This window comes from Leopardus geoffroyi, chromosome B2, assembly GCF_018350155.1.
Source record: "Leopardus geoffroyi isolate Oge1 chromosome B2, O.geoffroyi_Oge1_pat1.0, whole genome shotgun sequence".
NCBI lineage: Eukaryota > Metazoa > Chordata > Mammalia > Carnivora > Felidae > Leopardus > Leopardus geoffroyi.
The window spans coordinates 77,781,938-77,854,026 of NC_059332.1; positions in this window are offsets into that span (position 1 = coordinate 77,781,938).

A 72,089-nucleotide genomic window follows, 5' to 3' on the forward strand; every position below is an offset into this window, starting at 1 on the left:
CTCAAGCAGGCTCCACACTCAGCACAGAGCCTGCCATGGGACTCAAACCCATGATCCTGGGATCGTGACCTGAGTTGAAATCAAGAGTCGGATGCTCAACCAGCAGAGCCACCCAGGCACCCCTCTTTGTTAATATAAATTTTCCCCTTTATTTAGTAAGCCATGTCCTCAGTGATTAAATTTCTTCCTCCATTAATTATGATTCATAAACATTCCCCATCTATTAGGATCATTTCTTTTTGGCACTAATATTTTCTTTCTATTACAGCAGGGAGCTGGTCAAGGAAATAAATTTAGCAGAAGAGCTGTTATTTCAGGTGGCGGATATAAAAATTTATTATTACTTTTGAAGTTTAAAGTTTTTTTAACGTTTATTTTATTTTTGAGAGAGAGACAGAGCATGAGCAGGGGAGGGGCAGAAAGAGAGGGAGACACAGAATCCAAAGTAGGCTCCAGGCTCCAAGCTGAGCTCAAACCCATGAACTGTGAGATCCTGACCTAAGCCAAAGTCGGACGTTTAATCAACTGAGCCACCCTGATTACTTTTGAGGTTTTAAAGGTAATTTCCCAAATCAAAATTAGTCACAAAGTTTCAGAATTCTATAGGCTTTTATTTCAAAAATGCAATTGAAATATGAAATGAAAATCAAACTAGTTATATTTACCATTAACTAGAATTTTAATCCTTTCATATTATAAAATAAAATGCATAGAGAGAAAGTCATCAAATACAAATGTATAATTTAATAAATTATTGTCAAGAGCCATCAAAGATCTGTGATTTTATCCTACTAGCAAATTAACAGTTTAGTCTGCCTTAGTTTCATAAATGGTGTTAGTGCTGGTAGGAATGCAAACTGGTGCAGCCACTCTGGAAAACAGTATGGAGGTTCCTCAAAAAATTAAAAATAGAACTACCCTACGACCCAGCAATTACACTACTAGATATTTATCAGAGGGATACAGGTATGGTATTTCGAAGGGGCACATGCACCCCAATGTTTATAGCAGCACTATTAACAATCACTAAAGTATGTAAAGAGCCCAAATGTCCTTCAAGGGATGAAGGATAAAGAAGATGTGGTATATATATATATATATATATATATATATATATATACACACAGTGGAGTATTACTCAGCAATCAAAAGAATGAAAACTTGCCATTTGCAGCTATGTGGATGGAACTAGAAGGTATTAAGCTAAGTGAAATTAGTCAGAGTAAGACAAGTATCATATGACTTCACTCATATGAGCATGTTAAGATACAAAACAGATGAACATAAAGGAAGGGAAGCAAAAATAATATAAAAACAGGGAGGGGGACAAAACGTAAGACTCTTAAATATAGAGAACAAACAGAGGGTTGCTAGAAGGGTTGTGGGAGGGGGAATGGGCTAAATGGGTAAGGGGCATTAAGGAATCTACTCCTGAAATCATTGTTGCACCATATGCTAACTAACTTGGATGTAAATTAAAAAATAAATAAATTATTAACAAAAATAAATTAATTAAAAAATTAACACATGCACAAAATAAATGTAAATAAATAAATAAACAAACAAATAAAGTTAGAAGTCCAGAGACTCCTGGATCAGAGACAAACACTTTATTACTTGGGCACAGTGGGCAGCAAGAGTCCTATTGATTCCCCTTCCCATGAGACTAATGTGGAATGGCCCAGATGGATGCTGACCACACAGTGGATTTGGATCAACCCTGAAGAACAAGCTTAAGAAACCTCAGCCTCAGGGCTCCTGGATGGCTCAGGTGGTTAAGCATCCAACTTTTTCTCAGGTCATGAGCTCACGGTCTGTGGGTTTGAGCCCCACATTGGGCTCTGTGCTGACAGCTCAGAGCCTGGAGCCTACTTTGGATTCTGTCTCCCCCTCTCTCTCTGCCCCTCCTCCATTCACATTGTCTCTCTTTCTCTCTTAAAAATAAATAAACATTTAAAAATTTACAAAAGAAAAGAAACCTCAGCCTCAATCTGCTTGCCTGTCTTTTGTTCTAAAGGGAAATTTTAACTTTGTATGATGAAAAAACCTGCCCGCTAGTCCAGTGAGAGATACTGCCTAATCTTCTAAAGGAGTCCTCTACATGATTATTTTTGAAGATAGAGTCTGGAGCAAAATCTGTCAGTTCCTCCATTCACAAGATATATATAAATGTGAGAGACACATAAAGAACTGTCTCCAAACAATTATTACAAGGCAATCACTCATTTAAGCACCACCCGGGTCAACAAATTGAATATGGACAACATGCTGGCAGCCTCACACTTGCTTTTTCTAAACACAACCCACTCTGTCCACTAAAAGTAATCCTGACTTTTACAATAATTACTTCTTTGCTTTTCTTTATACTACCATAACTGTGAAAAGAAGACACAGATATGAATGAATTGTGAAAAGGATTTTTACTTACAAACTTTGTTCACCAAATTTAAAAAATTCATCAGGAAGTTAAAGAATACCCAATTTTGCATGGTGACAGATGGTGACTTCACTCCTCATGACATGAAACTAATATAACATTATATGATAATTATACTTCAATATAAAAAATAAAGTTAAAAATGATTAAAAAAATAATTAAAAAGGGGAAAGACCTTCTCCCAACAAGAGTCCTGGGCTAGATGGCTTTCCAGGGGAATTCTTCCAGACATTTAAAGAAGAGTTAATACCTATTCTTCTCAAAGTGCTCCAAAAAATAGAAATGGAAGGAAAGCTTCTGAACTCATTCCATGAGGCCAGCATTACCTTGATTCCAAAACCAGACAAAGACCACACTAAAAAGGAGAATTATAGGCCAATATCCTTGATGAACTTAGATGTAACAATTCTCAAAAGGGTACTAGCAAATCGAATTCAACAATACATTAAAAGAATTATACACCATGATCAAGTGGGATTTATTCCTGAGCTACAGGACTGGTTCAATATGCACAAATAAATCAATGTGATACACCACATTCATAAAAAAAAAGTGATAACCTTATGATCCTCTCAATAGATGCAGAAAAAGCACTTGACAAAATACAGCATCCGTTCTTGATAAAAGCCCTCAAGAAAGTATGGATAGATGGAACATACTGTACCTCAAAACCATAAAGGCCATATATGCAAGACCCACAGCTAATATCCTCAATGGGGAAAAACTGTGAGCTTTCCCCGTAAGGTCAGGAACATGACAGGGATATCCACTCTCACCACTGTTGTTCAACATAGTACTGAAAGTCCTAGCCTCATCAATCAGAAAACAGAAATAAAAGGCATAAACATTGGCAAAGAAGAAGTCAAACTTTCACTCTTCACAGATGACATGATAGTCTACATGGAAAACCCAAAAGACTCAACCAAAATATTGTTAGAATTGATATGTGAATTAAGCAAAGTCATAGAATATAAAATCAACTATCCAGAAATCGGTTGCATTTCTATACACCAATAATGAAGCAGCAGAAAAAGAAATCAAGGAATTGATCCCATTTACAATTGCACCAAAACCCATAAAATACCTAGGAATAAACCTAACCAAAGAGGTAAAAGATACGTATGCTGAAAACCAAAGAAAGCTTATGAAAGAAATTGAAAAAGACACAAAGAAATGAAAAAACATTCTATGCTCATGGATCAGGAGAACAAATATTGTTAAAATGTCTATACTACCTAAAGCAATGTACCCATTCATTGCAGTCCCTATCAAAACAACACCAGTATGCTTCACAGAGCTATAACAAATAATTCTAAAATTTGTATGGAACCACAAGAGACCTCGAATAGCCAAAGCAATCCTGAAAAAGAAAACTAAAGCTGGAGGTATCACAATTATGGACTTTAGGCTGTATTACAAAGCTGTAATCATCAAGACAGTATGGTACTGGCACAAAAACAGACACACAGATCAATGGAACAGAACAGAGAATCCAGAAATGGACCCACAAATGCATGGCCAACTAATCCTTGACAAATCAGGAAAGTGTATCCAATGGAAAAAAGAGAGTCTCTTCAGTAAATGGTGCTGGGAAAACTGGACAGCAACATGCACAAGAATAAAACTGGATCACTTTTCTACATCATACACAAAAATAAATTCAAAATGGATGAAAGACCTAAATGTGAGACAGGAAAACATCAAAATCCTAGAGGAGAAAATAGGCAGCAACCTATTTGACCTCAGCCTCAGCAACTTCTTACTAGCCATGTCACAGGAGGCAAGGGGAATGAAAACGAAAGTAACTATTGGGACCTCAAGATAAAAAAGCTTCTACAGTGTGAAGGAAACAATCAACAAAACTAAAAGGCAAAACTGAAAAATTGGGAGAAGATATGTGCAAGTGAGATATCAGATAAAAGATTATTATCCAAAATCTATAAAGAACTTATCAGACTTAACACCCAAAAAACAAATAATCTAGTAAAGAAATGGGCAAAAGACATGAACATTTTTCCAAACAGACACATGAAAAGATGCTCAACATCACTAATCATCACAGTGAGAAATATAAATCAAAACCACAATGAGACACCACCTCACACCTGTCAAAATGGCTAAAATTTACTCAGGAAACAACAGATGCTGGCGAGCGTGCAGGGAAAGAGGATCTCTTTTGAACTGCTGGTGGTAATGCAAACTGGTGCAGCCACTCTGGAAAACAGTATGGAGGTTTCTCAAAAAATTACAAATAGAGCTACCCTATGACCCAACAATTGCAGTACTAGGTATTTATCCACAGGATACAAAACTGCTCATTCAAAAGGGCACATGCACGCCAATGTTTATAGCAGTACTATCAACAAAGCCACATTATGGAAAGAGCCAAATGGACCCAAATGGATCCAAATGTCCATTGATTGATAAATGGGTAAATAAGATATACATACATACATACATATATATAAATATATATATATGAATATTACTTGACAATCAAAAAAGAACAAAATCTTGCCATTTGCAACAACGTGAAAGGAACTAGAGTATATTGTGCTAAGTGAAATAAGTAAGTCAGAGAAAGACAAATATACAATTTCACTCATATGTGGAATTTACAAAACACAACACATGAGCATAGGGAAAGGGAAGGAAAAATAAGATTAAAGCACAGAGGGAGGCAAACCATAAGAGACCCTTAAATACAGAGAATAAACTGGGGGTTGTTGGAGGGGTTTGAGTGGGGGGATTGGCTAAATGGGTGATGGGCATTAAGGAGGACATTTGTTGGGATGAGCATTGGGTGTTATATATAATAAATAACTGGGTTCTACTCTTGAAACCAAAACTACACTGTAAGTTAATTGACTTGAATAAATAAATTATGTACTCTAAAAATAATTAATTAATTAATAATGAATTTAAAAAAAATTTTTAAAAAGGGGAAATACCTAAAGTTGCTAAGGTTTCCAAGTTTATACTTAGTTCTTCAGGATGGAAAATACAATTTTCTTATAAGACAGGTATCAACATTTCAAAAGTCAGAGATATTATTTGATTAGAGAGTTAGTAACTTATAGAAAATGACTCACTAGACAGGGTGACCGTGTTGGTTTTTTGTTTAATGTCAGGATGCAGTGTTTTTCTTTTTTTTATAATTTTACTTTTCAGGGTTTTTTTAAAATTTTTTATTTTAATTCCACTACAGTTAACATGCAGTTAATATTAGTTTTAAGTGTACAATATAGTGATTCAAGATTTCCATACAACACCCAGTGCTCATCACAGCAAGTACATTCCTTAATCCCCATCACCTACTTCACCCATCCCTGCCCACCTGCCTCCCCTCAGGTAACTTCTGTTTGTTCTCTATAGTTAAAGTCTGTTTCTTGGTTTGCCTCCCTCTCTCTTTCTTTTCCCTTTGCTCATTGGTTTTGTTTCTCAAATTTCACTATGAGTGAGGTATTTGTCTTTCTCTAAGATGCAATGTTTTTCTTTCCTTGACTACGGGACACGATATGTACATTTTTAACTTATAATAAAGCCAGGGCTAGGTGTCAGTTTTGGGCTTGCAGTCCCTCCTTGTGGTCAACCTATCCTCAGGATGTGGATTTGACCACAAAAATTTTGTTTTGTTTTGTTTTTAAGCTAATTTCTGATTCAATAACATTTATTTGTTGTTTTCTTTATTTGGTCAATTTTATTTACATAGATACAAGAACTATTAATATACATGGAACTTATTTTTTTTTAACATTTTTAAAATATTTATTTATTTTTGAGAGAGAAAGAGAGACATAGTGCTAGTGGGGGAGGGGCAGGGAGAGAGGGAGACACAGAATCCAAAGCAGGCTCCAGGCTCTGAGCTGTCAGCACAGAGCCCCATGTGGGGCTCCAACTCGGGAACTGTGAGGTCACGACCTAAGCCAAAGTCGGAGGTTCAACCGAGACACCCAGGTGCCCCTATACATGGAACTTCTTACTGCATGGTTTCCAGAACTAGAACCATGTGGTACTAAGGTTTGAGAGTTAACTCCTGACTGGAAGCTTGGTAAAGCACCTGGGGACATATGTTGATGATTCTCATGTGGCAGTATTTCCATGACTCTTATCAACTCAGTTCATTTTTTCAAAGGTTGGAGCTCCAAATTTGCAGTGCTCCTGTATCCAGATTCCGCATGGACTGCCTAAATTATAGAGGTATCCTCAAGTTTGTCAATGTCCCTATACCGGGATTGATACTGTTTGCTACCTATAAAACTGAGATTCTGTAAGCAGAGTTATTGCAACAGGTCCAAGTGTGGGTTCCTGGAAAGACATTGTGCATACCTTTCCTGCATCTGAAGTTTGTTACTTGTTTCTTAATAGTAGGATTTGAAACCTAATCAAATGGAATTTTTCTTTTAAAGTGGCATTTATGGCATAACAATGTTATAATTTTGAATTTATCTAAATTTTTTGAACCTCTGCAAATAACTACATGGTCATGAAAAGTAAAGGAATTCAGTAAAGACACTTTAAAAAATATTTAACATTTTTCTGAATAATGTTGTATACAAGGGATATCAGTATATTTCAAAAGATACTATACTATACTATATTTCAATAATTGACATGCTACATTATTTTTATATAATTTTGTCTGATGATTTATCAGCTTAAAATTTATATAAGGATTTTTATTGGATGTATTTTTTCTGAATTTTGAGTAGTCAGTTGTAACAAGATAACATTTAGAAAGTATATCATTCTGGGGTGCGTGGGTGGCTCAGTTGGTTAAGTGTCCAACTTCGGTTCAGGTCACGATCTCATGGCTGGTGAATGTGAGCCTGACACTGGGCTCTGTGCTGACAGCTCAGAGCCTGGAAACTGGTTTGGATTCTGTGTCTCCCTCTCTCTCTCTGCCCCTCCCCCACTTGTGCTCTGTCTCTCTCTCTCTCTCTCAAAAATAAAATTTTTTTCCAAATGGAAAGTATATCCTTCTAGTTTGTACGATTCTAGCCTGTTAAATTAATGGTAATGTCTTACAAAGAAAAAAAAAAAGGATTTTCTTATATGCCCAATAAAAAAAAATTAAATGTTAATTACAATTACATGAGATTCATGCAGTTGTAGGCAACTAATTTTATTTTGCTGATCTGGAATTAAGCAGTCCACTTTCACAAGGTCTTCTGTTTGAAGAAAAAAGGAAATCCTGATGTGAGTCCCCCCACTGGCTGAGAAGTTTCCCCTCTGGTCACAATGCCAGCTTCTCCTGGAAGCTCACAGCCAGGCTTCCATTCCCTTTCCCATCAATCATCCAAAGTACATGGAAGATTCATTTGCTGAGGTACTTTTGATGCTTCTTCCAGAAAACTCAGTTTCCCACATCAGGCTTGCGTGATGGACTTCAGGCAAGCATTAGTGAAATGCAGACACCTTGTTATTCACAAGGCTGAGAGGCTCCTGTTCACTTACTCTAATCACTATAGTTACAAGTTATTTCTAGGGCTGTGATCACTAATTATCCTGAAAAATAAAAATAGATGGTGGAGAGTGAGGGCACTGCAAGTTTCTGGGGATTTCTAATTCATCCCCTAAAAATGTGCTATGAGAACAGGTTTTGATCATCACCAATTGACAAGGGTATTTTAAACCTAGGGAAAATAATTTTTTTTAAGTAATAAATTCATTGACTGTTACTGTGTCAGCCATGTCCATGATTATCTTTTCTTCATCCTATAAGCTATTTTGGTGATATAAGGAATTTTTAGATGAGCAATTGCATAGATCACCAGAGTGATAGTTATTTCATATTCAGAACATTTTCTGCACCCAGAAATCAATTTCTTACTTTAACAGAATGAAAACTAAGTTCTAGCTTTATTCTTTCTATATTCCTCTACATATCATTTTCTAATAAAAAATCCACACATCTCTTTTTCATCTTATAAATAACCCATCAATGTCAAATCAGATTTGTTGACATTTAAAAATATTTCATTGCTGGGGCACCTGGGTGGCTCAGTCGGTTGAGCGTCCGACTTTGGCTCAGGTCATGATCTAGTGGTTTGTGAGTTTGAGCCCCGTGTCAGGCTCTGTGCTGACAGCTCAGAGTCTGGAGCCTGCTTCGGATTCTGTGCCTCCCTCCCTCTCTGCGCCCCCCACCCCCCACCCCTGTTCATGCTCTGTCTCTCTCTCTCTCTCAAAAATAAACATTTAAAAAATTTTTAAAAAGTATTTCATTCCATTTAATTGGAAGTATGATAAATGAGGGAAAATAAAATTTACTTCCCTTCAAACCTTCTCCAGCTTAGTGTACACTCTTCTACCATCTTCTGTCACATTCTGGCACAAGCAAACAATTTTTTAATATTAAGATAAAGTTCTTCTATTTTTTCTTGGTACTGTTTAAATGTATGTACCCAAAACGTAATATTGGTTTTACCGATTTCCAATGAAGGTATACATATATATATTCTCTTGTCTCTGGCTCCTTTTACTAACACTGCGTTTGTAAGATTCATGCACGTTGTTGTACATCGCTGAAGTTCATTAGTTTTCATTGTATTCATTACATTCACCGTGTGACCATACCAAAATTTATCCATTCCATTGTTGGTGGATACTTAGGCAATTTTTAGTCTTTTATAGCAATGCTGCTATAAACCTTCTTGAAAAATGTATCCTAGAGCACATACACCTGAGTTTCTCCAGGTTATACACATAGTTTTCTTTGGTTCAGGTCATTATTATATGCATCTGGGCCATGAGTATATGCATCTTCCACTTTACTAGTTCAGACCAAATTGTTTCACTAAGTGCTTACACCATTTTAACTCCTGCCAATGGTGTAGAACAGTTTCTGTTGCTCCACACTCTCCTCAACACTTAGTATTGTCCGACTTTAATTTGAATTTTAAAAGGCAGTGGCAGTGGCTATAACTTCTGTGTGACTTATATCTTACATCACTCATCCCTCACTAGAAAACTCACACACTCCCTTCCCTTCTACCCTGCTCTCTGCAAACTTGATCCCCCTCTCCCATCATCCTGGCCACTGCCTATCCTGATTCTTCCTCTTTCTGTCCCCACTCTTTCCTTTCCTCTTTCCCCCTGAATTACTGTTTCTGAAGTCTTCTCTTCAGTTGAACCTTCTTTTTCCATTGGCCACTTTACCTGACTCCATCTCTTTTCAACAGCTACCATTTATCATACCAATTACAGGCTTTATTCTCTTCTTAATTTCAAGAGGCAGGTAATTAGAGCTCATTTCATGTCCCCAAAATATCTCTGTATTAGACACACCAATTGTGATGTTATCAGTCATATTCATTATCCTTCTAAGTGGAATAGCTTCTGCCCCAGCCTCTTAGGCTATTGTGTTTTTTAAATTAATTATGTGACTTGTATGATTCCTCCTCTAGTCATAGCCCATTGACCAAGTGCGATAGTTGACTCAAGGTCAATCAGTCCATGAATAGTCCAGCAACCAAGACACAGCTCTGTAAGAAAAGATGAGCCAGGCCAATTTGATTCTCCCCTTAGAAATTTTAATAGGGAAAATAGATTGAGAATGAGGAATTAATCAGTAGAAACAGGGAATGAAAGAGAATTTAGAAAAGTCATAGTGGCCTAGGTACAAAACAGAAGTAAGGGGAAGCAGAAATTATAAATAAACAGACATTGACTAAGAAAGAAGAGGTTAAAGGTGATTGGTGGTAGTAGACGATAAAGAAGTAGACATTAATTATGGAGCGGAGCATGACTTTAATTCCTATGGTCCCAGGAGGCCTTTGGACCTGGTTCCAGTTGTTGTGAGGACCAGCTGTGATTATGTTCTGGAGGCTTGTGAGGAATATTTCTTGATTTCTGCCCTATCTATAGCCATCTGTTAAACCTTCTCATTTCTTGAGGTACTTTGAGAGAATTCCCTCCGTATAAGAACCAAGAGAGCTGATCTAGAAAACTCAAAATTAGTTGTACTTCTTCTTAGGTGGGACCTTTCAGTGATGTTTCCCTTTTGTACACCCTTGACCTTCAATGGAGGCTGACCTTCAAATGCACCTGCATGCAGCCCCTCCAGATCTTATTTTGCATTTGTCTTTCAAGCACACAAAAGTTGTTATGTTGTTTGTTAAAGGGGCCACCGCCTGCTAGGTTTCTACATTTTTATCTATAATGTTTTTCAAGAGAAACTATTTTTACTGAAAACTACCAAGAAGGATGTAGCACTGCATGTTCCCAAATGGGAGTATTTGTGTCTTCACACATCTTGATGAAGGGCACCACTGAAGCCAAAGGCTTAAAATACAACAGCAAAGATAAGACATGGTAAAAATAAAACTTACAACATGTGATCCTGAGGGGATAACAAGGATTGCTGCTTTTAAATTAACACAAACCAGACACTGAATAATGATTTTAATGTAAAACTTTATCCTCTCCCCAGTTTTAATACAAAAAAGACACTCTAGGTTGGTTTAGTAGGACCTTTTCCAAGTATCTTCACCCTGACTATGTGTTCTCATTAGTAACCCTGTTATTATAGATGTATTAGCCGCCGAACTTATATAATTCTAGGAGGCGGAGGAGGGGGACTTCGGGAAGAGATTAGCCAACAAAACGGACGTACACAATCACAGTTCTTGCTCTACACTTGAGAAGAGACCAAGAGTTCAGCAAATGAGGAAACAGGGTCGTTGAGTTGAAGTGACTTATCTGGAGTCACATAGCTCTACAGGAGCCAGAACTAAAGCCCAGACACTGTCTTTCTTTTCTCCAGGGCCTTGCCCATTTATTCATAAATTTTTCAAAAACAAAATTGATCAGATTCTGCCAAATCTTAACCTGTCCTGTGAAATTTGTATCCCAGGGCATATAGCCTTTATGATGTGTCATCTCAATATTTATGTCCTCTAGTCATTGAGAGTAAATATGATTCTGGATCTTATGGGAGGCAAGTGAGCTGATGTGAACACAGGACAAGCACAAATCTAGGAAGGCACAAGGATCTGGAAGTATGAGAGGCCGAGAGGTATGAATGGGAGGGGGAAATGCCATTCCTGGAGATGAGGGGTGGTACACACAAGATTTGGCCTACTTACTAATTTTTCTGAGACATTCTATTGGCTAAAATGAAGTCAGTCTGATTTTCACTATATGCTGATAGAAAAAGAAATAAAAAATAGATGACATAATTATGGAGGCACATGATTTTATAAGATGTGGATGATGAAATTAGGAAAGCCAAAATAAGATCTAAGCTTTGTGTTGCAGGAGATATAAAAGGAAATGAGAAAACATTCTTAATATAGAAAACTAAAAAGAAGATAAAGGAAAATGGTTTACATTCATTGGAAGGAGCAGAATTTTGTCTTAATGCCTTTTTTAAATGTTTATCTTAAAAAAAAGGAATTGTGATAACTTGGGAAGATGAACAGGAAGCTTACCTTAAATAAGAAAGAAAAATTTTGTCATATAGCTACTCAAAGTAAGCTTTTCAAAATACAAATCTGATCATGTCTCTTTGTCCCCCACTGTTGTTAAAAGGCCAAAATCCTTAGCTCATCTTCAGGGTGTCACCTCACATGATCCTTCTGTACATCTCCAGCCTCCTAATTTATATTCCACCAATTTCCTCCCTTTATCTGCATTTGCCCCCAAACCAGTCTGGTCATTTTGGCCAATTTTCAATGCACCTATTACCATGTTCCTTCCTGCCCCAGGGCCTTTTAAGTGCTCTTTCCTCTGCCTTAATCCTCCTTTTTCCCCCTGAACTCCCACCTTCACCTAGTCAGCTCTTACTCCTCCTTCATACCTATCTCATCCTACACTTCAATTTCTCAGGAAAGACTGCTCTCCTCTTCTTGGCCCCAGTATAAATTGAGTTACATTCTTATGACCCATGTGGGTTTTTTTTTTAATAAAAATTACAATAGCTGTACAGTTACATAGAGTGTGTGATCATTTGAATGTGTCTACTCCCCTCTCTAAACAAAACTATAAGCTCTGCCTGGGTAGTCTTCAATTCTCTTTTCTGTTCACCAATGTTATCCTGAGTGTCCATCATATCTGCTGTATATTTTTTGTGCCAATAAATATTTGTTCAGTCAGTATTAAATGTCATGGGTTACTTAAAAATAATATAATAAATAAATCTTGAAATCTACACTTTCGCCTATAATATTAGGAATGGAGCATAAGGTGAGAATCACTAATCCAATGGAGTTTTTGAGAATAAAATGAGATGCAATAATTGAAACCACTTAGCAGGGGTGCCTGGGTGGCTCAGTTGGTTAAGTTTCTGACTCTTGATTTCAGCTCAGGTTATGATCTCAAGTTCGGGAGATGGAGCCCTGCCCCACATCAGGCTCCATGTCCAGCATGGAGCTGGCTTAAGATTCTGCCTCACCCTCTCCCTCTGTCCCTCTCCCATTTGCACCCTCTGTCTCAAAAAAAAAATGAAATTAAATTAAAAAATGAGACTACTTCATAAATTTTAAAATTCTGTATAGTCATTGCATATCAAAAAATGAGTAACATTTATGTGTTCATCTTGCTTTTCATGCTTCAAGGGACAGAGACAGGCTCGGATAATCTTGAGAGATGTGAGTTTACTTTTAATGGAATAGTAGTTGCATTTTAGCTCTTTCTGCTCTGGTATCTCCTCTTGGTATGCATGTGTGTGCTTGTACGTGTGTGTGTGTGTGTGTGTGTGTATTGCAGGTCTACTGCTGTCTTGTTTTCATCTTTGGTTTTCATCTTCGAACTCCACTAATCATGGAGATTTGATTAGCAGGTTGGTTAAGCATTATCTAATACAAAATGCCCCTACTGGACACTTTTGCCTTGGTCCTTGCTCCATGGGTTATCCCAACCCAGCTAGGGTAGCTGAAATAGTTTTCAGCAAATTACATGTTTCCTTTTTTCAAAAAAGTATTAAAGACGAGAGTTACCATTTGATATAATGAGGCTTCAGGTCCTCTACGGCACAATAAGCAAAAGGGCTTTGCAAATTAACAAGCACAATATCCTTGTTACATAAACCATCAGAAATCTGAGTGCAAAATAATGGTAGGAGGCCAAGCAGTGGTAGAAACACCAATGAAAATGAGCAAATGAGATGGTGATCTGCATTTATTTTGCAAGGCTGGATTGTCAGGCAATGTTGCTTCCTCCAGTTCCTGCCCTCCCTCCCTGCAAGCCAGTCTCCCACCCCCAGTCCACACACCCACATACTCTCTCTCTCTCTCTCTCTCTCTCTCTCTCTCTCTCACACACACACACACACACACACACACACACACACACACATTTGTACTATTGTAGAGGCTACATTTTTATTCCAAAGCAAACTCCAAAGTACTAGTCTCCAAAGATACATTTAAGCAGTTATTCAGTGGCTCATCCCTCACTAAGACAGACTTTTTTGTCTCTGACATAGACAGTTAAGACATCAAAAATAGCAGGTATCCTCATCTGATCTCAGACAACGGATAGGATCTAGGCTCACATAAATGCTAAACATACTCAGTCACATTCGTTCAAAATATCATGCACTCTGAGGATCTTGCCAGTTGTAGTTTTCTTCTTAATTTACAGGAGGACAGGTGGATGTGAAGAGGAAAAAACCATTTCTTTGATGATAGAAATGTTAAGAAGTCTGAAAATAGGATGAAATGAAATGTCTTTGGAGATAGAAAAAAAAAAGAGCACACAAAGCCTACAATTTAAAAAAGAAAAGAAAATGACTGCTGTGGGCCTCTAGAGGCAAATGAGAAGTTGGGGAAGCAAGTGCAATACCCACTCGAGTGAAATGAGAAAGACCTCCCCCTCTATCCAGGATGTCTCTCCTGGAATCAGTTGAAAGGATTCCTTCCACGTGTGGTTCACCAGCTTTAACAAATATCAAAATGGTCTGGAGGGCTTTTTCAAACATAGCAAGGTTCCATACCCACTTTCTGCTTCAGTGGGTCTTAGAAAAGGCAAAAAAATGTGCATTTCCAACAAGTTCCCAGGTGATGCTGACTCTGCAGGTCCAGGGACTGCACTTGGAGAACCATAGTGGGGACTGGGATTTGTACCAGGTGCAGAAGGATAAGGAAGAGATAAATGACCTTGCTCTCAAGAAACCTGAATGGGTCGGCTATGGGCTCTGTGTATCAAATCTCCCTATGTTCCCATGAAGCTCACAGACCACAATTTTAGTGTCACTTAATGACACCTGCTAAAACTAGCAAAGGGCTTTCACATGTGTAACCTCATTTGCACCTCACAACAAGATAGGCAGATGAAGTGTTTCCATGAACGCTTTACAGATGGACAAGCAAGATAAATGAAGACCGAAAGGGAATAAATGATTAGTCTAAAGTCATATAGTGGGTAAATGAAAGACCAAGATCTTTGTTGATTAAATTCTGTGTTCTTTCCACTAACCTACTTTCTTGGGAGAAAGTATAATGAATCTTAGCTGTCAGCAAAAAGGGACTAGCATATATATGATTATAATGTGATGTAAACTTCTTTGTATTATATATGATTGTATCCAACTAATTCTTCTAACCACATATTATAAATACAGGGATTAACCCTAAACAAAGAGGATTTAATAATAACAGGAAGAAAAGTCAACTACATTGCATCAAACAAAAGCAAAATCCTTCCATTCACATACTCACACCTCATTCTCTCCCATCCCACCCTTCTAAATTTTTCCTAACGAGAAAAATAAATCATTATTTAACTGAGTAGTAACACAGCTTGATAACTGTGAATTTCTTGTCAACATTTTCTTTTTAGAGAAGTGACAAGTTTGTCTTATGAGGACCCTAGGTTCACAGGCAAGGTGTACAGTTTAAGTTGGCTGGTTTGCAGTTCAGTTCACAGAGAAGTGATGATGATTCCAGGTCGGTTCTTCCAGGAGCTGAGAGCTGCTCTTTATTTCCTCTATGCCCAAGGATCTTCTGCTATTACATAGGGTTCAATAAAATCTTGGAGCAGGAGGGGATCCAGGAGATGAGGAAAATTCAGAGTCTCTCAATTGATAGTAAGAAAACTGAAGCCCAAGATTGTATAAGTGAGTTGGTCAAGGCTAATTCAGGGTAGAACACAGATTTTCTACATTTTAGTCTAGTGTTTTACAAAAATTCTCTCCTGATCATCCAAGGGGAAAAAAAACTTTATTGAGTACCTATTAAGCTTGCAGAATGTCAGATTTAAAGAACTTTACAGATAATCTAAAACACTATCTATTTGAAATTTTTGTTTTATCTCCTTCAAATTGCATTTTAAATTTAGCTTTTTATGATTTTAGTTTCTCTAAATTTGTAGAATAGGTATATGCTACTTTAAAACATATTAAACAATACAATAATACACCCCAAAACAAGAATATACCTATACATCTCCCATTTAACCACTCTTAACTGGTATGGTTCTTACCAGAACTTCTGTGATATATTTACACATGTTCATATTTATGTGTGTGTATTCTCTTAAAGTGATTCATAGGTCTGTGATATATACATTTCACTTTACATTATCTCATAGACTATATTGAATGCTAAGAATAGGGCTACATCATTCTATTCACTGACTGGAATAATTACCCTTTTAGGGATTACTATGTTTTTAAAACAACTTTCTTTCTATGAACATTTATATTGTTATGTTTTCTTTAAGAAATAGTGTTGAAAAAATATATAGTGTTGGAGGAAGTTCTAATACTCTTGTGGTGATACAAGCCCATGGTAGCTCATCCTTCCTGCTGATAACAACTATTAACTATAAACAAGATACAAAAACCCCAACTACCTTAGAACTCTGCACAGTAAACAGTAGCTGGTGAATTGTGGAGGGGAGACAAACCTTGCAGGAGTGATCTCCATTTTACCTTCTTTCTCCAATGGATTTGCCCTAAGGGTAGACCTCAGTCCTGGAAGAGGCAGCTGAAAATCTGATAGAAACTCTTATCTCACCAGCTGCCAGAGCAACCTTGGAAAGGAGCTCCTGTAGGCCAGAGGGTGAAATAGAGATCTCAGAGGGACTGAGACTGAAGAATCCTGAATTTAGTCTAAGAACCCACACAAGGCTTAGGCTAATCCATAGACCACACATGTGTAGGAACAACCCAAATCAGCTCAGTAAAGACTTAGCTTGAATTGAGATTTGAACCACTTACACAAATCCCAGCCTAACCCCTAAACCACACATGAGTGAGACAGACGCAAACCAGAATAGGAAAGGCTTTGAGAACTGAGCCAGGATGTGAAACATTGCCTAGAGAGGGAAAGTATCAACTTTCACCAGGTGATTATAACAATACATAGATTCTACACAACCTAATATTCAAAATGTAGAGGATATGGTTCAAAATCACACAATATACAAAGAAACCAGGAAAATAGAATTAAGTCTCAAAGTCACCATATGCTAATTCTTAGATGGCCCAGATTTTGGAATTCACAGACAAAATTTGAAAGCACATATTATAATAATACTCCACGAGGTAAAAGAAAGAACATACCTGAAAAGAATGAAAAGATATCTCAACTAAGTAATCAAAACCAGAAAAAAATAGAAATTTTAAACAAAAATATAACTAAAATTTTTTTAATGTTTACTTATTTTTGAGACAGAGAGAGATACACCATGAACAGGAGATGGGCAGAGAGAGAGGGAGACACAGAATCTGAAGCAGGCTCCAGGCTGTAAGCTGTCAGCACACAGCCCGATGCAGGGCTCAAACTCAACGAACTGTGAGATCATGACCTGAGCCGAAATCGGACACTTAACCAACTGAGCCACCCAGGCGCCTCCCAAAATATATAATTTTTTAAACAAATTCACTGGTTTGGTTCAATAGTACATAGAGATAATAGTGAAAATGTCAGTAAGGTTGACAAGATAATTCAATAGGAATTATTCAACTTGAAGAACAGAGAGAAAAAAGATAAAAATAACACAGTCTCGGAACTTGTGGAAAATTCAAAAGATTAAATATGCATGTAGTTGGAGTCCTGGAAGAAGAGGAGAAAAAGATTGAAGTGAAAAAAATATATGTGAACAAATGTCAAATTTCCCAACTTTGAAAACTTCCCAAATACATAAATTAACAAATTTGAGAAGTTCAGTGAATACTAGACAAAATAAATTCAAAGAAAATCTTTCCTACATATATTATAATCAAACTGAAGAATTCCAAAGCTGAGAAAGTCTTAGGAGGCATAGCTAGAGGAAAAAGACATTGCATGCAGGAGTTGTGACCCATATGGTCATGGATTTCTCATCAGAAACCACAGACACTCGGGGCACCTGGGTGACTCAGTCAGTTGAGCTTCCGACTTCGGCTCAGGTCATAATCTCAGGGTTTGTGAGTTTGAGCCCCACATCGGGCTTGTTGATATCAACTTGTCAGTGCAGAGCCCACTTAAGATCCTTTGTCCCCCTCTCTCCTGCCCTCCCCCACTTGTGCTCTCCCAAAAATAAATAAATATTTTTTAAAAAAGAAAAAACCCCACAGATAGTAAAAAAAAACAAAAAACAAAAAAACAAAACATAGATTTACATAGCAATTTGCACAACAAAACACAGACATAATTTTAAAGGAAAAAAACCTGTAATCCAGAATATATTTCAGGAATAAAAGTGAAATACAGACTTTGCAGATAAAGCAAAACTAGTATTTGTTGCTAACTTACCTAGTGTACCAGAAACGCTATAAAAAAAAAAGTTCTTTAAACTGAAGGGAAATGATATCAAGAGGCAAACTTGACTTCAAAAACGAAGGAAGATCATTACATATGGTACATATGGTAATTCTATGAACAATTTTAAGATCTTTAAAAGGTATGACTGTTTAAAGCAAAAGTTGTAAATTTGGGGGGCGGTTTCTATATATATACATACAAATGTAATGAACATAAAAATTATTTAAAAATGGAAATGGTTAAGAACCTATATGATCAAAAATTTTTGAAGTTTTTAATGAGGCAGTATAATACCAGCTCTAATCATTTCAGAAAATGATACATCTGCTGTAATATATGGAGCAACTCCTAGAATAATAAAAATATAGCCAGTGAGTCAACTGAAAAATTGAGATGGAATATTAAGATTTTCAAATAATCCCAAAAAAGGCCATAAAGAGAGAACAAAGAAACAAAAGTCAGAGGATATGAATAGAAAACAAATAATGAAAAAGCAGATATGAACACAACCATATCAATAATTACATTAAACTCAATGTTCTAAACACTCAAAGAGCAGATATTGAAAGAACAGATTTTTAAAAATCATAACCAACTATACACCTAAAAAAAGACCCACTTTATCTATCTACTATCTATCTATCTACCTATCTATCTATCTATCTAAGAGAGAGAGTGTGCACGCACTTGAGCAGGGGAGAGGGGCATAGGGAGAGAAAGAGAATCTGAAGCAGGCTCCATGCTCAGCACAGAGTCTGAAGTTGGGCTTGATTCCATGAACCAGTATCATGACCTGAGCTGAAATCAAGAGTCAGTTGCTCAACCAGGTGAGCTACCCAGGCACCCCTAAAGGAGGCCTACTCTAAATATAAACACAAAGATAGTTGAAAGTAAATAGATGAAAAAAGGTATGCCATGCAAACAGTAAGCATAAGAAGAATGGGTGGCTTTTTAAATAAACTATAAGTAACTATAAATAAACTATAAGTAACAATATTACTAGTGATGCAGAGATACTTCATGATAATAGTGACAATCTATCAGAAAAACATAAAGCTTTTAAATGTGTGTCAACCTAGTGAAAGAGCCTCAAAATACAGGAAGAAAAAAAATTAAATATTAAAGGGAGAAATAGAAAATTCCAAAATCATAGCATAAGAATCAAATACTTCTCTTTACAACTGATAGAAAATCAGACCAAAAATATTTAATAGAAACATAAATCTGAACACTATCTACCACCTTGATATAATTGACATTTATACCACACCATATCCAACAAATGCAGAGTGAACATTTTTTCAAGTGTAAATGGTACAATCACCAAGCTAGACCACAGTCTAGGCCAGAAAGCATTTATAAATAAATATTTAAATATTTAACTATTTTATGGTCAAACAACACACTGTATTATTTCAATTAAAAAATATCATCAAATTAGAAATAACAGAGAATAACATCCAACTGATAAATTAAAAACAATGCAATATTTAGGAATAGCCAAAATATCTGGAAATAAAACAACACACTTCTAAATATTTCATGAGTCAGAGCCAAAAAATCACACACACAAAAAAAAAAACCTGGAAAATATTTTGAACTAAATGATGTTAAAAATACAGTATATCAAAATTTTGAGATCCAACTAAAGCAGTGCTTAGAAGGAAATTTACAGCTTTAAGTGCTTACATTATGAAGGGAAAAAATCTAAAACAATGACCCAAGGCTCTACCTTAAGTAGAAAAAGAAGAGCAGAGTAAACCTGAGGTAATTCAAAGAGGAGAATAGTAAAGAGAAGAAAACAATGATAAAACAGACAATAGAGAAGATTAGCAAAGCCAAAAAGTTGTTCTCCAAGAAGACTTTTTTTTAATTCAAAAATCCCTAGCTAAATTTCCTAGAAATCCTACCTAATACCCCTAGAAAAAGAGACAGCACTAAACATTAATATCTAGAATGAAAAGGAGGTGTACTTCAAATCTTATAGACATTAAATAGATAATAAGAGAATACTAAGAACAACTTTATTCTAACAAATTTAACAACTTAGATGAAATAAAAAAATTATTTTAAAAGTACAACTAGTTAAAATTGACAAAAGAGAACATCTGAATAGCCTTATATATATTAAATGAATCATTATCAAAACTTATCAAGCATTTCAGGCCCAGACGTTTTTGCTGATGGATTATATCATTTGATTCAAGGAAGAAGTCACAACTATCTTACACAAATATTTTCAGAAATAGTAGGGATAGAGATCATGAACAACTCACTTTAGAAGACCAGCTTGATTTTAATCCCCAAACTTGACAAATATATTACAAAGAAGACTACAGCCATTAACTCTCATGAATATAAATTTATTCTCTTAAAAATATTATCAAATAATATATAAAAAGAACAGATCATGCTCAAATAGGATTTATCACAGAAATGCAAGATTGGTTTAGTTTTTGGAAATCAATCCGTGTAACTCACTTTATTAACAGAATCAAGAAAAATCATATGGTTTTCAGTAGTTGCAGAACAAATATTTGCCAAGTTTCAATACTTATTCATATTTATGAGTTTAAAAATTATCAGTAAGCTAGGAATAATAGAGAACAACTTCAAGTGGAAGGAAAATATGCAAAAACCTACAGTTACCATTGTACTTAATGGTAATAAGCAGGATTCCCTCTGAAAAATCAAGCCCTGCTAAAAATCAGCTCCCTTTCCCTCAAATTAAAAACATATGGTAAAATGATGCACCATGAAGGAAAATCAGCAGACACAAAAAATGACTTAGGATGTAAAAATCTTGGAGTATTTCAACAATAATCAGAAAGAAAGAAAAAAAGAAGGAGAGAGAGGGAGGGAAGAAAAGAGAAAGGAAAGAAAGAAAGAAAGAAAGAAAGAAAGAAAGAAAGAAAGAAAGAAAGAAAGAGAAAGGGAAGGAGGAAGGAAGGAAAGGAGGAAGGAAGGAAAGGAGGGAAGGAAGGAAAGCAATTGATATACCTCCTGCTACCCATTCCAGTTTTGCTGGTCTCAAGTATTTTGGGTCACACAGACATGTATGTTGATATTTGTGATTTTTCTCTCTTTTCAGTTTTCACTAAGTTTTCAGTCTGTGCATTGTGTGTTTTTGTTTTCATTCAGTGTTTCTCTGTATAACTTGCTAATGGAAAAGAGAAGATTCACAGCTAAGGTGTCATCATGATCCAAAGGAAGACTCTCTCCTCTCATATGTCTCTGTGGGGTCCTCCCCATTTTATTAAAATCACTTAACTAAAAAGGTAGAATGTCTTTTTTTAATTCTTTTTTTAATGTTTATTTATTTTTGAGAGACAGAGACAGAGTGTGAGCAGGGGAGAAGCAGAGAGAGAGAAGGAGACACAGAATCCAAAGCAGGCTCCAGACTCTGAGCTGTCAGTACAGAGTCCAACGCGGGGCTTGAACCCACTAACTGTGAGATCGTGACCTGAGCTGAAGTCAGATGCTTAACTGACTGAGCCACCCAGGCGCCCCCAAAAGTAGAATGTCTTTTGACAATAAGTATAATGACATAATAAAGTCATAATTTTCACCTTATAACTTCCATTTTAAGGAAATATATAATTGCTTCGATCTATATCTAAAGAGTTGAAACCATCACTTTCAACAGCTGATTTTAAAATGTGTGCTCTGGAGGCATCTGAGTGGCTCAGTTGGTTGGGTGCCTGACTTCAGCTCAGGTCATGATCTCATGGTTTATGAGTTTGAGCCTTGCATCGAGCTCTGTGCTGACAGCTCAGAACCTGGAGGAACCTGCTTCAGATTCTGTCTCCCTCTCTCTCTAGCCCTCCCCCGCTTGCTCTCTCTCTCTCTCTCTCGCTCTCTCTCAAAAATAAACATTAAAATAATAATAATAAAAATAAAGTGTGTGCTCTGATATTAAAAACAGGATGACGTTTACTGTATTCATAGCCATAGAATTAGTTTTCTGGATTGTATGTACTCAGGGTATCACCATTTCTCTTAGCAAGTCTTTGAACAACAGGAGCTATTAGAGTGTTCTAGAAGGTATATTGAAAGTGATGTCATATTATTTGCCATAATAAAAGTCCAAGTTATATGATCTTAAGGAATACATGAAATACTTTATGATAACTTTTATATTAGTGTCATTTTACTTGTTTGATATTAAGCAGATACAGAGAGAAAAATGACTGAATTGCACACAACAGCGAAAGGACATCAGAAGTTAGGTTGACTCTAGTGGAACATACAGTTTTAGGGCCCAGGACAACAAGAAGGTGTTTTTACAGTGTTGTGGGCTGGTTGCATCTTCCTAGAGTCACTACAGAGGGATTTGCAAGAACATGTTAGGCCTGTCGCATTGAGAAGAAAATCAACCAGAGGGTATTTAACATTAAAGTAGTAGAAAGTAATGGCAGTATTTGTTTTTAGTGATTACAGTTGAACTTCCGCTTAATGTAATATTCTGTGATTTAAATATTCTGGATGCTTCGAAATAAATCTGGAAAACAATAAGCCACCTTTGTTTTCACATAGCTTGTGATTAGATTTAATTCAGATCAATAGGCCAGTAGACACTTCAAAATAACCATCACATGGAAAAATGACTGACTTCCCCCCATGGGACAAAACTAATCAATACTTCACTGAAACCTAGTGTATTTGCATGGTATCATGTCAGGCCCATACCTGCAAGTTTTTTTCCACAGTGTGACTTCAATTTTTGATAGATGTTCTTTGATAATGTGCTTCTATAATGTTGCCCGGTTGGAGACAAGTATAAAATGTAAACAGACTATGAGTGAGCAAAATCATTTGTGCAGTCTGCATTGTATTATCTCAGGCCTTTGCATGGGCACTAGTTATACTAACAGTCCTTGCTGCTGGATTTTCCCAACTTACATACACATTTCTGAGTGGACTTAGCTCCCCTTGTCCAGTCTGCTTTTCTCCCCTGAGCCAACATGACTGTCTTGGCTCCTGGGAGAAAATACCAAGATGAATGTCACCTGGAGTTTCTCTAAAATGATGGAGAAAGTGTCCCTTCGGTGCTTTGTGTACAAAGACTACTAACACATACATGGATCCTTTGATTTCTTCATGGGAACGACAAGAAAAAGGATGAATAGAGGAAAAATGCTTAGCAGCATTTTTTTTAAGTTTATTTATTTATTTTGAGAGAAAGAGGGAGAGCAAGAGAAGGGCAGAAAGAGAATCCCAAGCAGGCTCTGCACTGTCTGCACAGAGCCTGATGGGGGCTCGATTTCACAAATGGTGAGATCGTGACCTGAGCCAAAACCAAGAGTCACACACTTAACCAACTGAGTCACCCAAGCGCCCCAGAAATATGTTTTACTCCATCCTATTTCTCCACCAGTACAAGTAGCAAAGACCCTAAGAAACTTGAAAAGGACTGTGTGACTGTTGCAAAACAGGAAGAGGAGGGGTAGCATTTTAGATAAAAAGTCTCCTTCTTTAATACATGAAAATACAAAAGAAGAGTTGCACATAGGACAGCTACTACAAAATGAAATAAAAATGAACACAGAGAATTTTAGCTGGGGTGCAGCTACACAAAAGCCAGAAGAGAAAAGTAAAAAGGGTGGCCAAGAAGCCAAGTTAGGTCTGTTTCAAATTTATTTAGCAACTCCACCACCCCCACCCTGCCTCACCCCCACTGCCATCTCCTCACTCACAAATTTATCCTCCCAGATCCCTGTCTTAAAAGAATCATCCCTAAGATCCAGGCAGGAAGAGTCACATTTTCTGTAATGAAGGGATTGGAGACATAGCTTAACTCAGATTTTTTTTAGTATAGTTGATGCACAATGCTTTTTAGTTTCAGATGTACAACTCAGTGATTTTACAAGTTTACACATTATACTATGTTAACAAGTATAGCCAGTATCTGTCCCATTGCATGACTCTTACAATATTATTGACTTATCATTGTTCTCTGCTTTTTATTCCTGTGACTTACTCATTCCATAAGTGGAGGCCTCTGTTTCCCACTCCCCTTCATCATTGTGCTCAACCATCTACCCACTTCCCCTCTGGGAACCATCACTTTGTTCTCTATTTATATGTTTGATTCTGCTTTTTGTTTATTCAAGTTTTTTTTAGATTTAATTTACAAGTGGAATCATATAGTATTTGTGTTTCTCAGTCTGACTTATTTCACTTAGCATAGTACCCTCTAGGCCCATCTATGTTGTCTCAAATGTCATAATCTCATCCTTTCTATGGCAATGTAATATTCCATAGCTTTTTTATCCATTCATCTATTTATAGACACAGGTTGCTTCTGTGTCTTGGCTATTGTCAATAATGCTACAATAAACATAGGGGTGCATATATCTTTTCAAGTCAGTATTTTCCCTGAGTAGGTATCCAATAGTGGAATTATTGGGTCATATGGTACTTCTATTTTTAATTTTTTTAACTTTTTTTAATGTTTGTTTATTTTTAAGAGAGAGACAGAGTGTGAGGAAGGAAGGGGCGCAGAGAAGGAGGCACAGAATCTGAAGCAGGCTCCAGGCTCTGAGCTATCAGTACAGAACCCAATGCGGGGCTTGAACCCCACAAGCTGTGAGATCATGACCTGAGCCAAAGTCAGATGCTTAATCGACTGAGCCACCCAGACACAATTCTATTTTTTTTTATTATTTAATTTTTATTTTTTAAATTTACATCCAAGTTAGTTAGCATATAGTGCAACAATAATTTCAGGAGTAGAATCCTTAATGCTTCTTACCCATTTAGCCCATCCCCCCTCCCACAACCCTTCTGTTTGTTCTCCATATTTAAGAGTCTCTCATGTTTTGTCCCCCTCCCTGTTTGTATATTATTTTTGCTTCCCTTACCTTGTGTTCATCTGTTCTGTGTCTTAAAGTCCTCATATGAGTGAAGTCGTATGATATTTGTCTTTGACTAATTTCGCTTAGCAAAATACCCTCTAGTCCCATCCATGTAGCTGTAAATGGCAAGATTTCATTCTTTTTGACTGCTAAGTAATACTCCATTGTATATATATACCACATCCTCTTTATCCATTCATCCGTTGATGGACATTTGGGCTCTTTCCATACTTTGGCTACTGTTGATAGTGCTGCTATAAACACTGGGGTGCACGTGCCCCTTTGAAACAGCATACCTGTGTCCCTTGGATAAATAAAATCCCTAGTAGTGCAATTACTGGGTCATAGAGTAGTTCTATTTTTAATTTTTTAAGGAACCTCCATACTGTTTTCCAGAGTGGTTGCACCAGTTTGCATTCCCACCAGCAGTGCAAAAGAGATCCTCTCTCTCCTCATCCTCACCAACATCTGTTGTTGCCTGAGTTGTTAATGTTAGCCATTGTGACAGGTGTGAGGTGGTATCTCATTGTGGTTTTGATTTGTATTTCTCTGATGATGAGTGATGTTGAGCATTTTTTCATGTGTGAGTTGGCTATCTGGATGTCTTCTTTAGAGAAGTGTCTATTCATGTCTTTTCAGACACAAAAGTGGTCATCTGACCCTGACTGGTCAATCAGAATCCCCATGACTTTCCTTACAGAGATGCAAACTGGAAAGAGTGCTTTCTTATTATTTGTCTATTGGTGCTAGGGAAGAGAGCCCTCTTTCCCTAGGATCTTGAGCCATAAAAACAGTAAAAGCCATAGATGCTATACTTTCTTTCCAAGCCACATAGAAGAAGAATCCATAGTAGGAAAAGTGAGGAAAACACCCAAAGAGAAGCAGAACTAAAGAAAGAAAAAGAGGGCAAAAAGGGAGAGGGCACAGACAATACTGATCCCCTGAATCCAGCTGGGCCTAAAGCCATGCCCACCTGAGACTTCCTAACACTTTGAACTAATAAACTCCCATTTTACTTAAACTCATGTGACTTCTCTCTTAATCCTGTATAGCCATATGAGTCTTAATACACCAAGATATACAGAAAGGCAGTGAGACTTCCATTCACTTCCTTGTCTTCTCCACTTGAATGTATGCTCCTCTGAGAGAATGAATTTTCCTCAGTTATCACAAGACCTGTAGGTCCCCCTCTTTGTTAAAAAGGGAAAAAAATCCATGGCCAATGGGCCTCCACACATATCAGTGGGCACCTGCTTCTATCACCTTATCTGTGATGTGAGAAAGTTGCTTATTTTTCTAAACCTCCATTTCCTGATGTTGAAAGAGGCATTGTAGTAGTGCTCAGTTCATAGGTGTCCTCTGAGAATTAAATAAGACACCAAATGTAAAGTATGAGATACATAATATATATTCAATCAATCTTAGCTATTATCATATAAACAGATATGATATAAGACAATGTGTTAAGTGCTATCATCGAAGTGTTGACCAAGACACTGGAGCCACACAGAGAAGCTCATTGTGCATTCTTCCTCTTGTGTTGCTCCTGTAAGTCTTGTAGACCCACTTTCTTTAGTGTAAATGTTAGAAATTTCATGGGAACTCTCATCAACCTAGTCCAGAAAATTTTGCCTTGAGCAAGGTAAAAGCCTATGGTGGGAAAGCTTTGAGCTGGTTAACAATTCAAATACTTACTGATAAATCCATTAACAGAGTAATGATTAAGGAGTCAGAGGGGTCTATAAGATGCTATTGAATCTTAGTTAAAAGCATCAAAAGTTGACAGATTTGAATTTCACCTCTGCCACTGTTAACAAGAGGTTTTGGACAATTTACAAAAGGTCTTTGAGCCTTGTTTTCTGGATTTATGAATAGGAATAATAGTAGTTATCTTAAGTCATTGTGAAGCTAAGTAAGATAATGCATATGAAATGCTTAGCAGAAACCCTATCCATGACAGCTTGTTCATGGTGCTTATAGGGCATTATGGTGTCCTAGAGTCACTAATTGGGTCACAGAGGGTAAAACATTATTAGCGAGTCATTTTTTTTTTTCATTTTTTTTTCAACGTTTATTTATTTTTGGGACAGAGAGAGACAGAGCATGAACGGGGGAGGGGCAGAGAGAGAGGGAGACACAGAATCGGAAACAGGCTCCAGGCTCCGAGCCATCAGCCCAGAGCCTGACGTGGGGCTCGAACTCACGGACGGCGAGATCGTGACCTGGCTGAAGTCGGACGCTCAACCGACTGCGCCACCCAGGCGCCCCTAGCAAGTCATTTTTGAATCAGGAGGCTGAATCGGAAGAGAGAGACTGAGAAACAAGATAGATTCAGAGGCACAGCCTATTATCTTAGGCTCTTCAGTCTGAGATGTCTACACCCTTGACAACAGGGCATCCAGAGAATTTGTGAAAGACTTTGAAATGGGAAAAAATATATTGGTGTGTATCTTGTTTAGCTCATCCAACCGTATCTTCCTTGCCTTTCATTGTCTTTGAGCTATTTCACAACTCTGTAAGTTGCAAAAACTTGATAATATAATAATTCTTATCCAGGAAAATGTGTATTTGGTGAAATGCAATTTATTATTTCCCTTTGGATTGACCCATTTTACATGGATGTAAATTAGTTTCAAAATTGTTTATTCCCTATATATGCATGGTCTTTGAGGATTTTCCTTTGAAATGACTATAACATCATACTGATTCCCTCATTAATTAATACGTTAAATAAAATGTTCGACATGTGTTCATTTTATGTTTGTATCAGAGTCGTAATTTTACCTTCTCTCTCTCTTTTTTTTAAGACTTATCCTTTTTTTTTCAATTTATTTATTTACTTTGAGAGAGTGAGCACAAGAGGAGGAGAGACAGAGAGAGAATCCCAAGCAGGCTCCACACTACCAGCACAGAGCCTGACATGCTGTAACTCACGGAACTGTGAGATCCTGACCTGAGCAGAAACCAAGAGTTGGATACTCAACCAACTAAGCCACCAAGGTGCCTCAAGATTTATCTTTTTAAAGGGGCTCTCTCAAATGCATGGGGAACCTCTGACATTATTTCAATTTTGCAGTTGAGCTCATGCCTAGTGAGTAGTCCTTTTAAAGGTAAAGAGAGATTACTGGTCTCTGCCCTCACTGCTTCATTGGAAGCAGCTTCTGCCAGAGACATCTTGGAAGTTTCAGAAGGGAAATTCAGTTATCAGGGATCTATATCTTAGTCCCTGATTCTGCCTCTTTGCTGTTGACACTCCATGAGGGAAGGCCCTGTTCATGGAGGCCCACATTAGTCTCCACAGTCTATGGAGAATGGTCACTTCACTCTTGGCTAAGGTTACAGCTAAATCTCTTTTGATTAAATGATTGTTTAAATTTTATTCAGTAAAGTACTGTATTGAGCCACAGGTTATTTCCAATGGCAAGATTCACTCTCTTTCAAAAGTATTTCCTTTGATAGATAGTTAATAAATCTTAGATGGGAACACAAAGATCATGCTGCACATAAATGTTTTCAAAAGAGTGGTGTGGACTCCAAAATAATTCAGTTAATAAGATGGAACCGGTGAGGATGATAGAAAACCTTTTAAGAGCCAATAACAACAAAAAATTAAAAAGCAGTCTCTTACAGTATTTATACCACAATGTACACCTTTCACAAGCAGTATCATATTAACAATGAAAATACTGGTGAGGTCACATTTCAAATCCATAAACTGGATTTTAAGAAGCCTCAAACCTGACTACCATGCAGATCAGCTACTACCTGGTTTGAGGTATGCTGCTCTCCCACAGAAAAGCCTCTAGGGAATGCTGTCTCATGCAGGAGAAGCATTGACTCACTGGCTCTCAGTCCTTGGCTCTACTTTTCCAAAAGGCAAACAAAAATAGACAAAATACTGAACAACACACTTGATGAGTATTGGTGCTGGTATATTCTTAGCCTATCTGGTAGCAGGATTTTTGATTCTTAAACTCCATGGTATAATCCAACTAAGATGAATGTTGCTAAATTTGATAAGAACAGCCAAATAGTTATGGTCATGCAAGCCAGAATTGAGCTGAAGGGAGGTCAAGGAACATATCCAACTTCTATAGCCTCTCAAACCTTTGTGATTGTCCAAACTGCCATGTTTGTTCTTAGTGGTTCCCAGTAGATTAGGATATGTCAAGATCTGTCAGTGTCCCAAAGGTATTAGAAATGTTCCCACATCTCAGCCTCTGAGAGGACTATGAATTGCCTGCTCCTTTAGCAATCCAATGCAGATTAATTGGAACCCTAACCTTTAGGCAACAAGATCTGGGAAAGTCAGGACATTAGATACCTAACAGGGAGAAAGCAGGGGCTGGGTGTTTTGCCTACTCATTCTTGCTGAGCCCAAGGGAATAGTTTCTAGGAGTGCTTATGCGAAAGTTCTCGAAAGAGAACTACTTTTTTGTTTTGTGTGGTCTTGGGGGACTCATGAATGCCAAGCCTTGTCAGTTCCAGAGCTAGGTGATTTGGGAGCCAGTCTCTTGGGTGGTAGCCATAATGGTTGGTATGCTGGATGTGTAGACAAGCTCCTTCCAGGCGGAAGCTGGAGACTTGGTTTTACTGTTGGCATGAGCCGGAAGGAGACAGCAGGACATATGGTCACCAACTATTTCGGGTTCTTGGGAGAATCTCAGTCAGCTCCTTTTTGAAGGCTGATTAGAAGCTGGACGCTAAGGCAGCAGCTGGGAAAGTATGCAGTCAAATCCTTTCCAGGCAGAAACTGGAAGATGGCATTTTTGCCTGCTGTCTCTGCACTGAATCCAGGAGAAATAGACCTGGAAAGTGCTTGTGTGCTAGTTTTACTGCTTCTTTGTTTGCTACGGTCCTGTGCAACTCATGAATTCAAACCCTATTAGCTCTCAGAGTTGGACGATTTGGGGGTCCATCCTTCATGTGGCAGCTCTAAATGTTGAGGTGCTAGATGTGTGGTCCAAACACTCTGGATCAAATATAACAGCTCATTTTGTGTCTTTGTGAATAATATCCAGAGCTAAACATTGGTAGTAGAGTTAATTGTCAAGAGAAAGATGGGACTGCTTTGCAGAAGAACATTAAATATTTACCTGGCCACATCATCAGCTGGGAAGAGTCAGAGCACTTGAGAGAGGTGGGATCTGGGACCAGAACCACCCTGGGAGTGAAGAATGAAAGGGGAATGATCAGACTCATGAATGGTGAATGAAGGAGTAACAACCAGAAAGATTTGAGGAAACTTTTGACATTATCATCATTCCAGCCAGTCAATACTGCTCCCAGACCCACCCAGAAGAAAAGGAAAGCCCATGCCCATTTGGCAAAACTAAGGGAAAGGAGTTTCTTCTTTTTTTTTTATTTAAAAAAAAAAATTTTTTTTTCAACGTTTATTTTTGGGACAGAGAGAGACAGAGCATGAACGGGGGAGGGGCAAAGAGAGAGGGAGACACAGAATCGGAAACAGGCCCCAGGCTCTGAGCCATCAGCCCAGAGCCTGACGCGGGGCTCGAACTCCCGGACCGCGAGATCGTGACCTGGCTGAAGTCGGACGCTTAACCGACTGCGCCACCCAGGCGCCCCGGGAAAGGAGTTTCAAGCAGGGCTTGAAAGATCTTTCCTACATAATAAATGTATACCAATGGAGAGATCTAAAGACAATTTTAATTTTTTATGATATACTATTTCAAATTATCCATTAGTGTCTTTTAAATACTAAAAACCTGATTGCAAAATTCAAGAAAGGGATTTTTTTTTAATTTAAATGCACCAAAGAGTGGTATTTGTATAGATTTGGCCTTTTACATTGTCTAACATAACTTTATAGACAATTTCATTGTTATTTAAAATGTATTAATGCGCAGCCACTACATGAGACAAAAAATTTTTTTTTATCAAATTACTTGTTTTTAAAATCACCCTACAATACAACTTTGGCTTCTAGTTGATCTTGCAAAGTATCCAACTGCAGTCTTGTAAGTGGGAGAAACACAAAAGGCTTTAAGTGCTGGACCTTTAGCAGTGGTCAGGGCAGTCACTTTGAGCAAAGATAGTGTCACATCTGCGAATGCCTGCTCACAACTGTGTTTATGGGCAAGAATTAAGGTGACATGGGGAATGGCTTTGGGTCAGTCACACATTTAAAGGTTCTATTGAGATACCCTATTAAAAAGGAAAGGAGTTTATTTTTAACACAGTGTCAGATATTGTAGTTCTTTTGATTGAATGTATTTAGCAATAAATGTATTTTTCGGTGACTGTGACAAACAAAATGTAACAACTTTGCCCTCAAGAAGCGAATTTAAGCCAGACTCAGGAGCATTTTCAAAACAGGTTTCTGGGATACAGGAATTGGTTTTTATTTTTTTATTTTTATTTATTTTTATTTTTTTTCAACGTTTATTTATTTTTGGGACAGAGAGAGACACAGCATGAATGGGGGAGGGGCAGAGAGAGAGGGAGACACAGAATCGGAAACAGGCTCCAGGCTCTGAGCCATCAGCCCAGAGCCCGACGCGGGGCTCAAACTCACGGACCGCGAGATCGTGACCTGGCTGAAGTCGGACGCTTAACCGACTGAGCCACCCAGGCGCCCCAAAGGAATTGGTTTTTTAAAAATAACAGTAACTCTCTCTCTTACTATAGTAACCCCAACTCTTATGTCTGGATCCTAGGTAATGGCAAGTCAATTCTTTTCAAACTATGAATTGAAACTTCTCCACTCATACTCCCCTTCAACTTAAAAACAACAAAAACAAAATAATAACAAGGAGTTAATTTCCTTAAATATATTTTATGGGGAAATATTATAGAAGAATCTTAAAGCAAAAGCATCTTTTTTTTCTCATTGGCTATGGTTTTCTTCTGAGATAAAAGTTAGAACACTGGGGCAATGAAATACCTTTTAAAAAACACTGTATACAAATAATCAACTTTGTGAGGTGAAATAAATTTAGATATTGTCTTGTTCAACCTTTTTATTTTCATATGACAAAACTGAGGTTCAGAAACAGAACACTAGCCTTTTCTCTAGGCTTCTGAGCAAGCATTTTGCATTGTATTATGCCTTCCATAGAATTATTGCTCAATTGTGTTTTGAATTATAGCTTTCTGAGTTGTAGCACTCTTATTACAATATGGCTAAGTGGATCATGAGAAGAGATCTTTCCTACTTGGTCCATTAGCATAGAAGTGATAATCAAAGCTCAAGAAATAAAAGTTAATTACTAACGAGATTGGCTCTAGAAGTGAAAGCCTTGTACAGATCCTAGGGGAACACTTCTATTAAGAGACAGAGGAGAACAAAGAGCCTATGGATGAGATAGGGAAAATGTCTTCAGAGGTTAGGAAGAGAACCAATGACATATCGGGGGTTAGAAGTCAAATTAGAAGGTAAGTGAGGTAAAGAAGGAGAAATGAAGAAAAAAAGTATAAAGACGTTTGGAAAGAAAGAAAGGAAAAAGAAGGGGAGGAGAAAGGAAAGACCCAAGAGTAGCTAAAGGAGTAGTTCTAAGAAAACATTTAAAAATACAAAGGACTTATTTATCTATGTATGAAAAACAGATTGCAAATATAAAGTTACAAGAGAAAAACAGATTATTGATGAAATGAGGCTCTAGAGGAGGAAGGAAGAAATCAATCTGGCATCCTAGAGGAAGGATGGCTGTTTCTCTAGGACAGGCAGGAAGGAGAAGATGGAATGTGAAGAAGTTCTCACCAAAGTAAATTACCAGATAAGTACATCTGTCCAGAGGACAGGATAATGGGCATGGCAAATATCTGAAACAGTCTCCACCAGTTTTTTGAGAGTAGTTGCTCCTGCTTGAGCCAAACATCTCAAGGTGAGAGCCCCACATATGTGGTAGTAGGCTTGAGGGAGACAAGGGAAGGAGTCAGGAGATCAATGTCTGCAGAGATAAAGCCAAAGAAATGAGAAACAGTCTGCATTCTGGCACTTTATACACCATTTATTGGAGTCAGGAGGTCAAGAATGTGACTGACAATATTATGATGTTCTCAGGGCCCCTAAGAAAATGTCACCCTCTTGTTGCACTTGTGCACCTGCATGGCAGTACAGTAAAGGAAGTGAATGAAAGCAAGTAGAAAGATAAAGAGAGGCTCCAATCTAGATCCTATTCCTCCCCTACCTTGGTGCTTTTATGTCTATATAAAACAGGGTTTCCCACTCAGAACATGTCTGGGGAGGTGGATGGGTGACTCTTGAAAATCAGAGTGGGTAAGAATTAGGAACTACTAAACCAATAACCATTTTCTAGATTTAGATTTTTTTAATTTTTAAATTTTTATTTTTTTAATGTTATTTTTATTTTTGAGAGAGAGATAGAGAGGGAGAGACAGAGCGTGAGCAGGGGAGAAGCAGAGAGAGAAGGAGACACAGAATCCGAAGCAGGCTCCAGGCTCTGAGCTGTCAGCACAGAGCCCGACATGGGGCTTGAACTCAACGAACTGTGAGATCATGACCTGAGCCGTTTAACTGACTGAGCCACCCAGGAGCCCCTAGATTATTTTTTAAATGAAAGGCCATCATAGAACCAATCACTGAGTCCTTTGAAAGTGTGGAGCAGCTTGGTCCAAAGTTAATTAAATCCTCAAAGCATTGTCTGAAGGAAAAAGAGCATGAGCTGTTTTACAAAATTCCTGAATGTTGGAGGAGTTTGTGCCAAGGTAGTTTTTGAAGATTTTTCTAAAACTTGAATTTAAAATGCAGCCTTTATGCCAACTGTGTTAAGTATAAGTCGCAGGGTAACACCAGCCTACAGTGGTAATAATTCTCTACGGAACACATCCTCACAGCTGGGGATATTTTATTTGTGGCAGCTGAAATGTTTTAGCCCCATCAAATTTTCACCCACTGAAAAAAGTATAGCCGAGGAGTTTTAACTGGCATCCTTGGTAACAATAAATGTAAATTCTGACTTTCTGTTATACTAAAAAGGAGGACTTTAGACCACAACGAATGAGATTTCAACTGGGCTGGGCTCCTGCTGAAGCAAAAGGGGATCCATGTTTCAATCCGAGAGACATACCTGAGGTCCATATCATTTACAGAGGTTTTGAGAGAGGAAGAAACAGCCTATGGGAATATAGAAACATTAAGAACTTTGGAGCATTGGGTCTTCGGAGAAAAAGGCACATAAGAAGTCTCTGAGATTCTTGTGAACATCTTAAGTGTTTTTATGGGTCAAGTTTTTTCTTTCCAGAAAATCATTTCACATCATCTCTAGAATTTCTTGCATATAAGCTCCTACAGATGAACACAATGTGGCCCAGGCTGCTTAGCTTTTCACTCTTACCTCCTATCCTTTTGCTTCACCGACTTCTCATTTATTCCTGTGGCATAGAGAGCTAACTGCTCTCACTGTTTCCACATTGTAAAGTGGTTTCTGGAAAGTGGCTTCCCAACCAAGATTTATGTTTCCCAGCTGCCTTTGTTTCTAGGTGGAGAAACATGACTAGTTCTCACCTCCAGAATATGAGAACAAGTGCTGTGTGTGTCTTTTATCCTCAGAAAGTTAAGTGGTAATGCCAGATAAGTAGGTGTGCCTTTTCCATATTGTTTTTCTTATCCTTCTGCTGGATACAGAATATTCTGAGGCTTAGGTGATAGTAGAGCCACAAGATGCAAGAAGGCTGGGTCCTTGAATGATAATGTGGAGGAAAGCCACCAGCCAACCTGGACCATTCATATTGGGCATTTACATGAGTGAGAAATAAACTTATAGTGTGTGAAGTCATTAAGTCTTTGGAGTTTATGTGTTATAACAGTTAGCTAGCACTGCCTTAACTAATATACATTAGTCACTCATTTCTCTTGCCTCTGTTAATGTGTTTCTTCTGCTTGGAATGCACTGCCTTTTTCGCTATGTGCCAAATAGTGTTTGGAGATATAAAGGTGAGCAAACTAGCCTATTCTATTTTCATGGAGCATGCAGTATAATGAACTACAGCTTATCCTTCAAGGGAAAGCTTAATGTCACATAACTAATTTTCCCTAATTCACCCCTTTCTTCACCCCTTAAGCAAAATTATTTTTCCCTTATTTGTGTTCTAGTAGAAGTCAGCATCAATAACAAGTACAACCATCCAAGTGGCAGATGGTCTCAAAGAGGAGAATAATATAAGCCTAGACATATGAGCCTAAAATTATTTGCTTATACATTTCATCTTCTGCATTGTGAGGTCATACGCATCAGGGACTGTCTTTTTGGTCTTTGTAAATGTAGCTTAGGGCACGATGAAGGCTTAGTAAGTGTTTGTAGAATAAAACTACTTTTAATACACTGTTCCTTTTCAAATAGGGCTTTATAAAGGCTTTTTCAAGAAGGGCATTCGTTTCTCCTTCCTGGTTCTGGGGCACAAATATTGATCTCACAAAAAGGACCAGATTGAAAATGCACTGAATACAGTTCCATTGTTGGAATGCTGTTTAATACACAAATATCCAGGACTCTTACTTCTCACAAAGCACACCATTTTTCAGAACTGGATATCAGCCAGTAACTCTTAATCAGATCCCCAAAACAGGTACTTTTCTGACTCACAAGGTTTTTTTTTCTGTTTTCTGCAGATTTCTTCATGGTTGCCATTCACAATCATTTATTAAGTCTCACACACAAAAAGATCAAGCAAAATTGTCCCATAATAGAATTGTGCACTGTCTGCAGATATAATCAGCTTCTTTAAAAAAAAATGTTTATTTATTTATTTTGAGAGAGGAAGCGAGCAGGGGAGATGCAGAGTGAAAGAGAATCCCAAGCAGGCTCTGCGCTGACAGCACAGAACCCAATGTGGGGCTCAAACCCACAAACCGTGAGATCATGACCTGAGCCAAAACTGAAACCAAGTCAGATGCGTAACAGATTGAGCCACCTGGACCCTGTGATACAACCAGCCTCTAAACTCTCATAATCTCACCATGAACAAAAGGTACATCCAGAAGCTCAGTAGTTGGGCATGTGAGCATAGGAGGAAGATGCGAATAGGGCCACTGGGGTTAGACGATGAATCTAGTGGATCTGGACTGGGCAGGGCTCACCAGCATTTTCTACTATGGTGTCCAAGGGGAGTGGTGACCACTGGTTTCCTTCCAAAGTGGTGTCGCCTCCAAGGATCTAATCTGACCATTGGAATAGAGAAGTCAGAACCTCCATGTGACAGTAATACATTAACCAGATGTTGAGGAAACAAGGACCTAGGAGCACACGACCTAGGTATCAGGATAGACTGGGATGTCCACAGGAACTGCCCCACTTCCTGCCATTATTTCTCACTCCTCTCCCATGTTAGTCCTGAATAGTAGGACTGGGCTTCTGCCTAACACCCTGTAATGCAGTGTTGTCCATTTAAGACCTGGAGAGCTTTTCTTCCTGTTTTCTTATCTTTTAATTTAGAGACAAAAGATTTAGATCAATAATCCCTAAACAATTGGGGCGCCTACGTGGCTCAGTCAGTTAAGCTTCTGACTTCAGCTCAGGTCATGATCTTGCATTCCGTGAGTTCAAGCCCTGCATAGGGCCCTGTGCTGACAGCTCAGAGCCTTGAGCCTGCTTCGGATTCTGTGTCTCCCTCTCTCTCTGCCCCTCCCCTGCTCATGCTCTGTCTCTCTCACTCTCAAAAATGAATAAATGTTAAAAAAGCATTTAAAAAAACCCTAAACAATTTAGATCAACAATGCCTAAGCAATTTTCATAATGGTTTTAAATATGTCATTCCACGATCTTCAACTGTTTACTTTATTCCTTCCACTTTGTGCTATGTCCTTTCTGCCCCTGGTATTGCAGCTTCACTACCATTGTCATTTGATGTGATATTTCCCTCCCTATCACTATGATATAGTGAACAAAAAATAATAATAAAAGTAAAAAAAAGTAAATAGGTTGCCCATGTAGAGCCATCCTTTACTCCTTCTCATAAAGGAAAATACTGATTTTGGAAACTTCTCCTTAATGTAAAAGATATTTGGTGGAGTGGCGCCTGGGTGGCTCAGTCAGTTAAGCATCAGACTTCAGCTCAGGTCATGATCTCACAGTTTGTTGAGTTTGAGCCCTGCATTGGGCTCTGTGCTGACAGCTCAGAGCCTGGAGCCTGCTTTGGATTCTGTGTCTCCCTCTCTCTCTGCCCTCCCCCACTCACTCTTTCTCTCTCTCTCAAAAATAAATAAGCATTAAAAAAAATAAATAAAACATTCTCGGTGGAGAAAAAGATGATTAAAATTGCTAAGAGAACTGAGCATTATGGATGGAAGAGAGGAGAGGAGAAGGGGATCACCAAATAACAAAGCTGTAACAAGCCCTCCATCCACTGTATGCCTGCAGTGAACTGGGTACTTTGCAGTCCTACTTTGCTTCCTTGCTCCTCTCTTCCTTCCTTCCTACCATCCTGCCTTCCTTCCTTCCTTCCTTCCTTCCTTCTTTCCTTCCTTCCTTCCCACAAACACTGACTGAGTCTTAATTATATGCCAGGCACTGTGATTCCACATCCAGATATGTTAGGTGTTTTGTCACAATCTACCTGATAGTAACCAGATTAAGCAGTTCTACTAAGTCTTTAGAAAAGTCAAGTCAATTTTTTAGCAAGAAAAAAACAAAGGAAGTCTGGTGTTAGATAACCTTCAATATAGACGGTTCCCTCTGACTACCATGGGAAGTACACGCCGTCTGTCTCACAGTTCCTGAGGCTTCAGAAATGAGAGAGAGGCAGCCACCTTGTTGCCAGAAGGCTGTGATGTGTTTACACTCAGTGCTTCAAGGTAGGATCAGTGAGACAGTGAATGTACTGTTTATAAACTGATTTTTATCTCCTCCTTGGCCTTACTGCATTTACACAGTTTTAAAGAAAAGACAGGCTGAATGTACACAAAATCAGCAGTTTCCCTTCTTAATGGGAATAGCAGTCATGTAGCCTAAAGGGAGATTCAACAAAACTTGAAATGTAAAACATCACAGTCACCTTCTTCTTAGACCTTGGCTCTGTAGATGGTACATTTAAGAGAATATTCCTGCCTCTTGTGTTCTTGGCTCAGCTCCCACTCTCACAGGGATGAATTTGGGGATCTGTGTATAAAGAATGTGCCATAAAAATAAATCCCAAGTAGGTTCTCTAATATGTCCACTGACTTCACCTTACCTTGGGATATTTTCTGACCTTCCTGGCCCTTCCCTCTTTCCAGTACCATTGACATGGTTAGCTCCTCAGTCTTTCCTGAAACCTTTTCTGGTTGGCCTCCATCTCCCCTGTTGTTTCTACCCAGGCTCATGTGGAGGCCACTTTCCCTTTGTCTTTCCCTTGGATCTTGCTGCTCTCTAGATTTCTGTCCTTGCCCTCACTCTCCTTGGAGGGCCTCATTTATTTCTACAGTTTTAGTTTTATTCTTTATGCCAATGGCACTAAAGTTCTAGTTCAACACCAGCTTTCTTTCCTGAGCTCCAGACACCCAAACTCCCATTTGGTCAGATCCATGGCCCATTAAAATAGTATGTCTGAAAGTGGGTATGTCATCTTTCCATTCCATATTCCCAGATCTGCTTTTCACAAAGTGTTTAACCCAATAGAGGGAACCACATCCACCCAGGTGTCCAAACAAGGATCCATCTCAAGTCTTCCTTGTCCTTCATAGCCCACATCCAGTCAATCATATGTTTCCTCAGCCCCACCTCCTGACCAAAGAGCCATCCCCTAGCATCTCTCTTCTATTCCCATGGCACCGTCTTTGGAGGTCCCCACCATCGGCCTGCCTCACTGCCACCGTCTCCCAACTGCTCTTCCTGTGCTGCTTTCACCTGCCCAGATGCCAGAGTGATGTTCCAGCAGCACAGACCTAGCCACATCAGTCCCCTTCAGGGCCCCACACTGAATTACAATGCACTCAGGATTTGTTTTAATCAGGTATGGTGAGGCCAACAGATCTGGAGATGACTGCTATTGAAAAGACAGTTTGTTGTTCAGTTCCCAAGAGAAGGGAGCATGCCACACCATGCAGGGCCACACGGGAAGCACCAGGGTTAGTCAGGAGCTGAAAGGCGGGAAGAGGAAAGTGCAGGACAGAGCCTTTACTGGGCTTTTCACAGGAAAGAATGACTAAGAAAGGGTAGGTGCACTAAGTAAGCTTATGACTGGTCAGTTAGAATAATTTGTTGGGCTCTGGGCTATAAAGGTGGTCCCTAGTTGTCCAGTACTTGACCCTGTGGTGATTCAGGGAAGAGAGAACATTGGCTTGGTATCTGACAGCCTGAGAAAGGAAATGATTGGGATATGGGCTCTGGATTTTTTGGTTTACATATCAAGTTGTGCTTGTTGGTTCCTATCTCTAGGAGTTAGCTAACCCTGGGAGACAAATCCCTTATGATGTCCACAAGGGCCCTAAGATGTCAAGCATCATAAAATATAGAAAATTTAAAAATTATTAATACCCTCACATACGTAGAGACATACAGATACACAGATATACATGCACTCCAAAACACTTCAGTTCATAGGCAACAGGAAACAATGGAAGGATTTTAATCAGGAGAATGGCATGATCAGATCTGCTATTTTTTGCCTTTGGAATAAAGTCAGACTTCTGTTAATATTTCCAATCTCATTTACTTATTTTCTCTTGCCACTATGTTTTCTGTACATTGCCCTAAATATGCCCTGTTCTCTCTTGCCTATGGGACTTTGCACATAAAGTTGTTTCCTTTGTCTAAAATTGCTCCTTTTATCCCCTTTCCCCTGGTTACTGCCAGAGCTTCCTTATAAATCAGCTCAGATGTCACCCCTCTCCGAAAAGCCTCTCTTACCCACAGGGCTGCAGTAGCTACCCTATATGTGCCTCCCCATCACCCAGCACATCGTGAACTGCAGTGACCTGTTGATTGTCTATGTGCTAAACTTGACTGGAATCTCCTTGCAGGCATACAGTGTGCCTACACCATCTCTGCATCTCCAGGGCCTGGCCCAGACCACAGCAAGCACCCTATAAATGTTTGTTGGAATTTACAAATGAACAAATGATTTACTAGGGAAATACTGTTACAATTAAAACTAAAGACATCACATCAGAAAGTCATCTTTTCTATGAAGCCTTTTATTTGGTCCCCAGTAAAATCTAAGTACCCTATCTTAGTGGTCTTCCCTGTCTGTACCTACACTGGAGGTTTGACCACATCATGTATCACATGGTTCTATCAGAATTTATTTCTTTGAGAAATCATATATTCTTATATGGTAGAGAAGTCTTGCTGTTTTGTTTTTTAACTTCTAATAGTGCTAGCATATAACACAACTTCAGTAAATATTCAACTTAAAGTTGGAAAATATATAAGCTATGGATACTATTCTGAAGACTATCTTACAATATTCCAAAGAAAAATAGCATTTTAACGAAACCATTCTTATAAACATAGTTCAGCCTTCCTAATTCAAAGCCATTGCTTCCACTTTCCATTACCAAAACAATACACATCCCAAAAGAAACAACCAAAGACATGAACAATAGAGGAATAAAAGGCACCATTTACGTTTGTTGTTTTCAGAGTTTTATCTTCTCCTTTCATATGCCAATGATTAAGGCTATAAAATGACTAATGTCTCCAACTATTTAGATGTCCCAATATGCCATCATACTTTAATCTCTATGTACTTTCTCAATTTTCAACACCCACACTTCAAAAACCTTGAATTACATAGATGTTCTAAACCTAAGAGGGGGAAATTAGTTTTCTATTAGGAAGGCTATAAAATATTATTCACAAGAAAACTGGGAAAAAAAGAAGGAAGACATGATGAACCATGATTTAAGCAACAAACTTACGAAATTTGGGAAAGAATGTTAATCCCAGTTAGTACAAGAGAAAGAGAAAAGCTAGAAGATTTTAAAATTTAAACCAATTCTGCTTGAATGTCACATCTCTATATAGTTAGTATTGGGTTTTTGTAATATAAATACATTAAAAATATTTTGCTTATGACAGTAGTAACGAAGAATTACACCACAACTAAAAAATAATAGGGGCGCCTGGGTGGCGCAGTCGGTTAAGCGTCCGACTTCAGCCAGGTCACGATCTCGCGGTCCGTGAGTTCGAGCCCCGCATCAGGCTCTGGGCTAATGGCTCAGAGCCTGGAGCCTGTTTCCGATTCTGTGTCTCCCTCTCTCTCTGCCCCTCCCCCGTTCATGCTCTGTCTCTCTCTGTCCCAAAAATAAATAAACGTTGAAAAAAAAATAAAAAAAAAAATAATAATAAGAGGTAAGCCAGTAAGAGTGAGTATCTAAGGTGGGGCTCACTATGAATGAATGACTCTTTCAAGCTACAGAATTTGGAACTTCTTTAGTTAGATAAGCCATAGGCAAGACCTTGCCATTTGCCCAAGCCATGGCCAAGATGATGATGAGATATATATGGCTTGTAAACTGGCAGTTACTTCTTGGCTGACCTTTCAAATTGCTGAAAGATGTGCTTTCTCCACAGTAGCTATCACTAAATCTCTCCTAACTTACTATCTCTGACATTGTGGGGTTCCTCAGAGCATTTGTTTGTCTTCCCTTTGCTTCTGGTTATCTTCCTTGCTCTAAGTAAAGTCCCTTAAATGCCCTCAGGCCCTCCACCTCTTCTTACTGACTAATGTGGTTGTGTCTACCTAGCAAATTAAACTAAAAGTCCACAAGGCAAGACAACCCTTTGCTCTTTGGGGCACATTTCCCTCCAGTTTGACATTCATAAACAAATAACAAAGATCACTCTTAAGGTTGGGGCCCTAGGGAAATTGGGAAAAGGTGAAAATCTCTTTTACTTTAGAATTTTAGTGGTTGTTTTGACAATACTTATTTAATATGAGCCTCTTGTGTACTATTAACTGCAAGATGGAGGGACAGTTTCAATGAAATACAATGGTATATAGTACAACCTATTTTTATAAATAAGTAGAGGGGCCAGTGGATGAAGAAGCACATAGGAGGCATATGTAGGCCTCCCCAGAGGGGTCTCTGTTGGCTTTCTGCGGGAGAGAATGACTCACTGGAGTATTCCAGAGGGATTTGGATTAATCCGGTGGAGTGGAATGGGGGTGGGTTTCAGGCAGTGTAAGCAGCAGAATGTGCAAAGGTAGGGAAGCCTCAAATCATCTCCCATCCCAGGTAGAAGACACCTGCTCTCCTACTCATTTTTCCAGCCCCAAAACAAAAGAAAGCCACATTGGGTATAATCTAATCTCTTTGCATATCAATTTTTTATAAAGATGATATTGAGTTAATATAGAATTCTTACCTGTGCCAGTTATTGAGGTGAATATGTAATTATACACATTTTATTTAATTGTCAAAGCAAAAATTGAGAAAGGCTTTATGATACCCATTCTCCAGAAGAGTAAACTAAGGTTCAGGGAGGTTACATGGGTTGTCTACAGTAATTCAGCCAGCCTGTGTGTGACAGTCTGGATTGAATCTGAGGCTTAGACCTCAAACTCCAGAGCCCGTGTTTGTTCTCCTGCAGCATGGGGCTCGCACATGAAATACAGGAGCAGCTGAACGGAAGCAGTAATCTTTCAGGGAGCTGAAACCAAAATAAAATTCCCAAGCACTGTAAAGAAACTAATGTAACCCTGGATCACTGCTAGTGACTCTCTCCTGGTGCTCTCCCCACTTTACATGATACTGAAATGTTGCCTGTTTGACTGCCAAAGGGCACAATTTGGGGTCTTCATCCCCAACTTGCTCTGACATAAAGGTGGCTCAGTTCTAAACACTAAACCCCTGATATTATATACAAGCTAATGTCTACCTTGAGCTAACACATGTATTATCTGATATGATTTTCACCACTATGCTGTGAGGTTGACAGAGTGGGCATTAATGTTATTATTATCACCAGTTTAAAAATAGAGAACTTGGAGCCCAGAGAGACTTGTATGCTTTGCTCAAGTCACATGGTACAGTGATCACATGGCAATGCCAGGAACAGAACCCACATCAGACCAAAACAGGATGAATGAAGTCATTGCTGAGAAGTCAAATTTTAAGCCTCTAGTGGATTGGCAGGGCAGAGCAATTGAGGAGAAGAGAGGAAAGCAGAGCAGCTGATCTCACCAAATCCTGAACACTTATTTAGGATTGGAAAGAACCTGAGGTCTCATCTGGTGTAATAGGCTTTTGTGACAGCCAGACAGCTGTGTGGGTCTAGAGGCCAGCGGGCGACACACTGCCCATAACATGTCTGCAGGCAAAGATGGTCGATGGAAGTGTTGGGGGCATTGGCCCAGCACTGATTGGATGGGATTTACAGCTCATTTAGTAATGTTCCTCCCCACCTGGACAGAGGATTGTCATACGGGTGCAAATCAGTATTTTAGGTTGGATGCTTAGATGGGCTAGAAGTCAGCTCTCCTACATTCTCTCCCAGAGCGCAGACAAACTCAGATTTGTCTCTACAAATAAATACTCCTTTCCCCTATTTTCAGGTACATTTAATCAATAGATTATAAGAATTATTACCAAGGAAAGAAGATACCTTGGCTCTAAGGGCAGACAGCAAGTTTGCTTCTACTTTGTCTATATCAATGGATATAGAAAGTCAAATGGAAGATTGTCAGAGATTCACAGAAAACCTCAAGTAGGAATTAAAATCTACTTCCAGGAATCCAGTATCGTATCTGCGTGCATATGAGTGTGTGTGTGTGTGTGTGTGTGTGTGTGTGAATGTGTGTGTGTGTATGAAAAATAGAGAGTATCCTGCCAGAATATACGTTTAATGTTGATTGTCCATCATTGCTTTTTTTCTGTCTGGTGACATATCACTTCTATTTTAAAATTAAACTTTTTGTGGTGTCTGGGTGGCTCAGTTGGTTGTCTGACTCTTCATCTTGTCTCAGGTCATGATCTCATGGTTTGTGGGATCAGGTCCTGCATTGGGCTCTACGCTGACAACATGAAACCTGCTTGGGATACTCTCGATAGATAGATAGTTAGATAGATAGATAAATAGATAGATCTATGATAGATAGATCCCTCTGCCACTCATGTGCGGTCTCTCTTTAAATAAACATTTAAAATCAAAAATAAATTAAACCATTTTTTGAAATAATTGTAGTTTCACATGCAGTTGTAAGAAATAGTACAAAGAGATACCTTGTATCCTTTATCTAGTCTCCTCCAATGAAAACATCTTGCAAATCTATGATACAATATCACAACAAGGATATTGGCATTAAACAGTTAAGATACAGAATATTTCACCAACACAATGACCCCTCAGGCTGCTCTGAGGCCACATCCACTTCCTTCATATCCCCATTCCCTCCTTAACTCCTGGTAGCCAATAATAATAATAATAATAATAATAATAATAATAATAATAAATTTTTCTCATTTCATGAATATTATATGAATGGAATTACACAGTATGCAATCTTTTGGGATTCGCTTTTTCAGCCAGCATAATTCTCAGGAGATTTACTCAGGTTGCTGAATGTATAAACATTGATTTGTTGGGTAGTATTCCAAAGTTTTTTTAACCATTCACCTATTGAAGGACGTCTGAGCTATTTTCATTATTTGTCTATTACAAATAAACATTCACTTACAGATTTTTGTGTGAACAGAAGTGTCTATTTGTCTGGAATAAATGGTCAAGAGAGCAATGGCTAAATCATATAGTAGCTGTATGTTTAGTTTTTTAAAAAAACTACCAAACTATTTTCCATAGTTGCTATACCACTTTACACTCCTAAAAACAATGCCTAATTCCAGTTTGTCTACATCCTCACCAGCATTTGGTGTTCTCACTTTTTTATTTTAGCAAATCTAACAGGTGTACAGAGATATCTCGCTATAGGTTTGATTAGCATTTCCCCAATGACTATGGATGTTAAACTCGTTTTCATGTGTTTATTTGCCATCTGTCTATCCTCTCAGGGAAATATCTCTTCATGACTTCTGCCCATCTTCTACATGAATTGTTTGATTTTTTTTACTCTTGAGTTTTGAGATTTCTTTATCTATTCTAGGTACTATTCCTTTGTCAGATATGTGGTTTGAAATGTTTTCTCTTACTCTGGAACTTGCCTTTTCGTCTTCTTCACAAGGTCTTTTATAAGAGAAAAACTAATTTTGATGAGTCCAATGTATCAACTTTTCCTTTTAGGAGTCATGCTTTTGGCATCAGTTCTGAAAACTCCTTGCCTAGCCCTAGACGATGATTTTCTCCTAATTTTTTTCCTAAGTGTTGTATAGTTTTACACTTTCCATTTAAGTCCATAATACATTTTGAGTTGCTTTATGTATAGAAAAGCACTTAAATCAAGGTACTTTTTAAAAAATTATTATTGCATGCAGATGTCTAATAGCTCTAGCACTATTTATTGAAAAGACTATTTTTCCTCCATGGAACTGCTTTGGCATTTTTGTCAGAAATTAACTGAAATAATTTAAAAAGAAATTAGTTGGGCATATTCGTGTGCATCTATTTCTGGGTTCCCTATTCTGTTCTATTAATCCATATCTCTATCCTTCCACCAACACCACAGTCTTGATTACAGTAGTTACAGAAAAAACCTTGAAATTGGGTAAATTGTTCCCACTTTAATCTTGTATTCAAAATTATTGTAAGCTATCTAGTTCTTTTGCCTTCTATGTAAATTTTATAGTAACATTGTAAATATCTACCAAAAGCCTTTGCTGGCATTTTGATAGAAATTACGTTAAACCTGAATATAAATTTTGGAGAGATTGGTATCTTTATTATTTTTAGTTATCCAGTCCATGAACAAGGTCTATCTCTCTAGTCGTTTAAATCTTTTGTTATTTCTTTTATCAGCATTGTGTAGCTTTCATCATACAAGTCCTAAACAGGTTTTGTTAGATTGACACCTAAGTATCTCTTTTTTCAAAATGGTTATTGCATTTTAAATTTTGGTGTCTAGTATTTCATTGCTAGTATATAGAAATGCACTTGAGTTTTGTATGTTTATCCTATATTCTTGCTGAACCTTGCAATCTTGCTGAACCCACTTAACAGTGACAGGATTTTCTGTGTTAATTCCTTGCAATTTTCTGTACAGACAACCATGTCCTCTGCAAAGGGGGGCAGCTTTATTTCTTCCTTTCTGATATGTATGCTTTCTATTTCCTCTTTTACCCTATTTCATTGGCTAGAATTTCCAGGACTATGTTGAATACAGTTGACTGTAAACATTTTTGCCTTATTCTGAAATTAGGGGAAAAGCTTTCAATCTTTCACTATTAAGTAGAATGTTAGCTCTAAGTTTTTGGTAGATTTTCTTTACAAAGTTGAGGAAGTTTCCTCCTGTTCCTATTTTTCCTCAGTGATTTTGTAAGGAATGAGTGTTGAATTTTGTAATGCTCTTATGCCATTAATTAATATGTAATAAAATTTTTCTTCTTTAGCCTGTTAATACGGTGGAAATAATTTATTGATTTTCAAATACTGAAGCAGCCTTATATCTCTGGAATGAACTCCAACTGGTTATGGTGTATTATTATTTTTATATGTTGCTACATTCTATTTGCTAATATTTGGTTAGGGTGTTTTGCATTTATATTTGTGAGTGATATTGGTCTGTAGTGTGTATGTATGTGTGTGTGTATACATGTGTGCATGTGCACGTGTGTCTGTGTGTGTTTGTCTGTGCTATCTTTGTCTGATTTTGCTATCAATATAATCTTAGCTTCATAAAATCAGTTGGGAAAGGTTCTCTCCTCTTATATTGTCTGAACGATACTGTGTTCAGTTAGTGTTAATTCTTCAAATGTTCACGGGGTTTTTGGGTGGTTCAATTGGTTAAGCGTCCAACTTTGACTCAGGTCATGATCTCACGGTTATGAATTCAAGCCCCATGTCAGGATCTGTGCTGACAGTTCAGAGCCTGGAGACTGCTTTGGATTCTGTGTCTCTCTCACTCTCTCAAAAAATGAATAAACATGTACAAAATTTTTAAAAAGTTCTTTAAATGTTTAGTAGAATTCTTCAGAAAAATCATCTGGGCCTGAAGATCACTTTTTTGAGAGTTTTTGAATTATGAATTCAATGTCCTTAATAATTATAGTGCTATTCAAATCACCTATGTTATAGTAAGTATGGCAATTTGTCTTTTTCAGGGAATTGGTTCATTTTATCTAAGTTGTCAAATTTATGTGTACAGAATTGTTCATAGTAGTCCTTTATCATCTTTTTTATGTATTCAGGGTTTGTAATGATATTGTTTCATTCCAAGTATTGGTAATTTGTGCCTTCGCACTTTTTTTCTTTGTTAGTCTTGCTAGAGGTTTGCTAATTTTTGATCTTTCAAAGTATCAACTCCTTGGGGCGCCTGGGTGGCACAGTCGGTTAAGCGTCTGACTTCAGGCAGGTCACGATCTCGCGGTCCGTGAGTTCAAGCCCCGCGTCGGGCTCTGGGCTGATGGCTCAGAGCCTGGAGCCTGTTTCCGATTCTGTGTCTCCCTCTCTCTCTGCCCCTCCCCCGTTCATGCTCTGTCTCTCTCTGTCCCAAAAATAAATAAACGTTGAAAAAAAAATTATAAAAAAACAAAGTATCAACTCCTTGTTTTACTTATATTATCAATGGTTTTCCTGTTTCTAATTTCGTTATTTTTGCTTTTATCTTTATCAAACTCTTCCTTCTGCTTGAGTTATGGTACTTTTCTTTTTCTAAGTATGTTTCACTTACACCTTTTTTAGTGGTTGCTCTAAGTGTTACCTTATACTTACATATCTTTTAAGCCACTGGTGTCATCATTTTACTAGTTTGAGTGAAGTTTAGAAATCTTACCTCAATTCTCATCCCTGCAGCCACTCTCATTTATAATTAAATTCCTTAAATATTTCCTCTACAAACATTTAAAACCAGTGTTCTAATTATGTTATACTTAATTATATAGTGCTATACTTATTATATTTAATTATAGTGTTATAATTATGCTTCAATTGTCACACATAATTTAGAAAATTCAAGAGGGGAAGAAAATCCTTTTCTACTTGTGTATAATTTTTTACTACTGCCTTCTTTCTTCTTTCCTTATATTCCAAGTTTCCTTTTTTCTTTCTTTTTTTTTTTTATCGTTTCCTTTCTTCCTTTGCCATTACTTTAGGGTAGATCTGCTTGTAACAAATTCTCATACTTGCCCTTTATCTGAGAATGTCTTGATTTCCCTTTCATCCCGGTAGGATATTTTTCTGGACACAGCAGTTGGGGTTGATAGCTTTTTCCTTTCAGTGCTTGAATAATATAGTGTGCTGTACTTTTGGTCTCCTGGTTTCTAATAAGAAATCTGTTGGATTTCTATTATTTTCTACTATAAATCAAGTATTCTTTTTCTCTAGCTGCCTTCAAAATTTTTTGATTTGTCTTTAGTTTTGAGACTTTTAATTATAGTGTATTTTGGCATATTTCTTTGAGTTTATTTTGTGTGGAGTTTGCTCACCTTCTTGAATCTGTAGGTTTATGTCTCTTGCCAAATTTTACAAATTTCCACCAATTATTTCAAGTATTTTTCATGTCTCCTATTTCCACTCTCTTTTCAGGACTCCAATGACATTAATGTTAGAGTTTTTTGTTATAGTCCTATAGGTTCCTGAGGCTGTGTTCTCTTCTCCATTCTTGCTTTCTTGCTCTCTGTCAGTATATTTTTTTCTCTGTTATTTGGGTTAGGCAATTTTTATTGTTTTAGCTTCTATTTTACTTATATTTTTCAATGCCTCCTCCATTTTGCTGTCGGGCCCATGAATTGTACTTTTTATAGCATTTGTTGCATTGTTCAGTTCTAAAATTTCCATTTAGTTTTCTTTTTATATCTTTTCTTTTTTTACAGGGACTTTCTATTTCCTTGTTGGGGCTTTCCATTTTTTCCCATTTGTTTCCAGGGTGTTCGTAATTGCTCACTGAAGCAATTTTATTATGGCTACTTTAAAATCTTCGACATATAATTCTAGCATTTCTGTCATCATGATGTTGGCATCTATTGATTGTCCTTTTTCATTCAGTTGGAGATGTTCCTCATTCTTGGTATGATGTGAATTTTCAATTTAAGTCTGGACATTTAGGGTATTATGTTATGAGAACCTAAATCATATTTAAAATTTCAGCTCTAGCTGGCTTTTTCTGACACTGTTCTGGAAAGAAAAGTTGAGGTACTGCCTTTTTACCTCCAGGTAGAAGCAGAAGTTCAGGTCCCCACTTAGCCTCTGTTGACACCTGAATGAAGGAGGTTCCTCATTATTGTTGCAAGAGAGTGGGTGTTCAGGCTCCCCATGTGGTCTGCAATGACACTGTATTGAGGAGTGAACTCGTTATCATTGGACAGTAGTGAAAGTCCTGATTTTCCCCTACTTCTCTGACAACGACCCAGCACAAAATGGAAAGAATCCTCATTATTATCAGATGACAAATGACCACTAGCACTGAGGGGAGGGAGACTTGTTATAGGCTGATAGGGTGAAGGTCCCAGCTGTCTAATAAGCTTCTGTGACACTACACGTGTAGATGTTGCTACACCTCATAGCAATCTTGCTAAGGTGGAAATCTGGGTTCCCCATTTGGCATTTGCTAATGTGGGAAGAGCTAGAGCTACAGTTTTCTTCTGTGGTGTTTGATTGGAGTCAAGCAGTTATTGTCTAAAGGTTTTCTGTCTTGCAAGGTTGCTCCTTTCCCAGTCTTTTGGCTAGAGAAAGCAGGCTTTACTAAGGCTTTTTTTTTTCCTTTTGGCTATGCCATTGGCATTTCATTGTTGAAATGCCATTGTTGACTTCTTCAGATCCAGGTCTGGGATAAAGGAGGCAAAACAGAAACCCGGAGAACTCACCACTATGCCACTCTTCACATTCCAAGATCTCTAGCTGTCTTCCTTCTTCTCTTCTCCTTTCAGAGCCTTCTTATACATGTTTAAAATGTTATGTCCAGAAGTTTTTGGTTGTACTTTGTGAGAAAAATAGGGAAGATTTGTCTGATGCCCATTGTTTTTGAAGCTCATCACGTTCTTTAAACTGCAAGCTAAGAAATGTGAGCTGACATGACAGGTAACCCTGCCTTGGAAAAGCATTCAATGGATGTCTTGTGTGTGTGTGTGTGTGTGTGTGTGTGTGTGTATTAATGATTTTAGGAAGCAACAGGCAGTCTTCAGGGACTCAGACACTCACCCATGTTTTCAGCGTATATATATATATATATATATATATATATATATATATATATATACACACACACACATATATATAAGAGAGATATATTTTTAATGGGCCAGGTTCATAAACATCTTCCTAAGAAGACTGTAGTAGGAACAACAACAAAGGCAGATTTTCTGGGATTAGGTAATCTCTCCAAGACCTAGAAAAAAATGTGGTACAAGCCCACTACTGAAACTCAAATAGCATGACCATCCTGAGGACTGAAAATAAAACTTTTTCAGTGTCAGTGTCAGGGTGCCTGGGTGGCTCAGTCAGTTAAGCATCTGACTCTTGATTTCAGCTCAGGCCATGGTCCCAGGATCACAAGATCAAGCCCCACATCGGGCTCTGCTGACAGCTTAAAGCCTGCTTGGGATTCTCTTTTTCACTCTCTCACTGCCCCTCCCCCACTCATGCTTCCCCCCAAAAATAAATAAATAAACATTTAAATTTTTGTTTCATTGTCTTTAATCATCCAAAATAGTGCTTCCATGTAGATATAATCCTCTGTCTTCTATGACCAAAACATTAGCCCAACAAGTCAAGTCAAGCATTTTCCTCTGAAGTGTTTCATGTGAAAAGAGGCCTGATGTGTAAGATACAGAGGGTGAGTCAGTGGTGATGGTTACAGTACCCTGTGGCCCCTACTGTGACAGTCACGTCATAATAAAGGCCTCAACCCACCAATAAACTGAAGCCAAGCAGGGAGGTTGACATAAAGGAAGGAACTTAGAAGAGCATCTAGAGAAAATGGGCAGTTCAGAAGAAAAGGGATAAGAAATAATTGGGATTGTTTTCTGAGATCTTCAAAAATGGCAAACCAGAAGGGAGAAAGGATTTTGTTCTCTGGAGGCAGACAGTCTTTATTCTAACAATAAATAAATAATTTCTGTCAGAACAAAATCTACCACTTAGCCCCTAATATAAAGTAAAAACTCACTGAATTTGGAATAAAACTGTTATATTTTCCTCCTCATTTCAATTTATGTACAGACTTCTGAATTCTTTGTGGAAAGTGAGGTTATTACACCAAAAGATAAGTAAATGAAAGGACAGTATGCTGTCCATATTAGAAAAATATTTTGTCTTGGGCTTTTTGTTTTAGTTTTGCTGTTCATCTTCCAAGTTCTAGGCTACTGATACATTAAGAAAAATCTGAACCAAACAAACAAATACAAAAATTTGTCTGGAAACATAAAGGAGCGAGGAGCAGAGACCTTTGGAAAAGCACTAAGCAAATTAATTATACTTGATATGCCCTCAGGCTGGCTGGGAGGGAGCACATTGCTTTTAGCACCACTTAGGGATAGTAAGTGCTCACAGCCCTAATCCTGCTTCTCTGGAGAAAGCTAGCCCTGGCCACAGTCTCTGACTCTGCTCATAGCTCTGTAATGACAGCATCTAGACCAGCAAGCAGGGGGTCAGGGTCCAAGTCTGTTTTAGCTAGACTTGTATATCAAGCTACTTTGTTTCAGTGTTCTGGCTTCTCTATCCCTCTTCTTAAGACCTATATCCCTCTTCTGCCCTTTAAGGCTGTACAGCACTCTGAATGCCCTGCACTAGACCTGACTAAATCATTTTCCTGTATCCAAATGTCTAGGAACTTTGCTCCAACAGATAATAATGCTTTGGTAGCTTCAGTTAAAATAGTCCAATTATTCTATTTCCTCTTTGAGGCAAGATAATGTCCAAAACCAGTTAAAATATCCATGTCTCCAAAAGGATCTTTGGGAGTAGGGCAAAGAGTAGGTATGTCTGGTCTATAATGAAGCTTGTGCAGAAGTGTCTGATGGGTAGATCCAAAGTACTCTTTAGATCATAAGCATTCAACATAAGGTGAAAGCTACAACTTCACCCATCACAGTGGGCCAGCTCTTTTCTCAACCATTACTAAGTCACTGTTGGAACTTCACTTCCAGATAACAGGACAGTAACATTTCCTGGGGTTTGCAGTGATATGGATCCTATGCAGTGAATCTTTTTCTAAAGGAAGATACTTAAAAATCTAAGACAGTTTCTACATAGTAGGGCATTATATAAAATATAAAGTACATGATTTTCTCAGCTTTGGATATTCTGATTAAACTCCCATCATTCAAAAAGAAATAAAGATTATTAAACTCAAAATATGTTAGAAGTTGGAATTTAGCCTCTATATCCAGTCTACCAGTCATTCCTTGGGTGATATTGACAGAAGTCCTTTGATGGGTGAAAGCCAGGTGTTTCCTCCTCCAGACAGACAATTATTGGTGCATTGGCCTGGGTGTTTGTGACCTAGAATCAAGTTGCTTCTTCCTTTGGGGAATTATCAAATAGGCATGCTCCCCACCCCCGTATTTCTTTGGGTGTAAATAGGAAAACAGTTTAAATGGCACAAATATGTTTCAACTGGATATAGATTATAAAGTAATAAGACTGCAAGAGACAAAATTAAAACCTAAATCCATGATGAATATAAACCACCTATGTTTTCTCAGAGATTTCTACGTACTTGATTCTACACTAAATGCTTTACATACCTGGCTAACTGAATTCTCACAACAAACCTCTGATTTAGTTATTTTTATGCTCATTTTACAGATGAAGAAGCCATCATTTAAGAGTTCAACTAACTTGCTCAAGGCCTCACAGGAAGTCATGATTGGAATCCAGTTCTCTCTGATCCTAAAACCCATATTTTTAACTACCCAGTCTAGTAACCATTTCTAGTCTAGTAGTCATTACCAAGAGGATTTTTAAAAAATGTTTCTTTCTTCTTTAATAAACAAGATTGAGATTTTCTATAAGTTTTAGTCTTTTTTTTGTTTACTTTCATTCATCTAGGGAGTAAAATACCCAAAGATGTCATCCTACATAATTCTGTTTAAATTTGAGATTTTATGGTATATTATAACAATCATTGAAGAACAAATAAACTGAAAAATAAATTATAGAATTGTCTCAATATTTTAGTCTTATTTTGAAAAAAAATTAATCACCTATCTGAAATAACTATGGTGATATTATTAAGAGACTAAATTTGTGTGCCCCAAACACAAATATTTCATCTCTGAAATTAAGTACTATATTGCTTAAAAATTTTTCCTTCACTTCATGAGCAGAAAGACAATGGTAATGTATCTTTAGGGAAGATTATTTCCATTATTTCCTATAATGGTCCATAAACCTTGTGCCCCCCCAAAAAGATAAAGCATTCTGATTACAGATGTATTAACGTTAGAAAACAGACTTTGATTCAAACAGTGCAGGTGTATCAGTCAGTATAAGCTAGGTAATGCTCAGTAACAATAATAATGTCAGTAACATAAAATTTTAGTGATTTAAAACAACAAAAATTTCTTTCTTTCTTTCAGGTCAGTAGGCTGTTCTGTTCATCCTAGTATTTCAGACACCCATGCTGATGGAGCAGCTACCATCTCAAATGTTGCTTAACACTTTCCTGATTTTGGCAGATGCTATCAGTCCTCAGCCTATGTATGCCCCTTGAATTCCCTTTGTGTTGCTATGCATGTCAGTCTGAATTCCAAAGATCAAATCTTTATTTTTATTGGATGGTTGCCCTTAGGCTATCATAAATCACTTTGCCTGCTTGCTTAAAGGGCCATAAATGATTCCAAATTAACAAATTAACATCATCTTCAGGGCTCTTAACAAAAACTGTTAGTGTGAGGGTATAAATACCCAAGCTCCCTTGCCCTTAAGCTAGGATAATTCTGAAGCATGTATAAATTGCTAGAGTTCCCCTTGATGATCAAGTTTCAGCTGTCCACTGTAGCAGGTGCTGTAATTGCATGTTCCTTAAAGTCTGTCTGTGCTTCTCCAATTCACCCACCCCACTCCCTTGATGGTATCTGCACACCCCAAATAAACTACATCCACTCCATCCTTGCCTCAGAGTCCAGATTCTGGGGACATCTCAGCTAAGGTAATGAACAAATGCCAATTTAGAATAAATATATTTTAAAATGGATACAATTTTGGAATTAAGACAAAGAAGAATGAGTATCACCAACATAAGCTATAAGGAATCTTGTGGGATAATAGCAGTGGGGCCCTAGGAAAAGCACTGCATTCCTGAAACATTCTCCACATGAAATACTTGCAGGAAAATATATTAAAGAAATGCTTCATACTATAACTCTCTTTCAGAGAATCATTGTATAAATTAACATATTATCAAAGGTTCTGTGAAGTCCCCCAAATCTGTTTAATATCCTTTAGTTGATAATTTCATAAATATGTTTCACCACAGAACCTTTATTCCACCAAGGCACCCTGTAAATCATAATTTTAAAAACACTTATTTAATTTTTTAAAAAATTGTCTAAGTTTATTTATTTTGAGAGAGACAGAGGCAACATGAGCAGGGCAGGGCAGAGAAAGAGGGAGAGAGAGAGAATCCCAAGCAGGGTCCACACCTCCAGCATGGAGTCCAATGCAGGACTTGAACCCACGAACCGTGACATCGTGACCTGAACCAAAACCAAGAGTCGGACGCTTAACAGACTGAGCCACCCAGATGCCCCTAAAAACACTTATTTAAACTGCATTTAAGTGGGGGAATAAGTTTAAGAAGTCCTTGAGATTGCACCAATGGGTTAACAAGGCTTAGAGTGGAAAGCTGCTTCCACAGGACGAAAGCATCCAAGAAAAGGTAAACAGGGTGGAAGCGCCCCCAGCATAGAACAAAGTGTAGAGTAGAAAGCAGCTTCCATGGGATGAAAGCATCCAAGAACAGGTAGAGGTGTAAAACTGCCACAGCAAGGCAAAAATGCCCAGAGCTAATTAGTAAGAAAAATGCCTTGTTAATCCTGAAGTATCATGCTGTATCTGACTTAGCCCCTAGAAAAATTAAGATAAACAGACATGGTACCTGGTGCCTGCAGTAAACAGCCATCTGCTTGGTGCCAAGACTTTGCTTTGTATTGACCCTAGACCCTAACACCCCAAGCCTTCAAAACTCCCTTTCTCTCACACACATGCGTTAAGGATCACTGTTTTATTGTCTCTTTTTGCACATCCATCACATTTGTAAGCCTTCTGCTCCTAATAAATATGAAGCAATGACCCTTACTGGGGGCTCCTGTCTCCTCCCAGACATTAGCCTCTCTTGTATTGAATTCTGTGTCTGCTCTCTTGCTGGACAAGAGAGAACTCTAGACTCAAAGTCTGAGACACTGCATCATAAGGGACAATAACATGTTCTTTTTGTGTACTTAAAAAAAATTTTTTTTTCCAGCAGGTTTATTTATTTGTTTGTTTCTTGTTTTGGAGAACTTGACAGGTATATTTATTTGTTTGTTTAATTTAAATTAAAGTTACTTAACATACAGTGTAGTTTTGGCTTCAGGAGTAGAACCCAGTGGTTCATTTCTTATATATGACACCCAGTGCTCATCCTAAAAAGTGCCCTCCTTAATTTCCATCACCACTTAACCCATCCTACCACCCAGGGGCCCTCCAGCAACCCTCAGTTTGTTCTCTGTATTTAAGAGTGTCCTATGGTTTGCCTCCCTCTGTGTTTTTATCATACTTTTTCTTCTCTTCCCCTATGATCATCTGTTGTGTTCTTGCCATTTGCAGCAACGTGGATGAAACTAGAAGGTACTATGCTAAGTGAAATAAGTCAGTCAGAGAAAGACAGATATGATTTCATCCACATGTGGAATTTGAGAACCACAAAAGTGTTCTTTAAAAAAATCAGAGTCCACTAATTTAGAATTTGAAAATATTCAATGTAGCCTAATCTAAAAGGTTATTATATTTTTAGTGAATAGTACACTTGCTAAGCCTTAAAAAGATTTCAAGAGGTTATTCTTAACTTACCTAAGAAAAGACCTTTTCAAAAACATTAGTGGTGGGGCGCCTGGGTGGTGCAGTCGGTTAAGCGTCCGACTTCAGCCAGGTCACGATCTCGCGGTCCGTGAGTTCGAGCCCCGCATCGGGCTCTGGGCTGATGGCTCAGAGCCTGGAGCCTGTTTCCGATTCTGTGTCTCCCTCTGTCTCTGCCCCTCCCCCGTTCATGCTCTGTCTCTCTCTGTCCCAAAAATAAATAAACGTTGAAAAAAAAAAATTAAAAACATTAGTGGAGTCCATTGTTGTCTAAATAGAGGATGTCAACTTCAAGGTAACCTTATCTTCTTACTAAATTTACTTACAAACCTTAGGAGGTGATAAATTGTTTGGCAAATAAATATTTATTGAATGCCTACTATGTATTGGACATGAAATGTTTTCATAAATACTTTATATTGCAGATGAATTTTCATTCAGAATAACTTTCATATGGGAAGGAAGAGAAAAAATATCAGTGAACATAAGTCTGAGATACATCAGTTATTTCTGGTTTTGTTTTTTATTTTTAACATTCATGAGTTTTAACATTGGGAATTTTTCCCAGCAGCTATTGAAAATTCAGATAATTACATGATTTAAGATAGTTTCAATATAGCTTAGCTTATTTGATTAATATAAAGAGCTAAATATAATTTTGGAAGTGTTTTAATGCATATAATAGTATAGATGTGGTGGAGTAGAAAAATCTTTGACCTTAAAATCAGAATTGACCTTGGCACAGAAACAGGCACTCAGATCAATGGAACAGAATAGAGAGTCCAGAAATGGACCCACAAACGTATGGCCAACTCATCTTTGACAAAGCAAGAAAGAATATCCAATGGAATAAAGACAGTCTCTTCAGCAAGTGGTGTTGGGAAAACTGGACAGCGACATGCAGAAAAATGAACCTGGACTACTTTCTCACACCATACACAAAAATAAACTCAAAATGGATGAAGGACTTGAATGTGAGACAGGAAACCATCAAAACCCTAGAGGAGAAAGTAAAAAAAAAAAAAAAAAACCTCTTTGACCTCGGCCACAGCAACTTCTTACTCAACATGTCTCCAGAGGCAAGGGAAACAAAAGCAAAAATGAACTATTGGGACCTCATCCTAATAAAAAGCTTCTGCACAGTGAAGGAAACAATCAGAAAAACTAAAAGGCAACTGACAGAATGGGAGAAGATATTTGCAAATGACATATCAGATAAAGGGTTAGTATCCAAAATCTATAAAGAATTTATCAAACTCAACACCCAAAAACAAATAATCCAGTAATTAAATGGGCAAAAGACATGAATAGACACTTCTCCAAAGAAGACAACCAGATGGCCAACCAACACATGAAAAAATGCTCAACATCACTCATCATCAGGGAAATACTGATCAAAACCACAATGAGATACCACATCACACCTGTCAGAATGGCTAACATTAACAACTCAGGCAACAACAGATGTTGGTGAGGATGCAGAGAAAGAGGATCTCTTTTGCACTGCTGCTGGGAATACAAACTGGTGCAGCCACACTGGAAAACAGTATGGAGGTTCCTCAAAAAACTAAAAATAGAACTACCCTACAACCCAGCAATTGCACTACTAAGTATTTATACAAGGGATACAGGTATGCTGTTTCGAAGGGGCACATGAACCCCAATGTTTATAGTAGCACTATCAACAATAGTCAAAGTATGGAAAGAACCCAAATGTCCATCGATGGTTAAATGGATAAAGATGTGGTATATATATACAATGGAGTATTACCCGGCAATCAAAAAAAAAAAAAAAAAAAATGAAATCTTGCCATTTGCAGCTACATGGATGGTACTAGAGGATATTATGCTAAGTGAAATTAGTCAGTCAGAGAGAGACAAATATTATATGAATTCACTCATATGAGGACTTTAAGACACAGAACATAAACACAAGGGAAGGGAAACAAAAATAATATAAAAACAGAGAGGGGGACAAAACATAAGAGACTCTTAATAGTGGAGAACAATCAGAGGGTTACTGGAGGGGTTGTGGGAGGGCAGGTGGGCTAAATGGGTAAGAGGCATTAAGGAATCTACTCCTGAAATCCTTACTGCACTATATGCTAACTAATTTGGATGTAAACTAAAAAAAAAAGTCAGAATTGACCAAACTCTATAGTCTGATAGGCCTGATAGCTGCATGACTTAATTTCTTTACATCTCAATTTCCATATCTATAAAATTATAGATAGATGGATATATCAATTAAAATTTTATATGTATGTATATTATGCATAGTTGTATATATGAGCATTTTTGTGAGGATTAAAAGAAATAATGCATAAAAATGGTCTTTAAATTCAAAAGTGACAAACATATGTGAGGACTACTGTTAGGTAAAACCACTTGACAAATTTATATTACTCTATTCTCTGTCAGAGAATAACACTGAAGATCTTGCCTGTTCAGATTTGCTATAGCCCTTTGGCAACTGTTTCTCAAGACTGAAACACAAGAGAACTGAATTACATCATTCTTGCTAGTACAATATTATCTTAAGCATTTGCAACAAAGTAAATGACCTTGGGTTTTTGCTTTTGCTTTTGTTGTATCATCAAATATTTGGATTCAGACTTGAATTCAAATGCCTACACGACTACTGCATACCTGGGACTTAGGGCAAGTTACTCTGCCTATTGACCTTTGATTTCAGATAACTGTAAAGTAATAATAATAATAAATCAAACCTCATGGAATTTTTATAATAATTAAATGAGATAATACATTCAAGCATGTAACACACAGACTAGCACATAGTAAGGGCACATTTACTGTTAATTCTTTTCTCTTCCCTCCCCCACAAAAAGCTTACTTACTTATTGAATCCTCTGTGCCCAATATTGTTTCTGATTTACAAGCAATGCACAACTGTTGGTTGAATGGATGAATGGTCATCCAACCTAAGTTCTTTGGAGGACATATGCCCCTCCAGGTCAAGTCCAGACTCTTCAGTTTGATTCTCCACATTCTCCAGAATCTAGCCTGTCTTTGTTTCCCAAGCTCTGTTCCTCTATCATGTTAGCTCTTGAATCAGAAGTCCCCAGTATCCTCAAGATCTTCCTTGGATCCTTCATTATGTTTGATTTGCCTTGCTGAGCCTTAACTAATATTGCTCCTTTTTATTTATTCATTTTTTTGCTCATTGAAATATCAACATTTACTTTAAATTTTTTAATGTTTTATTTATTTTTGAAAGACAGAGTGTGAGCGGGGGAGAAGCAGAGAGAGAGGGAGACACAGAATCTGAGGCAGGCTCCAGGCTCTGAGCTGTCAGCACAGAGCCTGATGTGGGGCTCAAACTCATGAACCGTGAGATCATGACCTGAGCGGAAGTCAGATGCTTAATAGACTGAGCCATCCAGTTAACACTTACTTTAAAATATGTCAACATAAGCCCAATGTTTATAGCAGTGCTATCAACATTGACAGATTTTGGAGAGAGCCCAAATGTGCATCGACTGATGCATGGATAAAGATGTGGTGTGTGTGTGTGTGTGTGTGTGTGTGTGTGTGTGTGTATCCATTATATATATATATATATATATATATATATATATATATATATAAAATGGAATATTGCTCAGGCATAAAAAAAGAATGAAATCGCTGTTTGCACGGACATGGATGGAGCTAGAATGTATTATGCTAAGCAAAATAAGTAGTCAGAGAAAGACAAACATCATATGATTTCACTCATGTGGAGTTTAAGAAACAAAACAAATGAACGTGGAGGGGGGGAGGAGGGTAAAACCAAGAAACATATTCTTAACTATAGAGAACAAACTGAGGGTTACCAGAGGGGAGGTGAGTGGAGGGATGGGTGAAATAGGTGATGGGCACTAAGGAGTGCACTTGTGATGAGCATTGGGTGTTGTATGGAAATGCTGAATCACTAAATTCTACACCTGAAATTAATATTACATTCTATGTTAACTAACTAGAATTTAAATAAAAACTTGGAACAAAAAATAAAATACTTCAGTACAGATATAATGCTGTGTGTGTGTGTGTGTGTGTGTGTGTGTGTGTGTGTGTATAAGATAAAGAGAGAAAAAGAGAAAGAGAGAGAGAGAAGTGGTTTTAATCTATATACTCTGGGGCTAGTTACTGTCCTAACTGGAAAAACACACTCCAGAGAGGATTATGTAGAATTTAATCAAAACCTCCAGGGCTCAGCTCTCTTGGATTCTGACCAGTAACAAAGATTTTGTTTATTAACCTAACAGACATTAACCAACGGTTTTCATTAGTAAAATTTCATTACTAGAATATATGAATTGGCTAGGATCATTTTAGTGACACTGCTTGGTTTTTTTTCCATAAACAGAATGTAAAAATCTAATAAGTCCAGAAGTCTTATACTCTTCAGAATGGCATTTGAGGCTAGGTTTCATAAGGTACTGTATCCATCCCTGATTCAGAGTTCTGATGCTTGATACTGTCTACAAAATTAGCAGAATCCAAGTTTTTTTTTTTTTTGAGCACACATTAAACACTTCCTGCAATGTGTGGCTGGAACACCTATAAGTAAAATGTTTATGGTGGCTTATATGACTGTCTTTGTACCTAGATGATAGGAAATAGTTGCATATATAGCAAAATTCTATTTGAATCTGACTTCATTGTCTCCTGGGGATGGAACAGTTGTAAGGAGAAGCCCTATAATCCTCACTTATTTCTATGAGAGGCCCCCCAAACCCTAAATAATTGTAAACAACCAAATTGGCTCAAATCAGTTGTAAAGTGCAGCCCAGATAGCATGGTGGCATTTACACGCATTGTTAAGTAAAAGCAGGAAACAAATATCTTTTCTAGGGGAAAAATCTGAAGATGAGTAAACAGCATGGACTTGCCCCCATATTTGTCTAAATGCATATGTTGTAAAAAAAAAAAAAGTAGACAGAAGGAAGTCTGGGAGTTATTTCAAAACAGATCATGGTGCTCTACTAGTGAAAAATTAGAACAGCAGGAGCAGCAAGATGGCCTGAATGGGGGAGGGGGTGCGGGTGGTAGTTATTACCTCTCCTACTTAATATTTGAGTCTGCATATATATTATAGGAAGTAAAATAGGCCAAAAATGTTGTTGCCATGAATGGTGATAGGATGATTATCAGTATTTGGAAAAACATAAAAATTATAATTGAAATTAGCCTAAGTGACTAATAGATGGAGAACTGTCTCTGTCACCAGCTAGAAATCAAGACCTGATATTTACTGACCACCTGCTTGTATTCACTAACCTTTGTCTTACTTCTTTCCTTAAGCTCTCCTTCCAGGCTTGCCTCTTAACTCAGGCAAACAAAACATGTGGAAACCCAAAACCACCACTAAGATGATGGCCACTGCCCTGACAAGACCTCCCACCGGCCCAGATCACCCAGAATTTTGAGCTAAACCCCCATTGGCTTTTGCCTGCGCAGATGGACCATGGAGAGACCTCTAGAAGGACCAGCTGCTACCTTTATCTCCTTATAATACTAAAATTTCCACCCAAGGAGGAGCACAAGGCTCACTTACATAACATACAATGTACGTATGACATGTTTCCTTAAGCACATGCACAGCCTTACAGCTTGCGTCTATACGATGACAGGGTGTCCCTATCTAAACATTCATTCTAACTCTAAACAAAGGGAACCCATTCACCCTCTCTCTCCCTCCCTCCCCCCTCCCCCCCTCACTCTCTCTTTCCCTCTCTCTCCTGAGGAGTCACAGCATTGGAGGTCATTCCCTGTGATCTTATTTGCTGCAATAAAAGTTTTCATCATGTGGCAACTCAACCTGGTGCAGTTTCTGACTCACCAAGGAGCAAACTCATGTTGGTTCCGTTACATCTCCTTTTAACCCCCAACCAAAGTGACCTATTTCCAGGAAGACTGAGACAAGTGACAGCAGATCATTGACAACTTAAAGAGTAGTAATCACAGGGACTTGCAAGGAAGTGAAGTTACCAAGTGAAGAAGTTAGATCTTAGACACAGTTTACACACAAGTTAAAATTCATCAAAAAAGAATTTGTCCAATGAAAGGAAAGGGGTGTTTGATATAGTTAAATGGCCTCATCAAGGAAGGAGAAACCTTCCTTGATTTGGTGTGTTGCAAATTAGCTTATCTCTGCTATCAGTTCTGCTCAAGAAAGAAAGAAAGAAAGAAAGAAAGAAAGAAAAAAGAAAAAGAAAAAGGAGAGTATCAATTTCTCACAAAAATATAGGCCAGGAGAAGATAATTTCTGGCCTCATTATTTAATGACAGTGGTACTAAAGGAAAGTTGCCGTATCTGATTCATATTCAGGAGGATTGTGTTTATTGTCAGACAGTTATAGTACTTGAGAGGATCAAATATGTCTTAAATTTGTAGATGTAGTATGATTTGTTTATTTATACATGTTAGACTGAATACATTTGTAAAAAGGACCAAGTAGTAATTAAAAGCTCCTAAAGCAATTTTTAAAAACTGCTAGACTTACAAATACAATAAAAGATTTCCAAGTTGAATTCAAAAGCATAATAACAAAATAGAGATTTAATTCATAAATTGGTAAATTAAATCATCCTAAAAACAAAGGTAATCTCCTCCATAGCTTTTCCAGAAATAGTGACATTCAGCTTAGCTACTACAGAGAGTGCATTTGAATTGCTAGAAACTAATTAGAACTGTAAGCAGAAAGAGTTAGGGGTCCTCAGAAAAAGAAAGAGGAGACATAGCTTTCTGACACAAGAGATATCATTTTAGGTCTTCAGCAATCTACCCCTCTCCATGATCTATGCCCTACCAGCTCTACTTGCCTGAGCATACTTCTTGCAGAATTTCCTAGGAGGTGCCACAACTACCAAGAAATGCAAACTCTTCAGCAGTTAAGGATTTTAAAGGAACAAAGGGAATGTAAAAACTAACAGTCTCTCTACCAGGCCAGGAAATAGCCTAACCATATGAGAGACAGTAAATCAATGTAAAACTCCCAGTCCTGTTTCAAAATAAAGATTGACCTAATGCATATTCTTGACTTGTTTTTGCAGGATTGAAACATAGGGTTTCATTAGGTTAATGAGGTTAAAACTGTCACCAGCAAGACCCCCATTGACTCCTCTTCTCACAGGAATGGTAACTTTTACTTTTAGAGGCAAACAACAGGAAGAGCTCCAGTGTCCTAGACCAGTTCAGACAGGGGCAGATAGACCATGGAATGTCTGATAGTTACCTTTTCCTCATTATAATGTTAAAGTCTCTGCCCAAGGAGAAGGACAACCCTCATTAACATAGCATGATGCATGTATATCCCTGTTTCCTATGTAGACATGAACAACCTTATACCTACCTCTACCTGCAATGATAAAATTCCCCTTCTGAATATTCATCTTAACCCTAAATAAGAGAAACCCACTCACCCCCACTCAGGAAGTTATGGCTCTGGAAATTATTCCCCATGATCTTATTTGCTGCAAGTAAAGTTTGCTTTGTAGGACAACTCTACCTGCTGTAGTCTATTTATAGCTCAAAAGAGCAAATTCACATTAGTTGGGTTACAGAATGACTATCTTTAAATCCAGAGCATTGCTAGTTCATAGGAGAGAAATGTGCAGCTCCATTTGAAATAAAGAACCCTAGTCTAGAAAAAGACATTAAATAAAAAATAGAAAATACGTTTAACTATAAAAAATTCTGGTTAGCGTGACATAATCTTTGTTTATCTATTGTAAAGTGCCATAATTCATATAAACATATATGTTTGTAGATTTTCAAATAGTGTTCAAATATTTTGGGGTGTTATATATGTTTGGAAAGATACCAAACCAACTGGCTGATATCATGAAGTTCTAATTTATTAAAAAAGTAGGGGCGCCTGGGTGACACTCTGTCAGTTAAGCATCTAACTCTTAATTTAGGCTCAGGTCATGATCTCACAGTTTGTGAGTTTGAGCCCTGTGACAGGCTCTGAGATGACAGTGCAGAGCCTGCTTGGAATTCTCTCTCTTCCTCTCTCTCTGCCCCTCCCTTACTCATGCTCCCTCACTCTCTCTCTCTATCAAAAATAAACATTTAAAAATATTTTTAAATAAATTTTGAAGAAATAATTTTAATTTATTGATTAAAAATTTAAAGCATTTATGGTAAGAATATAAAGGACAGTTGTCTGAATCTTGTTTACATATTTGTGTGTATGTTTGGTCAAAGAGAATTGGTAATTTATGACCATGTTTGCATGCTGTGTTCTTAAACAAATTATTCTTTTTTCTTCATAGTCTTAAGATTAACAAACAAACAAAACTCCTGTCGCTTTAATATAAGCAAATAGAAAAGCCCTTGTAATAAACCAACCAAAGAGGTGGAACCAACCAAAGAGCCAACCATCCCCCTATTTCAGTAAAACCAAATATAAACAATTATTTTTCTCTACAAAATATAGTCTAAGTTTGGATTTATACATAAAATGTCTTTTAAAAATTTAAATTGTGACTTTAAATGGTGTGTATAGGAGATATAAATTTAACAAATTCTAAAGAACAATAATTTAATTTAATAATATAATGTTTCTCTGTGATAATGATTTCAGTTACTGCAGAATACAACACTGAGAACTTGCAGCCAAGATACCATGTAAATTTCATAAAAAGTTTAATTTCTGCATTAAAACTAAATCATAAAGTTTTATTTAAATGTGATCTAAATATTACAATTAGAGTATGTTAAAAGTTATTAAAAACTAGAATCTTTTACAAATTGGCTTTAAAGAAAGCCAGATAGTAATCTAAAAATATGCATCTATATCACGGTTTCTACAACAACTTTCTGGGTAAAGTTCAATGTAAAATATTTGGCACAGGGTTTTAAATAATAGTTTAATAATTTAACTGAGCATTATCTTAATCTAGATCATATTTTAACACTCTTAAGTGACTTATAGACATTTTGATTTTTACAACATTGGATTAATGTATTTTTGTACTTAACCAAAGGACTCTGAGGTTTAATTTTTCTTGCTATATTGCCTAAAATTAAAAGTAAGATGTTAGTAATACATATTTAAAATGAGGTTTCCATTTTTATTAATGAGTCAAAAGAAGGCTTTAAAAAAATTCTCAAGAGTTCATTGCAATGCATATGCAATTCCAAGATAATGAATTTGTCTTTAATGCCTCTGGAAGAATAGTAAAGACCTCATAAATTAATCCAGGTCAAACTAATACAAACTGGGAGAATGGTACCATGATACATTAAGCTGTTAAGAATTATGTACATAATAGAGGGGAAAAAAGAGATAGAACTCAGAAAAGGGAGCAATTTAAGAAATTCATCAGCAGACAAAATAGCAGAGTTAAAAATTATATTGACTAGAGCTTCTGCTTCCAGAAGAAAGAGTAGACATAATTTTCCCTATTCCTTATACTAAGTACAAATCTGAATATTATATATGTAAAACAAACAAGAATGCTGAAAAGTGGAAAGAAGAAGGCAGACCATAAGGACCTTGGGACCTGAGAAACAACATGGTGGTGAGTTACCTGGTTGACTTTATCACGGACGTGGAGCTGAAGAAGCCAGAAAACCAGAAATGTCAAAGACAGACAAAAATGTACAGGCAGATAAAAATCCACTAAGAGCTTGCTCTTCCTAGCCAAAAGACTAAGAAAGGAGAAACCTAGCAAAACAGAAACCTTCAAGCAATAATTAATCTACTCCTGCCAAACACCACAGAAAAAACTGTGGCTCTGCCCCCATCCACAATAGCAAAAAGTGAGTGGAAAGCCTTGGCTTCCATCCTTGCAAGGCTATAAAGAGATGCTCCAACTCCCTTACTAGTCAAGTATCAGAGAGGTAGAGTAGGCAGTCAGGTGGTAACCAGGACACTACCCACTGTAGTATCAGTAGAGATCACGTGGGTAGCCTCTGTGCCCCAGCATCTTATAATGTAAAACCCCAAATGTCCAGGTTGCAGTAAAAAGAACTGCAACATACAAAGAACAAGAACATCTCAGATTTAATTTTTAAAAATAGATGATCTATAGATGCTGCAAGAGTTTTACCAACTACAAAGTTAGAGGGAAAAGAGTCTGCACAAAACTATCCTTGCTTCTGACACCAACTGTAAGTGTAGGAGGTTACTAAAACTACCAATAGATTTGATAGTTCACTGAAAGGATTCACAGAACTCACTGAAGGTTGTTATACTCATGGTTATGATTTATTATAGGGAAAGAATACAGATTAAAATCACCCAATAGAAGAAGCACATAGGGGCAGAGTCCAGGAAAAGTATCAAATGCAGAATTTCCAATGTCCTCTCCCCATAGAGTCAGGGTAACATTACTCTCTGGCATTGATGTGTGACAATATGCACAGAGTATCATCAACCAGGAAAGCTCATCTGAGTCTTTGCTATATAGAATTTTTACTGGTGCTCAATCACAGACTGCCAAATGGATGACCATTAGCTTCTAGCCCTTTCAGTGATGGAACCAATACTATGTGGCCCAAAGTGCCTATCACAAATCACAATGTTAGACTCGCCAGTGGTCAAAGCCTTCATGCAAAGACATACCTATCAGACATGGAATTCCAAGGGCTTAGAGTTCACTTTCCAGTAGCCAAAGAAAAGCCAACCCTCTTTTGGGGTAAGGTTAATTCTTCACTACCTAGATGCCAACAGAGATGAGAGAAATATTATAATTATCGGACAAAGATTTTAAAGTAGCCATGAAAATGAAACTTAAATGAGCACTTTTGGACATGCTTAAACTAAATGAAAAAACAATGGAAAACATCAGCATAGACACAGAAGATATTAAGAAAAATCAAATTGAAATTTTAAAACTGAAAATTATTTAAAAACTGCAATAAAAAGCCAATAGATGAGTTCAATAGTAGAACGTAGGAGACAAAGAAAAAAATCCATGAACTCAAAATTAGAACAATAGAAATTACCCAGTGTGGGTAACAGAGAGAGAATTTGTTGTAAAAGAAATGAACAGAGCTTCAGGGGCTTGTGGGATTATAACAAAAGAACTAATCTTCGTATCATCAGAGTTCCAGAAAGGAGAGGATAAAGAGGGGAGGTTGAAAAGCTTCTTGGAGAAACAATGACTTAAACTTCTCAAGTTTGGCAGGAGACATAAACCTACAGATTCAGGAAGCTCAGCAAATCCAAACAGAATAAACTCAAAGAAATCCATGCCAAAACACAGCATAGTCAAACTTATGAAACTGAACACAAAGGAGAAACCTTGAAAGTAGTGACAGAGTAACGACATCTCACCTATGGTGGGAAAACAATTCAAATAACAGCAGATTTCTTATCAGAAACCATGAAGAATGAAGTGGCACAACATTTTTCACACTTAAAAGAAAAGAACTGTCAACCCCGAACCCTATTTTAGCAAAAATATCCTTCAGGAATGAAGAGGAAACTAAGATTTCTCAAAAGAAGGAGAACTAAATATTTTTGTAAGCAGACCTATCCTAAAAGAACACTAAAGGAAGCTCTCTAAACAAAAAGAAAACATTAAAGAAAGAACCTTGGAACATCAGGAAGAATAAACACAGTAAATAAAAAGTAAGGATAAATACAATAGACTTTCCTTCTGCTCTTGAGATTTCTAAATTATGTTTGATTGAAACAAAAATTATGACACTGTCTGATAGGATTCTTTGTAAAGGAAATATTTTTATAATTATAAATAGGGGTGTTTAGATAAAAGGACATAAATGGTTATAAGGCATCCATAATTAATTTTAACTAGTTAAAATGACACAAGTGGACTGTGATGAGATATACAGAGAGAGAAAAAGATATATAGAGACAAGACATAATACCTACAACAACCACAAAAAAAGCTATATAAAGAGATACATTCAAAAACACTATAGAAGAATCAAAATGGAATTCTAAAAATGTTCAAGAATATGACAGAAGGAAAATAATACAACATAATAGAAACTCAGAAATATACCCACATCAATATGCCCAGCTGATTTTTGACAAAGGTGCAAAAGCAACTCAATGGAAGAAAGATGGCCTTTTTAACATATGGTGCTACAGCAACTGGACATCCACAGACAGAAAAAGATTGTTTTTTGTGCTCAGGTCTCACACTATATACAAAAATTAACTCAAATATATCATGGACTAAAATGTAAACACACAATCATGAAACTTATATTTTAAACAGAAGCAGAAAATCTTCAAGATCTAGGGCTAGGTAAGGAGTTCTTAAGACACCAAAAGTATAATCCATAAAAGGAAAAATGGATCAATTGGATTTCATCAAAATGACTTTTACTCTCCTAAGGAAATTATTATGAGGATGAAAAGACATGTCAATGTGAGGAAAAAAAAACATTTACATGCACATATATGACAAAGGACCAGTGTATAGATATATAAAAACTCAAAATTCAATGGTAGAAAAACAATCCAATTACACAATAGACAAAGGACATGAAGAGACATTTCACTGAAGAGGCTATACATATGGCAATAAGCACATGAGAAGATATTTAACATCTTTAATCATTAGGGAAAGCCTAAATAAAACCAAAATCAAAGTAAATAAATTAAACCACAATAAGAATCTCTACATATCTGTCAGAATTGCTAAAATTAAAAATAGTAACAAGACCAAATGCTGGTAAGGATACACAGAAACTGGATCATTCATGTATTGCTGGTAGGAATGTAAATGGTATGGTCACTCTAGAAAACAGTTTAGTAGTTTCTTAAAAGCTAAACCTATAACTACCTTATGATCCTACCATTGCACTCTTATGCATTTATCCTAGAGAAATGAAAATTTATGTCCATAAAAAGCCTGCACATGATTGTTTATAGCAGCTCTATTTGTAATGACTCCAAACTGGAAACAACCCAGATGTCTTTCAATGGGTGAATGGGTACACAAACTGTGGTACTGCATACAATGGAATGCTAGTCAGCGGGAAAAAGAGTCAAATAGTTGGTAAACACAACTTGAATCAATCTCCAGAGAATTATACTGAGTGAAAAAGCTAATTCCAAAAGGCTATATAGTCTGTGATTCCATTTATATAACATTCATGAAATAACACAATTGTAAGAATGGAGAACAGGTAAGTAGTTGCCATGAGTTAAGAGGATGGTGGGATAGAAGGAAAGTGGGTTTAACTATAAAATAGCAAACTGCAGGATTCTTGCATTAAGAGAAACATTATCTCAAATGTTTCATATCAATATCTTGATAGTGATTTGTACTATAGTACCATAAAATATTACCACTGGGGGAAAGTAAGTAAAAGTTACAGGGGATCTCTCTGTATTATTTACACAGGATCTCTCTCTCTCTCTCTCTCTTATTTCTTACAACTGCATGTCAATCTATAATATTCTCAAAATAAAAAGGCTGATTTAGGGGCACCTGGCTGGCTCATTTGGTAGAACATACGACTCTTAATCTCAGGGTCATGAATTGGAACCCCACGTTGGGCATAGAGATTACTTAATAAAAATTTTTGTTAAGGTTAATTTAAAAATAACTGAATCAACTCATGAAATATGTAATATCTAAATGACTAAGAATGGGTTTGCTTGGTGAAATCTGTATTTATGAAATCTTCACTTAAAACTAAGCACTAGGTAATCTTTAATGAGCCAGATTGCCGTGAAACAAAACTCTTATAAAGAGATTTAGAGATTACATTTTAATTCACTCAAAGTAGACTGGCAAAACCATCCCCAACCAAAATCTTCCTACAGTGAATATCTTTATCAAGGGAAGGTTGAACAGATAAAAGATATTCTCTTCTATGAACTCAGAAGTACCATGCCACACCCTCAAATTTAAAACAAAATAACTGAGGGGTGCTTGGGTGGCAGTTAAGTATCCAACTCTTGATTTCGGCTCAGATCATAATCTCATAGTTCCTAGGGTTGAGCCCCACATCAGGCTCTGTGCCAACAGCACAGAGCCTGCTTGAGACTCTCTCTCTCCCCCACTATCCCTGCCTCTCCCCCCCAAGCTCACTCTCTCTCTCTCTCTCAAAATAAGTAAATAAACACTTAAAGAATAAATAAAACAAAATAATTGAATCAGCCTGAACGCTATATAAGTATTTATACAACCTCATTCAGTTACCAGTTATTTCAAGTAGCTCTAGAATGTGGTACTTTGTAGATACTTAGTAGAATAATGCATTCTAATAATGAAAATAATATTGAACTGCATTGAATATTTTAAGTAACATTTAAAAGTAACACTAAAAATACTGATACTGTTGTTTTAAAACTTTTTTATTGTTGGATAAAAGAATAACTGCATTAATAATTATTCTTTATATAATATAATAAGAGTAATTATATTAGTGTTATAATATGAAAATCTTTGGCATAGGAGAAAAGGAAATATAATGACAGGTATAAAGAAATACTGTTGAAATACTGAAATATTAATACTTAATTAGAAAAGTCCATATAAACCCAGGCTTTTTAGAAAATGCTGCATATCCTTATTAGCTGTGCTATGGACTGAAGTTTGTGTGGACCCCCCCCCCCCAACCAAAATTCAAATATTAAAGTCTAAATCTCCAGTGTTGAAATTTGGAGATGAGGCATTTGGTAGGTTAATTAAGTCATAAGGTGGAGCCCTCATGAATGGGATTAGTACACTTATAAGAGACGCAAGAAAGATGATCTTGCTCTTTCTGTCTCAGCCCTGTGAGGACACAGCAAGAAGATGGCTGTCTACAAGTCAGAAAGTAGGGTCACACCAGACATCTTTACTTCCAGTGCTTTGATCTTTGACTTCCTAGCCTACAGAACTGTGAGAAATAAATGCGTGTTGTTTAACCCACCCAATCTACGGTATTTTTGTTATACCAGCCTGAACTAACCAAGTCAAGCTGTAACCACTGAAAACAGTCTGGAAGCAATACTACCCCTGGAGCTCAGGCACCCATAATACCTTATTTTTGGTCTCTAACACTATTTTCCACTAAAAGGAACAAGGACTTCCTGGAGAAATGACTGATACCCAGTCTGAAAAAGAAATGGTACAAGGTGAGTCTGGAATAACTTTTTGTTCTAGAAAGCAAAGAACCTTCCAAATATTAATGTTAAAAAATTATGTCTCTGAAACAAGCTCCCGCTGCCCAAAGTTATAACAATTTGGATATCATATTGGGTAGAGTAAAATACAGTGAATCTATTCTGAAATTCATGAATCCATATGATGCCCAAAAGTGAAAAAACAATACAAATGACCTAAAATGTATTTTTTTTCAAAATGTTTAATTTACACCTAAACAGGCTTTTTAGATTTGACTTCCAACAGTGCAAATAGAAATGAGCTAAATGATACCACAAATAAAGCAATCACACAAAACTAAAAATTAAGACGTTGTACAAGACTAATGGCATGAACCTTCAACAGAGAGAGTGGCAGCACAATAAATAGTATTAAATATTTAAAGCCATTTAAGACACATAAAAACCAGATGCAAAATGTGACCTTAGATTGAATCCGATTTTGACAAATCATTTTCAAGGGAATTTAGGGAAGAACAAATGGGGAAATATGAATATGGAATGGGTATCAGATGTTACTAAGAGTTCATTGTTAGTTTTACTAAATGTAATGGTATTATTTTAGCTGTGTAAGATGACAATCTTATTTTTTAGAGAAGCACACAGAAATATACAGGGGTAGAAGTTTATATTGTTGGTAATTTGTCTTTAAAAAAAAAAACCTTTCAGCTTAGAAAGTGTGAATTGTATGTGTCTATCAGTTAAATTTAATCTACACTATAGTGGTGTTCAGTTGCCCAATTAATTGGGAATATGCTTTCCAGAGGTGGTCAGCTATGAAAATGAAATGGCCACACACCAGAAGTAGCTGAGGCAAATACTTTATTTTTTAAATCTCCATTTAACAATATAGCTTTTGTCAATTAGTATCATAGATGTTAGAAACAATTTTTTGTTGGTGAAATTAGTGATGTTAGGGATATGTTGGTTTGGCTAAAATTATTGTAGAGGCACTCTCTGCCTTTATATGAACATGATACAAATAGCAATTTTAATAATCTAAACTCTTA